The sequence below is a fragment of the Homalodisca vitripennis genome, unplaced genomic scaffold (assembly GCF_021130785.1).
Source record: "Homalodisca vitripennis isolate AUS2020 unplaced genomic scaffold, UT_GWSS_2.1 ScUCBcl_14528;HRSCAF=25317, whole genome shotgun sequence".
Classification (NCBI taxonomy): domain Eukaryota; kingdom Metazoa; phylum Arthropoda; class Insecta; order Hemiptera; family Cicadellidae; genus Homalodisca; species Homalodisca vitripennis.
This window is the reverse complement of record NW_025790709.1, coordinates 1-51,748: the sequence shown is the minus strand read 5'-3', so window position 1 is coordinate 51,748 and position 51,748 is coordinate 1. Positions and strand designations below refer to the sequence as shown.

The following is a 51,748-nucleotide window of genomic DNA, read 5'->3' as shown; positions in this document are numbered from 1 at the left end:
AGAAAAGGGAATTTATGTAAAAACTATTTCTAATATACACAAATGAGCATAGAACAGATGTCAATGAGGTGAAATTACAAGTTTACATAAATTAGAAGATTCTTATGAAAAATGTTGAACCAAATAATGGAACATTTTTGTGTTTGAATATTTTACTAACGTTGAATTTGGAGTAACACTGCTAACATCCCATTAATTATAGATAGTATTAAGACCTACTTTCTCAGGAGGTATTCTTAGAGCTTTGCTAAAACGCTGTAAAATAATTTCAGTATAACTTTAACCTAGCTTGAGTGCCAACATATGAAACACTCCACGTAGATTCCTCACGGACCTTATGAAATTATGATTTTAGTAATATGTGTGTGCTTGCTGTGCTCATGTCTGATGGTCGTGTCGCATTGGTCGTGCGTCTGCAGATCAAGTGGTTACTAAGTACATCAGGCACACCACTGATAAAAGAACCATCCCTCAATCTTATGGCTCAAACAAGACTCGGTATACTGGAAAACTAAAAGGGCTGGTGATATGGTAGTCATGGACCAATATCAACGACTTTGGAACAGAGTAAAGCAAAGTCTTTACAACTCCAGACTTAGATACATAAACAAATTATTTTGCCGACAAAACACATCGGTCTTTGAACAATATGTGGCGCAATATAAGTAAATTGGATTTTGGTAAGTAGTATTTATCCCCACCAATTAGCATCCCTTTAAAATGAATTGAATTATTATTTTCTGAGCCATCATCACAAAAACAAAAGCGAAGCAATGCAAAATTATTTATTTCACCTCACACAACAGTTTCGTACAGAGCATATCCCACAATTTCAGTTTGTCAGTATTACAGATAGACACTTTTGAAGCTATTCACTGAATACGATCAAATGATTCAATCAATCTGGTTTCCGTCTTAATCACAGTACAGAGACCATGTCCTATTATTAGCCAAACTAAAACTTTTGGGTTTTTCTGAGTTTGTTACTTCTTAGGTGAGATCTTATCTTGTTGGTAGACGGCAGTGTGTCCAGGCTGAGGGTGCCATATCTGATTAGAAAACTGTTCTCTGTGGTGTACCACAAGGATCTTTTCCTGAACTATTACTAATTTGCTTTATATGTGAACAACATAAGTATTGTACTGACTTTTACTAGGTTTTACTTATATGCAGACGACTTTTAAATCTACGCTCATTGTAAGGCAAGTGAATTGAACGTAACCATTGATAGTATCAATGAAGACATCAAGCAAGTAATGAAATGGGCAGAAAACTCATGAACTTCAACTTAACTCAGACAAAACAAAACCTATAATATTTGCTCACTTCTACTACTGAACACACAATAATTGACATTAACAACATACAGAAAATAACAGTGAATGGAATATCGATACCGTACTGCAGTAGTGTTAGAAGTTTGGGACTTACTATTAACTCCACATTGGACTGGTTTAAGCATGTAACAGGTACGTGTAAAAGTCTTTTTCGCAATAAACTCATTGAATAAAATGCAATGTTTTTTACCGTTACATATTAAATTGTTACTTGTGTTGTGAAGATACTTGTATTTTTCATACTTTAACTACTGCAACTCCATAATTAATTACATGACTGTGACTTGAGCAACAAACTCTAGAGAATCCAAATTATTGCATTTGATTTTTTTTTTTATTTGCGAAAATGACCATATTACCTCTTACTTCATTCGCATATCAATATTAAAATTAAATGATTTGAGAAGCATTCTAATTTTGAATGTGTTATATTTTATTCTTAAAATTGGGTCTCCATAATATTTCATCAACGATTTCAAATTTATTTGTAACGATGGAAGCGCAATACCCGCAATGGATGTCTATGCTGCGGATTCCATGGCATAGAACAGCAATATTTAATAAATCCTTCACTGTTACCACATGCAGAACTTGGAATTCCCTTCCAGAGAGCATTAAAGAACTGGAAATCCTGCTCAGTTCAATTCAGCTTTGAAAAACTCTTCTTGGACTGGGTGTAAGCGGGCGGAATGAAATGAGTATATGTTATTATGCAAAGTAATATTAGTTATAATTTTTATTTTTAAATAATTTTAAAATATTATAAACAGATTTAAGTTCATAAAGTTTTGTACTGGAGTTATCTATTTGTCTAATAGTTTTATTTTGTGGAGGTTAAATGTAAGAAAGGGCTGTGTGGCCCTAATTTCACCTCTGTACTCATGTACCTGTATAAATAAAGAAACGGTGACTTATAATGAATTATGACACAGTAAAGATTAAAAAATTTCAAAATATTTACCTTTATCTTGGGTATCAGAGAGATAATTTTTAAATGTGGACTACTAAAATAGAATTGTAAGTTTTTAAACTAAAGTAACCAGCATTCATAGATCACAAGAATTTGTCATGTCTCATGTAGTAAGAATTATCTAGAAAATCAAAATCACTTGATTTGGAAAATAAATTTCACGTATAGTAAACCAAGAGGCCAATGTATGAATAGAACTGGATCAGAAGGCATATCATAGAACAGGTGTTTTATTCCCCCAAAACAATCCTCAGTATCCTTTATATATAGAAAACAGAGAACTCTATTGAAGAAACTTCATTCAAATCCTCAAAAGATTAAATCGGTACTGCCTGATTCTTGGCTCAAACAAGATGTTAGAAGTCTTGTCTTTGAAACACAGTTTGAGAGGATCCCAGGAAAATGGGGAACGTATCTCTATAAGTAAATTGATAAATTTGAGTCACTTCACATAATAATTTATGTGAGAATGCTAATTTCAACCAAAATTTAAGTAGTTAGCCAAGAACTGTGTAGAAAGTGTAATGTTATAATTAATGGGTGGAATAGGAATGAAGTGATACAAGTATTTTTTATATTTTATGAATGAGAGAATTCCCTGAGTGTTGGGTAAACTAAAATTAACTTCTTATATTAATTATTCAAGAAGTCTAGTAAAAGTAAAATATAGTAATGTAAAATAAAAACAGGTAGGTATAATCTGAGAAAAAGGATACAGTTATATGTATTGTGATTCAAAAGAATGAACGTTTCATCCTAAGAAATAAATTTGACTTGGCAAGGCAGAGCCAAGGGCAGCAATTCTCCTAAGGCTGAAAATGAACTTTCCTCCCATGATACTCATACAATTTTTCTTCAACCTATAATTTAGTTCAAGCTGTTCCATTTTACTTCTATGGATTAATCTTTGTCTAGAGGAAAAAATACCTTTTATCCGTCTCAGACAGTGGAAAGTACAATTTCATGCTGTATAATTTGTAAATAAAGATAAGAATACCACTTCATACACCGGCTATATACTTTTAAAAAAACACACACAGTACGATGAAGATAACTAGCTTTACAGAACCCACAAAAATAAAAAAGATTAAACCTTGCTTAACATCATCAAGACTTAATACAAGGTGGTTTTCATGTTAAAGTTAATGTTATGACTAAATAAAAAATAAGGCATATTTTCACTAGAGACTATCTGACTAACTAACTACCTAACTATCTTTTCTTAGTAAATCTGAATAAAAAAAATTACATGAAAATGTTCCATTGAATGTATTTTTAAGATTAATGATTTTTTAATGTTAACTGTTAAAATACTCACACATATTGACTGTTTATATTTAGTCTTTTTTCTTGGCATCGGCCTTCTCCTCCTTGGCACCTACCGCCACGACCCAGAACCTTGGCCAGGGAGTCCCAGATCCCACCCATGAACAGAGCACAAAACAGGTTCTCAAACGGAACAAATGGATCATGGATGCCCAACAGGATTGAGGACAACTGAAACATGGGATTATCATTAATACTTGAGGAATATAACCAAAGTTTTTTTTGTGAGTAAAGTAGTAGTTACTAACAAGAATTAAAATAATGAATCAAGAACATGACAATTAGTTATCAAACAAATTTTTAAAACGCATCTATCTATTAATTGATATGAACTAATAATTTAGGGCACAAACAAAATAGTGAGTTATTCTATCAAGTTAAATTGTCTAAACATAAATTTTCCTTAAGGTAAAAATGGTAACTGACAATTAACACAGAATGAATTCAGAAATTTGATTATAACTAAAAAAAATATTCAAGTTATTTATTCCAAGTTCATTGTCATCATTGGCTTCATAAGGAAGATTGTATTCAATTACAGTGGGTGTTTTTGTGATAGCAGTTTTGCCTGCTACTCTTTCTTTTTTTAATGACAGATTTAACTGAACTAGTTTCTTTTTTTTCATACAAAGAATAGACACAAACTGCTTTCTTTAACCTTATTCTGTCCATTTCCTAAAGACTACTAATCTTCATGGGGAACTTAAGAAGAAGTAAGTTCGTAACAATAATGCACCACCATTTAACTCGATGTTCCTTGTATAAAAATGAAGTTTATGCAAAATGTGATGACTTAGACAGATAGGCAGGTAAAAATTAATGAGGATAGACCATTAAGCTCAGGTTAACTTTTCAATTAATAACCCTCTTTGAGAAGTGATCTAGTTAAACGTGTTTACGATCTCTTTACAGGAATTATATTTAAATTAGAAAATTTAGGCAATTGTGTAGTCAGGCTCAATGTGAGTTTAAAACCATTGATTAATGAATATGTTGTGTAATGAATACAATAAACTATTATACCTTCAGGAATTGATACTTTTTTAATTATATTTATGACTGGAGGAAATCATATTTTTATAATCATAATTTTAGAAAACAACATATTTGTTAATAAAGTTATTATATAAGAAATTAGTTGTTTAAAAATAAAACACATGTGCATTCCTTGTCTTTGCATACATCTCGTAAAACATCGTATGCTTATCTTCAACCATTTTACTTTGTACCAAATTATAAGATAATAATACATTCTGCGACAAATGCTTAGCTTCATCGTTTGATCCATTTATATAGATTTTTTCTAATTTTCCTGCCTTTACATTTATAGATAGATAATTTATTCTAACCTGACTGATTTCAATTGAGGTAGTGTAGTTTTCTTTTATGTTATCACAGAAAACATATTTTCATTATTATTTTACATTATCAAAAAAAGAATGCAAACTTTAAAGTATGTAGCTCAGGTCACGTAAATCGCCCTTGTTGTCAAACGTTAAAGTTCATTCAATTCACTGTAATTTTCTATTTAACGATGTTTTTAGTGGTTGAGTTATTTGAAACATATTAGTATAATAACATTGTATACATATATCTTCATCAGAATGTAACTAAATAAGTGTGCTCAGCTTAACACAAGCAAGACTCAGTGAGATTAGCCTTGTTGAAAAAAACTATTTTTTGGTTATGATGGTGTTGAGAATGGAGACATCGTGCATCCACGTGCATGTGATGTCTTTTTTTAGAATAAACAAAAATCTCTTATGAATGTGTTTCTTTTTAATTTAAAAACAATAAATGTTATATATATTAATCTCCCAGAGAGAGTAACAAATTTTTAATATTAACAAAAATTAATATTTCTTTTGTAACATTTTAAACATAGTGGAAATGTTAAGTCGTATTTTTCAAAATAAAAAGTATGTCACACCCTTCGATCATATTTCATATACTTACTGTAAAAATTTGAAATCCTAATCATCAGATGTTTTCCATTGGGTCTGACTATAAAATGACCCAAAATGACTACTTCAAATGTCTATAATTTCTCGTGAAGTGACCCAAAAACTGTTTTGTTCTTTTTCTGGCTTCAGGAAGGGTATCTTGAAGTATTGTGAATCTTATATTTTTACAATTTTACTCAACCCAAAGTATTAAGTATTTGTAAACTTCACTGTATCAGTCAAATTTATTTAAAAAGTAAATTTTTAACAATCACATTGAGATTTCAGTATAGTTTGTTGACACTGTGCTTTATGTTCCTTTACTGACATGAATGCATATGGTGTAATAATCATAACAATGGTTATTTGTGTAATTAAGGCTTCAAATCAGGTTATTTTCAAAAGCTAATAGTCTAAAAAAAATCATGCAACTTGAAATTGAATTTTACTTATAAAATGATTCCTATATTAAGTTCTAAGTATAACTAACTAAAAAATAACAGCTTTACCAAAATTAAATCCACTAAGGCAGAATGAAGTGGCAATTAAGTGACAGTTTGGATTGTTAGTTATCTAGTATTATAGTAATTAATGTCAAGAGAAGTGAGGGATTACCTTGAAGTAAACAAAGAAGATAACAATGCCAAAGTAGACCAAAGCGTGTGGTGCAGAAATGAAGTCTGTCTTCTTATCAAGCACAAAGATTATAGAGGCCACAATGCAGGCTTTTGTTGGACTGAAAACATATTTGATCTTAAAAAGTAGTAAAATCATGTCTAAGGTTAATCTATATAACCAAAATGTATATATATACAGTATTGAATTACAATAATATATGTATTGAATTACAATAATAATTATTATAATAATAATTATTATACATATTTATAAATTGTTACTGGCAAGTTAAAGCCACAGCCAAAGACCAAACTGTATGATCTATGATGCTGTTGTGACGTCATATGGGGTGATTAGTTTGAATAAATGCCATTGGCTGTTCTCATCACGCCACCAGATCACACCACCTACCACTTCCAGTGTCCTGCCCTTGTCTCGCTCTCTGTTACCCTCCAACCTTAACCGAGCACAGTCGATGATGTAAACTAATTCAGTCTTTTTATTCCGATTCCCCGTAACCCGTACACAACAATTGGCGACGAGGTATTAATGCGATCCCGCGAGTGCAATGCAACCTGTTCGATTGTGCGTAAATAATTTCTCCGAAAATTATAGTGGGAGGAAGTGTGTCTGTAGTTTGGCGTCACGTGGACTCAAAATCGGTACATTTTGATGTTGGAAGACAAGGTCGTAAATTAGAACATTTCGTCTTTATTTAGTGAAACAGTAAAAAAATGGCGGGAATTATTGGCGGAATCGGTGACTTCGACAACAGTGCAGAAACTTGGAATTCGTATGTTGAACGATTTGAATTATTCGTTGACTGTAACAGTATTAGTGACGACAAAAGGGTTTAGTACGTTACTAAACAGTCGTGGGTGTGAAAACGTACAGTTTGTTACGAGATTTATGTACGCCGGAAAAACCTTCAGTGAAAAAGTTTGATGAATTAGTGAAGTTAATTCAGGACCATTTGTACCCGAAGCCATCATTCATAGCTGAAAGGTACAAATTCAGCAAAAGGAATCAGCAGGAAGGAGAATCAGTCGCAGAGTACATCGCCAGCCTCAAGAAGTTGTCTGCATACTGCGAGTTTGGGCGCATCCCTCAACGACTATCTCAGAGACAGACTGGTGAGCGGCATCAGGAGTGAGTCGACCAAGCAGAGGCTGTTGGGAGAGACCACCCTATCCTTCGACCAGGCTGTGAAAATCGTCTGCTCAGTGGAAGCGGCGGAGAAGAATGCGGCGGCATTGACAGTGAACGGCGGCAGCCGGGTCCAGCGGATGGCAGCGCATCACCACCCACATGTGAGAGTCGGCGGCATCGGTGGCAGCGCGAGCTACAACGCAAGGCACGAAGTCAAGGTGCAGTGTACGTGCTGTGGGCAGTGTGGTCACTATAGGAAGCAGTGCAAATTGTTTGGTGTTGTGTGTCACAAATGTGGTAAAAGAAATCACATATCTAAGGTATGTCGATCTACTGAAAATTAGTAAGTTACCAGACAATCAGCTTTCGAAAGTTAAGAAAGGTATATCTTATCAGTCTAATTTTCAAAACAAGAAAAACAAAGATTATAAGATACATAATTTTGTAAATGATAGTTCAGAACTGTCAGATTCAAATAATTCTAAGAATTATGTTCAGAGTGATGAAAATCTTGAGAGTTATGTCGAGGACATACAGAATTTATTTAAAGTAAATGAAACTCACCGTAAAAGAATTAGAGTTTGACCCAATTAAGATTAAAGTCCTAGTGCAAGGTCGAGAAACCATATTTGAAGTTGATACTGGAGCTAGTGTCACAGTGTGTAGTGAGGATTTTTATGAAAATAATTTTAGTTCTTGTAAATTGTTAGAAAACGACCTAACTTTGAGTTCGTACACTAATGAACCTATTATACCTGTGGGCAAAGTTAATGTTGATGTTTGCTATGAGAAAATACATAAATGCTTAGATTTGTATGTGATTAGAGGAGGTTCACATCCTTTAATGGGTCGTGATTGGCTTAAAGTACTGGGAGTTGACATTTCGTTTAAAAATAACTTGTGTGTGTTATAAACAGACCTATAGATAACAAGGCTAATTTCGAGACAATGACGTCCGAGCTAACTAATCAATTTCCAGAAGTGTTCACTGAGAAACTAGGTCAGTATACACAGGCGAACCAGTTAAAACTAAATCTAAAAGAAAAATGCTAGACCTAGGTATTTTAAAGCCAAGACCGATACCATTCTCATTGAAAAGTAAGGTAGAAAAAGAACTACAACGCTTAGTTGACGAAACAAGTGTTAATTCCAGTAAGCAGCTCGGAATGGGGAACGCCCATTGTAACCAGTATTAAAAAAGAACGGTGAAATTAGGCTATGTGGAGACTTTAAAGTTACTCTAAATCAGTATCTAGAAGTAGACAAGTACCCTATACCTAGAATAGAAGATTTATTTGCAAATTTACAGCATGGAGAACGTTTCTCTAAAATAGATCTTAGTCAAGCCTATATGCAATTAAAGTTAGACAGTGAGTCACAAAAATTATGTTACAATTAAGCACGCATAAGGGTCTTTTTCTCATATAGTAGAATGCCTTATGGAATCTCATCAGCCCCAGGCATATTTCAAAGAGTTATTGAACAATCTTTGCATAATTTAGAAGCATATCAGTGTTCATGGATGATATTCTTATCACCGCACCTAATAACGAAACTCATGTAAGTAGGTTGCAAGAGGTTTGTAAACGCCTGAGTGAAAAAGGATTTACCGTAAAGAAAGATAAATGTACATTCTTTGTAGACAAAATCGAGTATCTTGGTTTTAGTATCGATAAAGATGGACTGCATAACCTCTGAATCTAAAAATTAAAGCTATAAATCAAGCACCTGTACCTAAATCTGTCACTCAAGTCAAAGCTTTTATTGGCTTGGTAAAATTATTATGGAAAGTTTATCAAAAATTTGTCAACAATCTTGAGTCCGTTGTACAACTTGTTAAAAAAGGACGTGCCATTTGATTTTGATGAAAAATGTCTCAAATCATTTAGCCATGTCAAGGAATGTTTTGACTAAAGCACCAGTTTTGGCGCATTATGATTCAAAGTTGCCTGTAAAACTAGCAGTAGACGCAAGCTCGACAGGGCTGGGCTGCGTACTTAGTATCATAACCCCTGAAGGCGTTGAGAAACCTATTGCATACCACTCTCGTACTTTATCACCAGCAGAATGTCAATATTCACAAATAGATTAAGGAAGCTTTAGCAGTAGTATATGGAGTAAGGAAATTTCATCAATATTTGTATGGCCGAAAAATTCACATTGTGTACTGATCACAAACCTTTTAATTAGCATATTTGGACCGAAAAAGGGGTTTACCTGTTTTCGCAGCAAGCCGATTACAAAGATACGCATTATTTTTAAGTGGATACAATTTTGATGTACAGTATGTAAGGTCAGAAAAAGCATGGTAACGCAGACGCATTATCACGCTTACCATTAAGCACTAAACACGTTGTAAATAATAACAATGAACCCAAGGTGGAAAGGTACCTATTTACAAACTGTATCGCTAAAAAAAGTTCAGTACCTTTAACTTTTGAAGATGTAAAAGCTGAAACCCAAAATGATCCTATTATAAAACAAATACATAACTATGTGATGTACGGATGGCCAAATTTTTTGTCAGGAGAGAATAGGGAATTGTTACCTTATTTCCAAAGGAAGGACGAGCTAACAGTTGAGCATGGCATTGTTATGTGGGGATATAGAATTGTTGTTCCTAACAAGTTGCGTAGCTACATATTAAATGAGTTTACACGCGAGTCACTTGGGAATTGTAAAAATGAAGTCAGTAGCAAGATCCTATATTTGGTGGCCAAATATAGATGAAAACATTGAAAGCCTAGCGAACAATTGCTCTTCCTGTCCTTATGGAACGTTTCTAGTCCTAGTAAGAGTAATCTACATGTTTGGCACTATCCATCTATGCCATGGGAAAGATTGCATATTGAATTACTTGGGTCCTTTCAAAGATAAGACCTACTTGGTAGTAATTGATGCTTACACTAAGTGGTTGGAAGTATTTGAAGTAGGCTCTACTTCAGCTAAGCTAGCTATAGAAAAAGTTAAGAGAACTATTTTCTAGATTTGGATTACCTGTCACTATCCATAGTGATAATGGACCACCATTTACCTCAGTTGAATTTAAAAATTTCATGCAACTTAATGGTTATAAGACATACATTTTCAACCAGCTTATCATCCTCATCTAATGGTCAGGCTGAGAACTCAGTTAAGTATGCTAAACGTAAAATAAGATTGGCTTTTCAAGAAAATATTGATACTAAAGTAGCCTTGAATAGGATGTTATTTGATTACAGAAACTCCGTTCATAGCACTACTAACGAGACAACACTGCCAAAATTAATGTTTAATAGACCACTAAGATGCAGGCTAGATTTACTCAGACCTAATATAGCCAGAACTGTGCAATTAAAACAGGACAAACAAAAAGAATATTTTGGCGGTAGAAAAAAACGAGAATTCTATTTCCTAATCAATCTGTATTAGTGAGAGATTATCGCTCTAAAGACAAATGGATAGAGGGCATTGTAATAAAACAGTTAAATAATGTAATGTATTCTGTTATGACAAAAACTGGTCTAAATTTGGAGTAGACATATTGATCAGCTGATAGGACTACACAGTAGTATTGTTGACAGTGACAGTCAAATTCCCACCATCTCAGGACCGTACAGTTGCGGAGCGTGAGACAGGGCGCTCAGTGTCCGCCAACTCCTAGCCCAGTCAGAATTAGTAACACTGACCTCACTAGATCAGCTGGTCTCTCCCCCTCCTCACCGCATCATACCTCTCCATGTCACATCACTACCCCTCATTCTAGACCACGTCTTTCTCTACCCTCAGCTGTTCCTTCTCCTGTCACTAGAACAGCTGATCATACAAACAGATACCCAACTCGTATTAGGAAACCTGTAGAGAAATTAAACTTGTAAATAACTTACAGTACTTAAGGATGACATTTAATAATGATATGTGTTATTTATATTTATATGTGTTTATTATATATTTATTATTACACTTGTATTGTTTAATTTATCTATGACTTGTGTGAATTCAATTATTTTGAAATTTGGAAGGGAGGAAATGTAATGTATTGAATTACAATAATAATTAATAATAATAATTATTAAACATATTATAAATTGTTACTGGCAAGTTAAAGCCACAGCCAAAGACCAACTGTATGATCTATGATGCTGTGACGTCCATATGGGGTGATTAGTTTGAAATAAATGCCATTGGCTGTTCTCATCACGCCACCAGATCACACCACCTACCACTTCCAGTGTCCTACCCTTGTCTCGCTCTCTGTTACCCTCCAACCTTAACCGAGCACAGTCGATGATGTAAACTAATTCAGTCTTTTATTATTCCGATTCCCTCCCCGTAAACCCGTACACAACACATACATATAAAATAAAATAATTCTAGGCCAAGCCCAATTTGAATCATGGAATTTTTGATTATTGTCAACATTTTTAACATTTACTTATTTCTACCACTTTAATTTTTTAAATTTAGATGGACAAAATGATTTAAATTTTTTATTGTAAGATTTGTTTGTTTAATATTTCATTGAGAATAAAAATGTGTAATATATGAATCAATGTCAAATATATTAAATATATTGCTCATTATTGTATATTACTATTATTTAATAATATGTTACTGTAGTATGTTCATTAACTGATTGAATAGATAGCTAACAAGACACTCCATTATTCACCAAGAGGCATTTTTAAATTAATTGTTCGATGATGTATTTTATCAAAACACAATATAATCATTATTTACAATAACAGTTGAGTTAACTTACAAGCTTGGTTGCATAAACTCCATAGCAGTCGGAGTCCAAACGCCTCTGATGAGCCTCTCTATGAGTTTTGTGAATCCGGCACCGTTACCTGCAAAAGAGGAATGGAACTTTTTACTGTTTTTTATATATTCATTAATGATTGTTGAGTATATTTCTATGTTTATTAACAATATAAACAACACATAGTCACCAACATACTCTTGCCACAAAAAAAACATGACTTAGAGACCGTCACTTAATTACGTAATGTTAAAAACGGACTTTACAGAACACCCCTCCTTGTAATGGTAACAACAGCCTCCCCCTCCCACCCCTCTGATTAATTATATAATGCTGCCACCAACACCCCACCTAATTTATATTATTCTAAAAATTGTAATATAATAAGGACTACTTTAAACTCCTAAAACTTGATTTATTAATATAAATCTAGCATTTCACAACTGTAGAACATAAGATATTTGAACATAGAACATAGACTGTTAACAGAAGGTTAGGCCACTTTGGGTACCAATATTCGTAAAAAAATCCCACTAGGAAACTTAAAAAGATTTTAACAATCAAACAAAACAAACAAAATTCATACACATACCATGAAATAAGATCTAGGAGCAAAACATAGAGCCACAATTGGCTGTCTTTAACCTTCTCTCTCCTGACTATTGCCTTCCTGTCTAATTGTTTCAGATGACACTCAATGATACCACAGGAAGTGCCAAAATTGTTTTTCTTGTTAGTGTTCCACTTTTTCCTGTATTGATGAGATGTGTGTCTGGGCTTTTGACTTCTGTGTAGTGACAATGCTGAGTCATTCTTTTTTACCAAGTTGCATATTTGGATTTATGTTAGAGACAATGTTTTGCAAAGGTTTTATTTTTGCTAGTGAGTGAGTGAGTCAGTGAAGGAGACAGTTTCTCCTAAGTTTTTATCAAACACTGTCAATGTTACTCAAATATCAATAATGCCTACTCAGTAAAAAATGCTTGACACAAATATATTTACAAACTGCTTTACCATTTAAGGAGGTGTCTAGATGAATAAACGACTTCTTTCTGTTTGCTTTTACGGGAGGAAAATATAATTCAAACTTTAAAATTTTTGAGAAGCAGGCATATTTTGTAAGCGAATTCAAGTAATTTTAACTGTTAAGGTTTAATAGTTACGTAATGATATGTCAAAACCCCATACCCTCACTCATAACAGTATGTAACACTGCCGAATATTCCCCTCCCCCTGGAGCATTAGTAATTTAGGGGTAGCTCCTTATTAACATCTTTATTGCAGCTTTACTAGGTGACCTTGACTACTCGTCAGTACGATATACAGCAGAACGAGGTGCACACACTAGTGCATCTGCCTCAGTCATTGTGTTAGTGGATAAACTGAGTAAACTGTGTCTTCTAAAATGATTATTAAATCTGTTTCCACTTAGCTGTAAATAAATCTTACATTTTCATTTCAGATCTACCCAAATCAATTATCTTGTAGATATTCAGCGACATTACATTTCAGCACCGTGCAATTTCCAGTACAGAAGTGCAGAAGTAACGTACAGAGTTTAAAATTTATATATATATATATATATACTGCAATGGAACAATAATGTTCCATTGCATGCCAACGAAAATATAAATAGGTTTAATTTGAGAAGGAGTGGAATTGCTCATTATCTTGTTTTAAAATCAACATTTCCTTTAGGTTTGAACATTCCTACCTAAAGAACAAATTACTACATTTTTGTTTATTTCTAAAATTATTTTTTCACTCTTTAGTATTTCTGATGAAACATCAGCTGTGAGGTATTTTCTACTGTTTATTATTCTATTTCAGTTCTCTTTCTTGTTTATATTTAGTTAGTTCAATTATTTAATTTTGTAAATATTTATACACTATTTATTGTTATCTGAAGAAGTATGCTAAAGACATACAAACATTCATAAAGAGTTTACCAATATTTGGTTTTTTATTTTTATTTCTGCATGAAGAGAATACACATGTGCTACCATTACACCACGGGCTCTGACCACATTCAACATTACCACATTCTGTTACTAGTGCTACCATTACCACATTCAACCGGCAAGTGAGAGATCCAGGTTCGAGTCCTGGCGGAGCAAGTACTTTTTGTGATTCAATGTTTATTGAAATTAAATTAGGCTATTGCCACTTATACAAATGGCAAATGGCATGTTTATTGTGTTTTGGCAGTGTGTGTGTGTGTGTGTGTGTGTGTGTGTGTGTGTGTGTGTGTGTGTGCAATTTATATTATTGTTTACATTTATAACAAATATATCAATATTTTGATACAGTATTGGTTTGACAAAAACATTGATTTAAAAAAATCAATTGATCAGAAAAGTATGTCTTGATTTTATATTTTTATACATGATCTTTAGGCTTATCAAGTCAGTTAGTTATAACATCAGGAAAATTATCTTGTGTACCTACCCTTCAGAGTTCCGATGAGGATCATAATGATGTAAGCGTTAGGATAGAGTTTGGCTGCATGAGTAACTCCGTCATATACTTTCTTACACCTGCAATGAGGAACATGTTAGTTTTTTTTAGTTCCAAAGGTGATATATATATAAGTTTAAGTAAAAATGAAGTAGGTATTAATTTCCTTCATCTTAGAATAAATCACACAAATTTTGTTCTTGAGCAGCAGGAACATCGTATTTCTGTAAATAGTGAGTAAATAAACTATTGATCCAGTATTTAAGGGTAGGAAAATTCAAAGGTCAGAAGCTTCCTAAAATTTGTTAAAAGAAAATTGTTCAAAAATCTTGTATATATTATTGAATAAAACTGTTTGAACCCCCCAAAAATAAAGTTCAAATGATAATTTATAACACCTTTTTTGCAACATTCTAAAATTACATATTCTAAACAGGATACTTAAACCTATTCTATAAACATTTAGTCTTAATTAAGTCACAATTTTCTGAGTTATTAGTTTTCAAAGTTGCAGTTTGGTTGAAAGTGCCAAAAACCTGTACCTTTTTCATTCTCACCAACACAAAAACTGAACGTTATTGTTTTTTAAATAATTTGCTTTGTATGCTAACTCAGAAATAAATATGCTAAATTTTAATATAGTTCTCATTATTGTAGCCCTAGTTTTTTAACATTCAAACTTGGGTATCTATATATTTTGATCGAAGAGTAGTGTAAAACTTACCTTTTCAGCCCTACACACACGCACGCACACACGCACGCACGCACGCACGCACGCACGCACGCACTTAACACACACACATCCATTAACTATAAATTTGATTTCATATATTCCTTTTGGTCGAGTCATTAAAAAAACTGACTGATCTTAGATCTAAGCTGCTATGTTTCAAAATATTAGTTTGAGTAACTCAATTAAGAACAGCAAAGATCACTCTACCAGCTATTTTCATTTCATTTTCCTTGGCTAAAATATTGACTGGTGTAGCCAAACCTATAGTTTGTTTTTCTAAAGAAGATCCCTGATGGAACCGAGTCCCGGCGGCCTCTCTCTCACACACTAAACATTTCACTTCATATGTCTACCACCTATATTACCTAGAAAATAAGTTTTTACTAATTGGGTAGTATTCACCCAAAGATAAGAAGAACAAAGATAAAAAAAAGAGAGTACAGAAATATAATTTTATTTGAAAAGAATTTACTGGCGAGATCTCATATTGAAAACAGTGACAACACCGGTAGAGCCGTTTGGCACCGTTACTGATTATTCAGGTTGGAATAAGAGTAATAAAAGTACCAAAGGATTGGACTACAATGGTTTGGTTGTTTCTGAACCAGATTATATAGTTTCAAGGTTTAATGAACATTTTATAAATGTATGCAACGATGTGAACACCCAGGGTATAATGCCATCTGTGCCTTCTCTCTCTGGAATTACATGTTTCTCTAGTATTTTTCTCACCCCAGTATCCTTTGAGGCTAGGAGTGTAATCGCAGGTCTAAAAGCTAGTTTCCGCTTGTGATGTATTTTAAATTTCCCCATCAGTCGTCAGGACAGTTGCTGATCCGCTCTCTTATCCTTTATCACTTCTTTTCAATAACTCAATCCCCCAAGGTATATTTCCTTCAAATTTAAAATGTGCCACAGTTATTCCAATCTTTAAAAAGGTGATAGATCTTCAATTAAACAGTATAGATCAATTTCAATAATTCCTACGCTAAGCAAAATATTTTAGCATTTAATTCACAATAGACTTACTGAACTTTTCCAGGAAAACCTTTCATTATTACCTATCCAATTGGTTTTCTTAAAAACAGTTCAACCACTCATGCAATCAATGAATTTTTAAGACTACACTCTCATCTCTTGATGCAGGCAGAAGCACTGCTGGAATTTTTTGTGATCTTGATCTTGCCGTGCTTTTGATACTGTCAATCATCAGTATCTTTTGGAGAGAATGGAGCTTCATGGTGTCTGAGGTATGCTTCTTGAGTGGCTTCATTCTTATCTTTCAGGTCGTTCTCAATATGTTGAAATTGCCAATAAAATCGGTAAGGGTAAATCTAGTTGTTTGCTTGTAACGGTAGGTGTTCCCCAATGTTCTATACTTGACCCTCTTTTATTTATTGTGTACGTAAATGACCTGAACAAATCGATCAAGGGCCACTTAGTTAAATACGCTGACGACACTAGTGTCATCATCCAAGCAGAATCAACTGATATCCTCGCAACCAATCTCTCTTTAACTTTAAAAAGTCTCAGCTCATGATTTTCTTCAAATGATTTATTTTTAAACACTGAAACCAGAATCATACATTTCAGACCCAAAAGTAATAGGAGTGGTAAGACGATCTTTGTGGATAGTAATCCTGTTCAGGAATCTACATCTGTGTTTTTTAGGAATTTATATGAACTCTAACTTGGATTGGTCAAAACATATTAATCATGTATGTCAAAAAGTAAGTGCCTGTATATATTCATTGAGGTATTTGTCCACATTTGTAAGTAGGAAGACGCTTAGATTATTTCATTTTGGATATTTTGTGCCTATTCTGACGTATGGGCTGATCTTTTGGGGAACGGCCCCAGTTAACTCTGTTGGGAGAGTTTTTAAATTGAAAAAAAAAAAACTGTTCGAGTGATGTGTGGCCTGGGTTGTTGTGACAGTTGTCGGGCAGTGTTCAGTAATGAAAACCTTTTGACTTTGCCTTCACAGTTTATATTTTATATGTCTCAATTTATACATTCAAAAACCTGCAATATTTCTCTACAAATAACCATCTGTATTCCACCAGAAACAGAGATACACTCATCATTCCACACCACCACAGCAACATCTTCACACGATCCATGTCATATGTTGGTGCCAAAATATTCAATGCTCTGTCTGGCGCATAGGGTGAAAACTTCTTCAACTGAGGCAACCTTTAAAAAGGATTTAAAGCAGTGCTTGATAAAACATGCATTTTACTCTGTGGACCTCCTTAGCCTGGGCCATTAACAGATGCGTGATTGTCTATCACTTTTAGTTTTAATGACATTGTTTGTATACTAGCAATTAATATTTTAGGTTATGGTATTTATAACCTGGACAGTGGCTGCTAAACAGGCCTTTTTACAATATAAACGAATTTTTAAATTGGACAGACATTTCCCCTTAGATTATAAAAAGTTATTAATATGATAGTAATTTACTGACAATATTGTTGTTGCTGTTTACAAATGTTATACATTTGTTTTTAAAATTTGGTTTTGTTTGGTTTGTTTATTTGTTTTGTATCTGTATGTTTTGTTACTGTATGTATACCATTTCTATTCTTTATGACTGTGAAATAAAGATTCTCTCCCTCCCCCCTCTCACCCCCTCACCACTTTCTCTTTTCCCCCCTCTCTCTACCTCCCTCTCTCTCCCCCCTCCCCCCTCCCCCATCACTCTCTCTCTTTCTCTCTCTCTCTCATAACATATAATACTACTATATAATACATAGTTCTGATATTATATGGTAAAAACTATCAATGACTATGTTCTATGCATGTATATGTCTTTGAACAATAAATATTTTGATTTGATTCGCCCCTGAATTTGAGTAAAAGAAAAATATTGTTTGTGTTATTGTGAATTATGGTAACCAAACATGAAGAAAAACACGGTTTTCTGTTCAAAATTTAAATTTTCTCCACTTTAACTCATCATTATTCCAAAAGTGATGACAGTAACCATTTTAGGATCCAATATTTCAAAGATTTCCCAGGGGAGTGTAGGTATAATACAGTTTTTTTTATCTCAAAATAACAACTAATAGCCAAATTCGTAAGGGTTTACAAAAAAATTTATTAAGCCTTTAATTATTAACTTAGAACTCTCAATTTTTGATATGTCGTTCTTCAAGAGACATACAAGTGCTGTATAAGAATGTTTTTACGTCATTACTTTTGGTTACAATAATTCACAATAACACAAAATAATATTTTTACTAAAATACAACAGTGAATACTACCCAATCAGTAAAAAATTATTTTCGAGGTAATATAGGTACATATTTTAGAATGGTAGACGTTTGAAGTGATATGTTTAGTGTATGAGAGAGATCGCCGGGGCCCGGCTCCATCGGGGATCTTCTTTAAAAAAAAGTAACAAAGGTGTTTTTTTTTCCAAGATTGATAATAAATTATGAGAACCCAGTCACAACTACAACAATCCATTGCTTTAAGAAACAGGGAAAATGCCATTAGACCAAAAACATACGATAAAACCCCATTAATTCAACAAAAATTAAATCTTAAAGTTGACATATTTACCTATAAATTTCTTTCATGGCTGAAAATGCAAGTTTCACTGGTAGAAATTTTGCAGCTTTATATCCAATGTCAAAAGGTGTGTAGAAGACTATGTACCTGAAACAAGAAAGCACAGTGTTATTGTGAGTTTATAAGCTTCATGCGTTTATAAATTGAGTGATTAAGCTCCTTAAAATTTCTACTCTAAACCATTCATTGTATGCTTGTCCATGTATAGTTTCTATATACATATATAGTTTCTGTATTTATCAATTATATTTTATAGTACAACATTAAAATAATAATTATAATGGGTAGACTTACATCGCTAATGTAGTCCTTCATAAATGGTACACTGTTTACATTGCGTAAAAACTAGAGACGAGTCGCGCATCTGTCACGAAGAGGGACGGAAGTACTGAAGCGAGTTTTTTATGGTATGAACGTTATCGTCTTTGACTAGTATTGGTAGACGGAAACATTGGCTCGGTAGTTAATAACAGGAAATGTCGTGACAAATGTGATATTTAACTTAAAATTTGTACAGTCTATGTGTATTGTAGCAAGTATATTTGGTGATGAGAGCTGATCGGTAATAACTTGCAAATTAGCTGTCACTAGACCCCGTTATTGTGTTCGAAAACCCCACAGATAGATAACAAACACAATTAAAAAGTACCTTAGTTTTGTAAACAATATTTGCTTGTTGTTTAAATGTTTTATATTTGTGTACATGCATCGCCACGAGTCAGCTGCGTATACTCACTTGCCAAGGCATATATAATAACCAAATCAACGCAGTGATAGCGACATTGAGTATGACCAACAAAAATTTCTGAAAGGCTATACAAAAATTACATTATAAAGTGAATGTGTGTATAAAAAAAAACATTTTCTCGTCAATCAACACCAAGAATAAATAATACTAAGTTCATAATACTTAATTAACGTTATACACTTCGTTTTATGCAATTTTTGCCTATTTTCGACTTAAAAACCATTGAAAATATTAAATCCTGGAATCCACTGAACAGGGTCACTTTTCAGTCCTAAATGGACTACTACATCTAAGTCCCCTTTCAGATAGATTTTGCATGTAAAATCAGCATATTTTTGCAAGTTAACAACAGTTAAAAAATCAAGAAATACAATTCTTATTGTGATTAAATTTTAGTATTGTAAACAAAATAAGATTACTATACCATGCTTTCTTGCATGTAACGTATTTAATATTAGCGTACCGTAAGGTTGGTACAAGAACTTTCTATATAAAATCCTACTTAAGAGTATGACTCACCAGACGACAGTGGCAACCATGAGTTGTTGTGTGTTCTTGAGAGGAGCAAGGATGGGTTCACCGAGCAGACCGTTGCATAGCATGCCGCCAGCAAACACGACAAGCATGGTGGAGAGCCAGCATGACATGGGGTGTTTGCGAGAGAGAACTGTTGTGCCCCTGTAACACCCAGATTGTAATCTTAAAACATTGGTAGCATAAGAATATATCACCTGTGGTTGTATTTTTAAAGGAAATTTGATTTTTGTCAGCTAAAACATAGAAAACATTTTTAAATGGTTTAATCAACAGCCTGATGTGGAGGTTTTAACGTAACAACTTAAAAAAATGAAATTCACATTTTTATTGTTTGATTTCAAGTGTCTGATACAAAAACTTTTATGATTATGCTCAACAAGTTGACTAGAGAGTACAGTACTTGAGATCACTCAGGATACAACCCAGTGAATTGGAAGTGCTGGGAGGAGGTTAGCTTTCTTTTAATGGATGCAAAAGTAAATCAGTACTCATAAAAATATAAGAATTACATGTTGGGTTTTAAAACTCGACTTACAAACAGGTTTTTTTAACGTGTTTAATGGTATATAAATTTGAGCCCATGTAATATTAAATGTAAGTTTACATGAAAACGATATCGGGATATGTCTCTATCTGCTATGTGCTAACCTGTCCTCAATTAACTGGATAGCATTCTTATTCCTCCAGTCTTCTACAGAACAATGATTGGCGATTTGCTCTCAGAAAATGTTCAGTTTAGGTGCTGCACGACTAATTAAAGTTAGTAACCTTTCAAAACCTCTCCAGATGAGTATGCTGCTTGTCACTTAAGGGTGAGATTTAGACACTTAAGTTAGCACTAATTTTACTGTATACATACAGAATTTCATGATACCTTAACTAATGTGTTTACAACAAAATGTAAAGGGTTTCTGACCAAGTAAGTTCGATTACTTCATAATACTACGATAGTATTCCATGGCGATTGGAAAACATAGTTTGCACCTAAAAACCCATAATTTTCCCAACTATTTGTACATTCTTAGCTTCGTCAACCAAGACCAAGTTCAGTCTATGTGCATTGCAATGCATGTACAAGCAAGGACTATCAGCCATTTCTCTGATTAATGATTGCAACCCATTAAATCTTCCCGACATAACAGACCCACCATATTATGATTGGCTTACACATTTTTAGACCAATTGATTCAAAAAAATGTATTATCTTGACAACTAGAGATTCAGCGATGAGGTATTATACTTCAACAAACCCAAGATACCTTTCCTTTATTTTAGACTGATAAATGTAACGGCAACATATATATATATATATATATATATATATATATATGTATGTATGTATATGGCATTAACATCATCATACCAGAGACCGGTCTCTCACTATAGGCAGTTTCACTTTACACGACAGACTAGCAGTTAAGTAATTGTCCATTCCTTTCTGATTTCAAACAACAGATCATTTATGTTACGTCATTTATTCTTGATCACTATACACATTTTATGTTTTATTATGATAAAATACCATGTAATCCCGCTGGTTGATACCTCAATGTGTACTTATTATTTTATTTTTTTTTTTTTAACTAAAAGTCAAATATGCAACATCTGCAGAGTTTTCCATTTAATTTAATTCCACTAGAATTTGATAATCAATACAAAAATAAAGGAAAAACAGTTAAACTAATGTAACGCACTAATAATTGTACAAAACCCTAAATTCTCTGTATCAATTACAATATGTTGCTATAAATTAATAATTACTTTTATTTCAAATATTTTAGAATATTTTTTTTTATTTGTCGGTAGCCTATACAAAGTCAGAATACCCCCCCCCCCCCCCCCGGTGAATGTAATCACGAAATACGGTGTAAGGATCAAACAATGACAAGCTCAACCACAAAAATAAGTCACGTGGTGCTCAGCCCATTAGCACCGCACACACCCGCATGCAGATCTTTACGCATTTTAGTGGCACTGGAAATTAATCCATTAAGTGACAATGTATAATAAATTATATTTATTAATATAGACGGGTAAGTCATCTACGAATATATACAAAGTTAATGGTATGGGATTCTATTAACAGGGTAACAGTAAACTAGAAATATACTCTATGATGAGATATGAGGGACGATAATTGAGATGTTGGTTACTAAGAATAATTAATCATTAAACTAACCAAATGTATCATTCGTCTATCACACTCGGCATGTAGATGAAATCCATGTTTTATGACAAAACCGACTTCGCAAACACACTTCAAATGTAGCGGAGTGAATGTCAAAGTCAAGGTCAGCCAGTTCGGTGTTGCCTATTCGTTCCGTTCAATAATTAGCTAAGCTTCTTCATAATTATGCTTACAAACAAAAGTGGAAATGTCGAAATATAATGAATTACAATTTTAAATTAAGACTACTTACATCAATCGGTTAAGTTAGTCGTAATTAATTATGAAACTGAATATCTATATTTACAAAAAGTGATTTCTTAAGTTATGATTGTTTTAATGAAGAGCCTGAAACGTCAATTATCGATCTAAAAGCAACCGTTTCTAATAATTGTAATGTAATACAAATTTTGAATTTTAATTTGAAGGCCTTGATGCAAATATAACCCAAAATCCAATTTAGTATGTTCCACAAGCTTGGTACAGTTGAACTACCCCTGAAATGTAACCCTAGGAATGCTACTGTCTACAAGCCTCTATAGTAAAAGCCAGACATTGTTTTGTCTCCCACACGCTGGGATATCGCCGCTATTTTTATCGCTCCCGGGCCGCCAAGAGCCTAGTTCCTCGATTTGATCGCCCCGACTCAATCTCGCATCCACCTCAACTTGCTACCTTGCCGTCTTTCCTCTCACGCTTGTTCCCTATTAACATTTCCCGACTTGAACGCTTAACAAATACAAGAACAATATTTCAGGGTAATACTTCGTCTACGTTTAATGCTTGAATGATGTGTAACATGCCCACAGCTAAGATATAATATATTTATTGATAAGTGTGATACATAGTTGCCCAAATGAGGCAATGGCCAGTGGCTATCTTAAAAACTTCCATATTTTCACAAGGAAACCCCATTCTACCTGAGTTTTTTGGAAAGACTATTACTTTACCTACACAGAGCAAAAAATTAAATACTCCAGCTGGGAGTACAAGTTTGATTTTAAACACCAGAATTATCTGTGTGTTGGTTTTTATCCGTTGATTACAAAACAACGTTAGTTTTTACATGAGTAAAAAAACTACACATTTTAAATTAAAAGACTTGAAGAGGACATAACTGTGATATTTCCGGACCACGGATTGTCCACGGTGTCGTCCTGAGAGGCCAGGAAACAGCGGGTTCAATTCGGGGTCGAGTATATAATTTTTATGCGTACACAATCATCTGAGATGAAATTAACGTGATAAACTGTTTCACGCGAATCTCAAATAATACCGTATACAAATTGTACCCACAGTGGACGAGCAATGTTGATACGCTACTAAGTACCACGACAGATAACAAAACTATAGAAACGTTCAACTTGAATGAGACATAAGTAGTCAGTGGTAGCTTTAAACTAAAACTGTCGGGATGCAATCTGTATTGACAGCACAAAACAAGCGGAGATGTCGCGGTAGACGAGTAATCGACATATTGATTTTCTTTTAAAACAACTCAGCCGAGATACGTTGAGCTCTGTGAGTCAAAACAAACTTTAGCTGACGAAGTCGAGGCGAGCGCCAAAGTAAATAAACGGAATTACTCACATTAGATCCGATCGTTCCGTCAAAACAAACCGTTTCAACTTTCAACTGATCGTGTGGAGTCGATAATTAACTGCTTGATTGACTGACATTGGCTAAGCGGTACACTTGACTGAGATGACACTCACTCGGCAATTCCTCCCTTCATAGTGTTCATTTGATCACTTGAATGCACTTAAAAAGTGAAACGGGCAGAATTGTTCTATTATAAGAGGGTAAAAATACAACCTGCTTTAGATTTTAAGAAGACTCAAAATGGTGTTAGTAGGATGACTCTCTTTGTCATCTTGCCGCTAAACCGAAGCATCAACGAATGAATGTTAACGACTTCTACGAATCTAGTCGTATAAAAGTTATCTGATATAAATAATAAAAAAGTATTTGTTGTTATCAGTTGTTAATCAAATTTAAATGGGTTCTTTACAACCATGTAATATAAACGTATCATAAATAAAAAATCTACCAATATATGAAGACAGAGTAGCCTGATTGTTACCGAATAGTGGAGATATAAACTCAAAGTTGACTTTGACAGTGGAGTAATTTACTGTACAAAATTTAATAGAAGGAATGTTTCTGTATCGCTTCGCGTTCGCTGTTTATGTTATTACAGCAGTGAAACAACACAACCTGCTTTATTGACTAAACAGACGTACGAGTGCCGAGAATAGTAAAGTACGCGAAATAACAGTATAGACTAATCCTCTGGCATTTATCGTTTTCTAGAATACATTCATATTAAAAATAAAATAAGTACAGTAGATGTTGGGAATTCACGAGCGAAGATGCTTTTAAAGAAATAGCCTATTCGTCACATAAAATTGTACTAAGCTGACCACACAAAATTGAAACAGAGTGTCCCCAATAATCAATCAATCTTAGTTAATTGGAAGAAATGAAGTTATGATTCAACATTGCGCTCATATGCGGATTTGAAAAAATTCGAACAGATTAATAATTTTACTCGTCAAAATGCCTACTAGTGCCTAGAAAACCATAAGACGATCTAATATAAATTGCATGATTAATTATCTTAATAACTACGGTAATTAAAATTATTGTACTTAATAAAATGTCTAGGGTTTCCCTAAGTTATAACTACCACGAGATAACTACTAATTCATATTATAATAAGTATTCTACATTTATTGGCCTATAAAGCTTCTAGATTAATAAAACATTTCATAAGACAGATTAGTAAATTAATTATTGTGTAGCATTCGTTTGCAGCTAATAAGTAAATCAACCATTAATGAAGTTTGGGTCACGTTATCTCTGTTGTGGCTTACAATAGTTGATTCATGTAATTACCGGATGTCTAGATAAAAGATAAATTAAAACGTTAATACGTGAGAAAAACTTGTTATCTTTATAAATTGTCGTAATCTTAGACCTATTTATATCTGCCAAAACAAACATGGTAGTTATTCTTTTAGTTATAACACCCACAGAAACCGAACATAAATGTTTAGGTCGAATATAATCAACCATCCGTTGTGAATGTTGAGTTTAGCTCCAGGTCACCTTCTTAGTACATCGTCTGAATGGTCACGCTGTCACAGAATTCAGACACGTCCAACAAAACCATAAATTATACATTTAATTCGTGAATCACGTTACATGTAAATTTACACACGCGCGCGCGCGCGCACGCACGCACGAGACTTTTAAAGTAAAAATCCCAAATGTTACAGCATGTAGGCTAACCTTAACACTTAGCAAACTAAGTTACTGTATAGTATTTTGTACCTGTTTAGTACAATCTGTTATTCTTTATATCCTGATGGCGATCTGTGGAGACACGGATAAACACGATCACATACGTATATCATACTAAAAATCTTGAGACACAAGCAGATTATGAGCTAAGGTGACATTTAATCGCCCAGTACAAACAATACTAGTTCTACTGAAATGCTATTCTTCATATCCTGATTCCGATCTGTGGAGAAACGGATAAACACGGTAATATATCTCATACTAAACATCTTGAGAGACAAGCATATTAAGAGCAAAGGTGACATTTACTCGCCCAGTACAAAACAATACTACGCGTATATTTTGTACTGCTATTCTTCATATCCTGATGGTGATCTGTGGAGAAACGGATTAACACGTTCACATATATCATACTAAACATCTTGAGAGACAAGCAGATTATGAGCAAAGGTAACATTTACTCGCCCAGTACAATAAAACAGTAGTCCTACTAAGATATGGTATTTTATGGCTACGGTTTGCCCAACCAGAGTGTCAAACATCGATTAGGGATTTAATTTGTGTTAATATTAAGAATCTGGAGGTAAAACTTCACATATCGCTAACTACCGAAGAAGAAATAATTACCACTTACTCCTTCCGTTTACGAGACTAACCAAAACAACAATTTCCAAAAATAATGCATGTCCTCTACAAACAATAATTGTATAAATAGGTGATATGTATACAGTTAACGCTATTAAGAGGCTCAAACCAGGTAAATTAATTTAGAAATTTACACAATCAGCAGATTTTAAAATCATTTGAGTTAGTTTTTTGTTTTGTTTATTGGATTTCTGTATTACACAGCAATGTTCACTTGTTGTACTTATAATATGATTTAACATAAAGGTAATGTGTCAACAAATCATAAATGTAACCACCATTTTTATGTAATAACTGCTTAGTTAGATAAAAATGTCAAAGCAAATAATGTTATTGTTATGAGCAATGAATTGTCATCAATCTGTACATTTACGATCTTCAATGTACGAACGTTCCAATTTTAAAAGTTGAACCATTAACAATCCAGGCCATCTTTATTATCTACAACGTGCCACATAAACAGTGCACAGTAGGGAACATTTCATCAAGATAACGCTTTTATCAGTGATTAAAGCGAGCAAATAATCTTATGAAAATCCACAAGAAAATATACACAATGTTTTATAGCCATCGTATAGTATAAAATTAGTAATAGATTTTAATTACAATTCTTATTTTTACGAGCAAAATACATTATAGATTAAAACTATACCAACCAATTGGCACATCAAAATTTCTGTAAGAGAAAGTTTCTCAGTTTGTAAGCGATTTAACTGGCAGTCATGCATGTCGAATGTAAGGCTTCTTTGAGTACAAAGGCAGTCTCTTGTTTAAAGAACAGAATTTTCATTACGTATTTTAAGTCAGATTGTCCCGATTCAAAAATGAAAGAAATTGGATAGAATTGAATTTAGTATGAAAGTTTATTTTTAATTCGCTAAAAAGTATCATTATAACTGAAACAGCTGCGAACGAGTGATCTACTTTTGATGTACTCAGAATGTGTGTGACCTTGCAATCGAACTGTTTTCAAATGGGATTTTGATTGCGGGTGTATTGAAATCGGATATTCTGTATCTGCGCTGCGCTGTATACAAGAACGCCAGCTTTTGGTGGCATTCAACTTATACAAGTTTTATAATTAACACCTGGTCCACCTATCTCATTCGTCCATTCATCGAATGACATTCATCCATCTTGTTCATCCATAAAATATGTACTTGACCATTTCGTTATTTCGGATTGAAATTGATAATGAACGGTTTTGTGTGCAAAATGATTCACTGGCAGCATCCAGTAAGCTAAAATAAGCCGGAAATGCCGCCGCCTTGTGGTCCACTGATTAGTACACTTCTGCGGGAGGTCAGCACTTGACTAACGGATGTTTCCATGTGGTGGTCGATGTCTCGCGGTTGGGGTTTGCTGTTTTTAGAAACAAACCAGATGCCTCGCTCGTGCACACTGTATTACCTGACTTTAAAATGTATACGATGACTCGTTATATGAAGAAACGCACACACATATAGTATATATTAATATAATTGATTAATAGTGATAATTAATTAATAATATTCACGCCTTGTATAATTAACAGTATAACAGCACATTTCTCATCGTTAGTAGACTGATAAAATGACAAAAAAACACATTTAAAAACAAATCAACTCCTTCTGATGACAACACCAAATAGGCTCTGCCTAGGCTGATTATCAAGTATTTTCTAGTTCACTTGTACTTTTGTTTAACTACTACGCTCGTACAAAGGAAAGCTGCAATGTCGCATGTAGATGGATGCAAGGTTAGTCAGATTAAGAGTGAGGTATGTAGCGTGGAAGCCTGGTCGCGTAGGCGGGGGAAACCTTACAACTCCTATTGTGTATTAGACACCAGCCAGCCGTCAACAATAGGAAACGTCATAGGGCCTACATCACCCAGACGAGACGAAACGACCTACTTAGGTCCCGGTTACTGCGTGTGATTTCATACGTGAGGTGCTCCGAGTCGTCAGCATTAAAACAAAACTTTAGGGGGAACGAAGGAACACTCCCCGGAATATTGTTGAAAAATTGTGACCTTGAAATTACGTTTGAACACTAATTTAAACCGAAAAGCTTTTCTACCCATTTCTACAAGCTCGTTTTTCATTGAAACAATTTTTTTTTTTTGTCTAGAAACTTATACATATATGTAGTCTACGTATATATAAAATAATAACTTTTTATCAGGTTTAATATGCTTTATTTTACACACACTACTGTTATTACATGCGGTCTATCACATCATAACGTAAACATAAACTTTAAAATTGTAGACTTGTCTTTCTTTACAGTACATTATAACAATCCAAATTGACCCCTTGCTTAAAGGGGGGTAGGCCTATACTGGAGTTATACGCAGTGTGGGCGGACTGCGGAGCCCCGAGCGGCGACGAGCCAAGCGAGCACCGTGCTTGCTGGCAGCAACCGACCGGGCGGGCTTGCGCGCCTTCTTTGTTACTTATTAACTTAAAAAAACGATTTCTGCTAATTTTTTATAAAATTTAAGGGGGGGGGATAAAACTGACTTTTCAAAAATTGGGTGGACGCGTCCTCCATGTCCCCTATGGCACGTGCGTGAGGTCCACACATCTTGGTAGTTAGTGATCAGAAAACACGACAACAATTAGCGTTTCGCTACGATAAGGACGACGCAGTTTGTTATATCATAGTGCTTAGAGTCGCCATAAGCAAAGAATTTACAAGCTGCCCCATGGTAAATTAACATGACTTTTATCCAGCACTTTTATAAATTGTAACATGTAACTGACATCCTATTCGGATGACAGATTAACCCTAACATAATACGTTATGTTCGTCAGTTTCATACATTTTTTACGAACATCGTGTGCCGGATTGTGGTTTAATAAAATATAGTCTAGTCCAGGAAACAAAGAACGAACCATCTACTTGTTCGTGGACTAGATTAGTATAGGCAAAGACATTAATTTCTCTCTTATTGGACACATTTCACTATAATTGGACATTTCTCTTTGCCAATTATAGTTTATAGGTTTAAGGTTGACTTTTTGACGTGACAACGTCTTAAATTAGGTTGCGGCTCGGAGTCACTCATGAAAAAGTGTAACGCCCGGTAACGTTACGATGCCCGTCCAGTGGGTCCGCCGCACGGGATAAAGCAGATAACTGTGGGTCCGCCGCACGGGATAAAGCAGATAACTATGTTTATTCGTGAAAATGTGGAGTGCTTAGATTCGTCATTTACAACAACTACAACACTAAAGGTAAATAATTGTACACTGATATTTCATTATCGTAAACTATGATTGATTGATTAATTGTTAGATTGACACAAAAGTTGAGAAACTGAGTTTATAGGGTATGTCATACTATTGACAAATGTTGATAGTGTTAAGTAAATTATTAGTTTAAATCACTCTGCAATCAATCGTAATTCAGTCGATTGAGAAGAAACAGCGCGTATTGCTAGTCAAACATTTAAAATAACAAATTATAACCTCTAACCTGTCATAACAGTGCGACCAAACAAACGAACTAAACCGACCAATCACCACGCGCGGAGTTAGAATTTAACTGTGTTTAGCAAGAATTTCAAATTCCAATTTTAGTAAATGTTTTATTCAACTTTACCATTTACAATAACAAATTTTAATTCATTTCAAATTATGTACAATGTTTTAGTAAACAAAATATATTTCTATAGTTAAAATTTGTGCAATTCTTATTTTCATTCAATTCCTTGTTCCTATTGTGCAATTTAATAATATTCATATCAATAAATATTCTACCGAGAAAAAGACGTTGTCACGTAAAATCTTCGCCCGTAAAACCGACTTTACAGGCAACCATAATTTTTTTATTAAAATTAACAACCGCTAACCGATTGCACAATCCGACAATATGCTTCGATTGGTTCTATTGGTGACAAATGCATCTGTGTCTCGGATAAGATGAGGCAGGCCACTCCTACGATTCGAGTGCAGCACAAGTGGTGTTTATATCGTGCAGACAACAAACCCTTATGTTGTTACGGTTGAGCAACAAGGTATACACAATATTTTCAAGGTGAATTCATATGCTCATTTAAAATTAAATATGCTGCAAGTTGTGGAGGAACTTTATGTAAATAGATAGAAATCATAATGCTCGCACCGGAAGATGAAATTTGTTCAAAATTTATTTTACAGTGTGATGTATTCGTGATTACACTTTTTATGTTTATATACAAATATCATACATAACATACTTTTAATACATATTTTCGAGTAGATAAGACAGTTAATTATTGTCACTGCGACAAGTTGAGAAGTTGAAAACTTTTTCTAACCTAAGTTAAAGTTTAACTTGTTATTTAAGTAGGAAAAATATTAAATACACCCCTAAACTGTATGTGGTTCTTCAAACCGTTCTGAAATTTCTTTTATATAACTGAAAGCATCTTTCAGTTAAATTCATAAAATTGTGCAAGTCTTCGAGTGGTATGAATCCTTGATCTGGATTTAGTTTTGAATGTAATCTATATTTATAAATGTCACTTGTAAATAAAGAGGTCAAAATAAACACTTTTAGATATTTATGTGTCTAAAAACTACTAGAGAACCATCAAATCCCAACAAATATTCTACTATTGTTTTAGTGGCAAGGTAATAACACTGATCTATGACATTGATCATTGACTATGATTAGCCATGTATTTTATCTCCTCCTGTCTTATCTGATGTAATCAGGGACAATGGCCATTAGGCCAACTACAGAATCCATATTTCTTTCTAGTCAGTGAGGAATGTTCTTTTATGTATTTGCCATGTGTACAAATGATTCCAAATATCAAAATGGCTTTTTTATATTTATTTCTCTTACAAATAAATATTGGTAAATTAATGTTGTTTAATAACTAAAAATATCTCTTTCGGGTCAGTCGGAAGAAAGATTTCACATGAGACAGTCATCTCAAAATGTGAAACCGAAGATATATAGTTTACGTAAACTGAGATATAGTTTATACGTATGATTTGCACCGCATTTATGGAACAATCACTCTAAATGTTGGCGTGTTAATACAATCGTAACACATTCAAACTTTAAGAAACTCCATATTCTTGAAACCTTATTAGACAAAAATTGTATTAGCCGTATAAATGTTTTTGTAAAACTGTGGACTTGACTTAGTTACAATAAATCTGAAATTATGTTTGTAAACATAATCACCTATACCAGTTCAATAAAATTGTATATTTTTATAACTTTAAATGAGCATTGGTTTTAAATCTTAAAATTTATCACAAAATAAGTAAGAATAAATTTTACTTGGAGTTACATGAAAATTTTAAGAAAATATCAATTTGGATTTATCTTGTGACATACTCGAGATACACATTTTGCCCAAATACGAATGACAGGCATCTTGAAACGTGTTACTGGCAAAGACTGGCTAACAAAATCACCCAAACTACTCGTATATACACATACCTCTGTACGAAGTTTAATCTGTATGTAATAAGAAATACGATACTTATTGCGTTTACAATTATTCTCGCAGTATCATAGGCTACACTAGTTCAAACTTTCCACGCCCGCTATCTGGAAATAATACATATGATATACTTAATAAATTTTTTCTTTAGAGTGTTTTTTTACCTTTCGAAATTATTAATGGAGTTCATCATGGAGTTCACTTCTTCTGAGGAAATAAGAAAAGACTTGTTCTTTATACTTATATTATTACTTTTTTATCGTTTACAGAGTAGATATAAGTTTGAGGAGTAATTTCATAAAAAAACTTCATTGCATATTATAATAAAAAAAGCAACTATAAAATTGTGCTTGGCCCAATGGAGACAGCATTATATTTGTCATTACAATTAGATAAACATGTTGAATGCATTGAAGCTTAACAGTGCAGTACTCTCATTTGAGTAATCAAGATCACTCTGTATAGAACAGCAGACAGCAGTGAAGGTGTTGACTACATGTATTATACCTAGACAATAATTATAAATTATTAAACAATATAGTCCATGAGCCAAGAGCCAATTTACATTGTAAAAGTACATAACTTGGATTTTCTTGAAACTGATGGAGAAGTTTTTGTCAGCCATGCTAGTTTTTGTGAAGTTGAAATTGTAGAGTATCAAAAGGGTTGAAAAATGAAATAATAATTATTTTTCAGATTTTTCTTAGCTTGGCACACTTAAAATCAACCTTCAAACCCATGAATAAATGCCAAATTATCATGAGTTAACCATACAAAACCCCTTAAAATTTAAAAATTCCTGTCTCTATTTAGATTTCTGATGATATAACTATTATTGATGTGATGTTCAGTTTTAAGCGTATAAAGTTAGGAGAAATATAATATAGTTTCAAATTTTGGACCCTCCCTTTTTGGACTCCATCAAAACTAGCACAATTGATGACCAATTTCCTTCTTACAAAAAATGTCTCTAATAATTTCAAGAAAAACCAGGTTGTGTATTTATACAGTGCAAATTTGCTCACAGATCGTAGACTAGGTAGTATAACACTGTAACTGTAAACAGAGGCCTTTACAGTGCAGTAGTCTCATGTCACTAGTCAAGATCGCTGAATACAAAGCTGCAGCTTAGGTTCTAGCCAATCCAAATATACTTGAACTATTCAAGACATTATAATGGGTATCACACCATGCAGAATAGATAAATTGATTGTAGGGCCAAATGTCCAGTGAGTATCATGTCCTATCTTTCATTATTTAGACTCTGTCTGTATGTGATATTTTTATATAACTCGTGAACTGTTAAAAGTTACACGGTTATAATTTTACAAAACTGTTTGTCATCTTACCTAAGAGTTGCTAAGTTAAAGAATCTAATGTTAAATTTCACACAAAAATACAAAAGCTACGTGTCAAACGGATAAATTCTCCTAATGGCAAAATATTGATCAATCATGTTTGTTTGATTCAGACAAAAATAATTTGGTCAAGTAAAATTTTAACATTCCTCTAGATCAGTATTCAACTTAATTCAAATACATAATTTATCTTTATCTGAAAATACATATTTATTTTATGAGTTGTTTTATTTGAATACCGGTAATACTAACTAAATACAAAGTATATAACTCCTCAAAGAAAAGAACTATGTAGTATTTTAACTATACCATACAATATTTATTATATACTATGCTTCTTAATAATAATAATTTCTTTATTGCAGTAATGCAATTACAATTTGTACCAATCTTCCTTGACATTTTTACTGTTTGGTCAGATTTTGCAAATTATACAACATATTTTGTCCAATTTTGTATTTTTAGCTTTTATTTAAACTTGATCTAAATAAGAAATGACAATACAATACAAAATAACAATTTAACTCACAAACCTCTAATTTAAACCATTATTTATAATGCGGTATTTTAAAGTAATAAGAAACATTTTTAATATCATTAGACTATTTTACTCACATCACAGATTTTTCTATCCAATTTCATAGACATTTCTAAACACACTGAATAACTAAATAGTTTATATTATAACCTCTATGAAATTTTTCACAATAATAATAATTGTACTTTGCACAAAAAAGAACTTTAATTAAATAAAAGTAAAAACACTCAGTCTTGATACATATACCTTGATAAAATTAATGAATTCCTGATAAAACAATTAACTAAACAATAATAATAAATACTTCCATTTACTTAATTTTAGTAATTATCAATATTAATAAAATGGATATGACAATCAATCCCAAGTTATATAACAAATTTTAATAAATCCATATACATTTTACTAAAATGTCCTATGTTAAACAGGTAGAAAAAATTGTACAATTGGCAGTATTGTGTAGATTAATGTGGCTTTGGAACATAATTCTACCTTCATTGTTGCACTCGTGACAACAAAACTTCAATAATAACAATAAGTAATGCAAAAGTTAAATGTTTTTTGCAATTTTTTCAATGAATTATTCATAATGCCATGTAAACAAATTGACATAAATGAACATTGGTGTGTCAAAGCAGAATCTTGATTTGATGTATTGTTCCATGTCCAATGCATGCAACGGATAACGTGTCCCTTTCCCATAGGCAGGAGACATTCGCCTGCATTAAACGCACGCAATCGTCACAACACTTCCAAAGCGGGAATTTAAAACCACTTTGAATAAGGAAATAAATAGAAATGTTTATTTGAGATAATATAATAAAGTTTATTGAATAGTTGAAATAAAACTAAACAATCGCTGATGTTTGATTACAAACTACCAAGTCTTCAATGCATACGTTATTTCCTAATAGAGAAATTATACAGATGACGCAACTGAAGAATTACGGAATTGTCACGCATAAATAGACCACCGTAAATTTGAATTAATAAGTGGCTTATAAGAAAGCGACTAAAATTCCACATAGTAGTTAGGAAAAGAAATGTGTTCACGTTAAATTTAATCTGAAGCTTGAGAAACGCCCTATTGTAAATGTTTATTAAAAGCTTTCTATTTTAAGAACAAGTCACTTACCAGGACCTAGGTCTTCTCGGACGTGTAAAGCACACAAGACACTGTGAGCTATGTCAAAGTAAGGAAACATTTTCAGTTTGGTGACCTGATTGGCCAGGTCCAGGAAAGCCTCGGGATCCATGGTGATATTCTGTCAAAAACACGTGTGTTCCCCGGGCCCCGTAACCTCCGTGTTCTTCGACTTTCCGTGCTTCCTGCACAAACGACTCGGCCCGACTCACTCTCGCTCCCACTCCATTCCCTAGAGCAAAGGAGAAATTACGCCCAAGCCGTCGCGTTGCCAACACAACAAACTCTAATAACCCACTATACTACCATTATAAATCAATATCACGAACAATCCAATGCCATTTGGAAATTGTAATAATCGATTTATTATACTTAAAATAGTATTATTAATATGTTTCGGGAAGTTATTGTTATTGAACATTTAAACAAGCAAGAATTATAAATATTCACAATGCATTGATGGAACGTCTAATGAATTGAGAACTATTTATTTCTTCTTTTACTTTTCACCTAGTGCTGTAGGCCACCAGTAAAAGTATACCTACTACATTGCTACTTTATTATGTAAGACATCTAACCTGGTTTGGGCAAATACATTTTAATTTTTTGTTCGTGGGCAAATAGTAGAAGAGGCAACCAAAAATTGTAAAAATGGACAGAATATAAGTTCTATGAAACGTGATTTCATTGTTATCATTATTGTTTGTAGATTAAGCAACTGTAAAATGAAATCCATTTAACGTTTTCCATATTTTTAGATAGAGAATGTAAAAAAATCAAATTAGCTAATTTCTGATAACGAGATTGAAAATTGCTGTTTAAGAGGGAATTTTCCATTAAAGGGGAACAAGCATACTTAAAATGTATTTTTTCAAATGCGTGTTTAAATTTATATTGTTTGACTACGGGAGCTACCTAGTAAAAAAGACAACTCTTTCGTCTAACCCCTAAGGAACCAGGGCTTGAGGAGTCATTTTGAGGTCTGGGCGTCACTCCGTTCCTTTAGAATTCTGTCGTGCTGTTCATATATTTTTTTTCTGTATCATTTTGAAATTAGTGCCTAAACTGAGAAACCCGTAAACTGTAAAATGTGATCAGTAATTTTATGTTCGCTGACAAAAACTTAGAAATCCATTAAACTTTATTGCCAAATTTGGGAACCGAACAGTAAAATAGAATAATGAAGGCGGAAAACTCCAACTTAAAAAGGTCTAAAATGGCCGAGACGAAGACAGTTCAAGTATTGTGAGACTGATAAATTGGTCCCAAACGTGTATGCAAAGATTTAATATAGTTGTCGATACACTATAACGGAGCTCTCAAGTTTTTCAGAAATTTCATGGTTTCCAGTATAAAAATCGTCGCACATAAGCAAATATACCATAAATTATCATTGCCAGATGGATTCTCAAAATTCCATAAGAATTACTGGAATAAACACTACATATCGTATCCAAGAACTCGTGGATGCTTTCAAATAGGATGCGTGTCTGCATACATCGTACAGTCATTACCTGAGACGAAAGTGACTGTCACTTGTTTTGAGCAATGAAGAAGTTTCTCGCAACTTAATACTTTGGTGATAACGCAAAATTGTAAAAAGGCGAATCCAACTATTATTTATGTCGGTCAAAATATGCATAAATATCCTAAAAGTTTAAAAGATTAACATTCACACATAAGTTTGGTGGCAATGTCTTTTAAACAAATTACAAAAGTATACTTTACTAAATAATTTCAAACCAGTTACTCTATTGCCTTCACAGTTCGATTCAGCTACAAGTACTAATTTAATACTATACATTAAAATCATTCAAATTTTTATTTAATGTGAAATAAAATACGGAATAACATGGCATTTTTGTCACATTCTTTACTCTGAGTAATTTAACGTAAAATACTATAAATGTGATTTATAACTACATATCACTCGAGGAGGAGTTGTTAAATACATTTTGAACTATGACGTTTTGTTTTATTTTACTAATAGGCTCTAAAATTAGTGTAGCGCAGCAAATTAGTGTTTTATATAACCAGTTTTATTGAAGAAAGTTCTCATGACAATACATCTAAGCCCTGTTAAAAGGAAATGATTTAGATGATAGATACCAGCTGATATCGATGTTGACTTCTGTTTTGAACAGTAACATTGTGTTTTAGGTTAGAATTGTAATTCTATTTGAAATATTGAAAAGAAAATTTTCACCAGATATTTGAGTTCAACATTGAAATGAGTTGGGATTTATTTTTGTGTTTACTAAATAATTGTTTTGTATTGCATATTAACATAGTCTATTCTTAACAATTTATTACATTTACAGTAGTATTTTGAAATGGATTTAGAACAAACACCAAGCATTTTAGTTGTAAGTTGCTGTGATATGGAGCCAAGATGCATTGTCAAAAGTAAGTATTAGGTTCATTTTGAATTTATACTTTAAGGGGTGGCTACATACTTTTACATGCGTTTAAATGAAAAACAATACACGTTTCACTCACCTGCTGTAAATCCTACTCTAGGCTTATTAAAATGATTATTGTTTTTATATGTTGAGAACACTAAGTTAAATAGGCTATGTACCACTTTCATTTAAACATTTTAAGAATTAAAATAAATTCGTTTCATGAAATAATGTTAATACTTACATAGCCTATTATAAATTTTGCTGTTATTGTTAGTCAATATAGAAATAAACTATTTTTTGTACATAGTTACTGGTAATTGTGAAAGTAACGGCCGGAGTGGCAAAATACGAGTTTTGCGTTATTAACTTATTGGAATCGTCTTACAGAACAAAACAATATAAGGTTTTACGGGGTGCAAATGAGAAATAACGAAGTTGCACATCATGAAAAATGGAATAACTGTTCACATGCGAAGCAATATTTCCATGTTGTACAGCCATGTCAGGCGTCACATGACCTTTTATGACCGTGATTCAACCTCGTGATAACGTCATCGAATGCGGCGCCATCTTTGCAAACGTAAATGAAAAATAATACTGAAATGAGCAGAATTTTGACTCAAATGAACAATGTTTTTCTTAATTTTGAGCTACAAATTAATTAGATGTTATCGGGTTGAGACGAGTGCCTCCGGCCATCAGCGCAGGTTGCGACAACACTCCCGACGCTTATGTCAACGAAAGAAAAACATCCCTCGAGATAGTACCTATCAGTAAAATATCAAATTCTAAATCAGAAATATAAATAGAATTGTAATGCAAAGACAATTATGTATAGTGTAAAAAAACTTAATAAATCATGAAAACCCCTAATATAAATATATAAATGGACATTAATAGAGAATGTAGAATCTTGGGGCATTGGAAAAAAGGTTTATTGTACTATCACTAGTATAAACAAATACATTTTCCAATATAATTTTTATTTTGTGCAAGGCCTTTCTGAATCAAAGATTCCATCATCAGGTGAAGTCCCTTATGATGGAATCTTTGATTCAGAAAGGCTTTGCACGAAATTAAAATTATATTGGAAAATGTTGTATTCGTTTATATACTAGTGATAGTACAATTAATAGAGAACACTTACCATTAGTGTGTTCAACAGAAAGTGCAGAACGCCAAACTCCAACGAAATACAGTGTTGTCTCGCTGGCTTCAAATGCAACAACGTGGTCACCAAACCGAAATATGTCTCTATGTTTAAGCGTGTTCTTTCAAAAAAGAAACCTGCCCGGGCCAATTTTAAAAAATTGCAACATTCAAAACTTGTTTTAATACTTTTACGAATTTTTCTATCACAACGAAGCCTCCTGGTTTAAAAACAATACGAGACCGCACAACGAAAAAAATACACCAATTATTAAAAATTCCATGTTCTATTAAAAAGGAAATAATTTCCTGTTGGTCAAAACGTAAACTCTTAACATGCCCGAGAAAACACTCCGATACACACAATTCACTACGATTCGTCGAACTAGTGGATGGTTGATCCATAATTGTCACGTACTCACTCGATCTAAACTACAGTACACAATATCTTGTGAAGCACTGACTTCTGCCCAGGAGCGCTCAGGTAACAGATCAAGAACGCTAAGAAGTATACGTAAGAATTTACCCTACACCCTAGAAGAAATCAGGAAATTAACATCTTGTAGAGTTTGTGCAGAAGTAAAACCTAGATTTTACAGAAATTAAGGAAAACTCATCAAATCAACAACTCCTTTTGAACAGCTTATTGTTGACTTCAAAGGGCCCACACCAACATCTTTAAGAAACCGATACATTTTTACCATTGTTGATGAGTATTGAAGATTCCCATTTGCTTTTCCTTGCTCAGATCTTTATCAGACTCTGTAATATCAAAATTCAAGGAACTATTTACAGTATTCGGCATACCTTTATTCATTCATTCTGATCAAGGAACCTCATTATGTTACAAGAAATAAAGGAGTACTTATTCGGCAAAGGGATTGCCACTAGTCGTACTACTCCTTACAACCCTCAAGACAGTGGGGCAGGTGGAGCACAATAACGGGATTGTGTAGAAAACTATACGGTTGGCTCTTAGAAATAAGAACTTAGATATTTTTAGATGGGAATTAATTTTGGATAAAGCCCTACATAGAGTGAGATCTCTCTTTTGTAGGTCTACTTCTACAAACTGCACCCCTCATAAGAGAATGTTTGGACATCCTAGACGATCTAGTAGCGGAGTGTCAACAATAACTTGGCTTATGAAATCCGGCCTAGTTTTGATGAAGCCACCATATTCGTAACTCATGTGACCATTTAGTGGAAGACGTAACATTATTACATGAAAATACTGATTATGCTTATTATGTTCATCTTCCTGATGGTCAAGAAACTACAGTATCGACAAGACAATTAGCTTCTGCTGATAACTATGATTTATTAAAGGACTCACAAGTCTTGCCTACTCTAGGGCAAGTTAAAGAAGATATTGCTGCAAGAGAAGACCTTATTAGAGATCAACCAGGCCCACCATCAGAAGTCTTAGACTAGACTACTCAAGAACGGTATCAAAACTCCATCAGTCATAAACTACCTCTTCCTTGTGAACGAAGGAGCTTTAGAGTCAGACGTCTTCCAGCCTACCTCTCGCATTATAACTTTCATATGTTAATTTGCTATCACATGTTTTAATTCCTAAATGAACAGTTTTGTTTATTTGAATATTTTGTTGAATATGTTGTAATGTTCGTCTGATTATGTTTGTTTTATAATAGGGCCTAGATCAATTGTGTTTAATTATACCTAACTTCAGGTAAATTCTTTGTGTTATATCTATTACAACCTCTAAATGTGAGACTTAAGAACAAAAAACAATAATTGATAAACAAAACTACAATTGTTCTGGTCTAAAAATTTAAACATTCTGGTCTGAAAATCATCACATAAAGTGGAATGAGGCTAACATAATACACTGTGAAGAGAATTCTTTCTAACATAAACTTATTGAGGCTTCATATATAAAATAAGCAGTTCAACCACTAAGTCAAACTTCTGTTGAAGTTAGACCATTTTGGCTATCAGTATTAAAAAAGGAAATAACCAAAAAACCTAAAAATTATGTAATAATCAAATGAACCTTAGGCGTTAAAATTCGTACATACATACCATGACTATAAGATCCAGAATCAAAACTTAAGGACTACAGCATCTGCTCCTTACTTCTCCGTCTCCTGACCATTGTCTTCCTATTTCTGCGTTTTATATGATGCTTTACAATACCACGGGAAATGCCGGCATTGATTTTCCCCTTCAGCCTTCCACGTTTCCTGGCGCATTCAACATGTCTTGTGTAGTACTCTTGGTTTTGTAATGACATTTTGGTTTTTTATATTGTTTGGGAGATATTTTTGGGACTTGTTGTATGTATAATTGTTTTCATACATAATATGTCCCAAAACTCCCCTCTCCCTAACCCTTAGTTTTGAATGGTTGATACTCCTTTAGGGACATGTAAGCATTACTCAAGGAAGTTTTTGATGGATTTAAAAATTACCCTCTTTCTACCTAAATGGGTGTTAAAGGAAAAATTTACCCTATAATAGCTGTAAAGTAACCTAATTGCTGTATATCAGGACCTTTTACAAATAAAAATTGTATTATGAAACACTGTTCTGAAGACAAATCTATGAAAATGAAGAAATTTGATTGCCATCACTAAGAGGCCATGACTTGAAGAGGTGGGATGGTATGAAGTTATTATTATACTAATTGTTGGCTTTGTTTCAGTGATTCTAGATGAAGAGAACACTAAAGTTTGTAGTGAACTGATAGAAGGAGTTGAAGCATTCCCTTGGCACATCAGTACGAAGTATTATGAGACAGATGTTGTATTGTTTACACTGACAAAAAAAGTGTTACTACCTCAGAATTTAGCTAGAGGAGTACAAGCTCTTGTTGTGTTCTTTGACAGTTCTGTGGTAAGTTAAAATTGTAGCTGTTTTAAATTTAAGTCCCAAGTTAAAATGTTACTTAACTTATTTTAAATTTATGTGAATAAACAGATATAACTATTATTTATGTGTTGATGGTTGTGTATAACAAGATTGATAAGCACTTTATTTATTAATAGAAATTCCTCTTATCAATTTCATGAAAAACTTGATTGCGTTCTCATGCAATACAAATTGGCTCTTTTGTCTTAGATTATTAGCAAACCTTAAAAATTAATAATTTTTACTATAGCATAATTTTGATTAGTATACAAATGTATTGGCTATCTTTCTTATCTAGCATTGTAAGTTTGGTTTTTGGAAAGATTTTATGAACAGTGATTATAATTTTATGACCTTTGATCATTGTATTCATATACAGAATGATGGGCTAGATCGTATGGATAGTTGGATGTCATTCCTGAGAGATTACTAACTAAGTTGATGTCAATATTCTCCTTTGTAGTCTTTGATTAATGTATTCACATACAGGATGATGGGCTGGAACGTATGGAGAGCTGGATGTCATTCCTAAGAGATTACGATGTGGATGTCAATATTCTCCTTTGTGATCGCTGCAATGATAGTCCTTCTTCAGGGGTCTCTAAGCGAACAGGTATTACAGTAGCAATTGTTTCAGTTAAATTGAGCAATATATACTTTATTACTTTTGTGCAAAATAAATAACCCTACAGTTTATAAATCAGTAATGGGATTTTGCTGAACTCTGGCATGAGTGCATTTTGTTAGTACTAATGTTGGTTTTTAAATAACCAAAAAAACTGTATTTGGAATAAATTTAAAGTTTTTTAATATGACCACAACAACATGTACCCCATCAGGTGCACGTGATCTTCATAACTGCCCAGTGTGATTGGGTACACACTGGGCTTTTATAAAGCATGTCATGCAATCAATGGGGTACATGTTGTCAAGCATTTCCTTATGAGTGTTTTATTGTTTGCCTGTCTTAGTGATTTGTAAAATATGATTGCACGATTGCTTAATTTTTCATGTACCCCCTTGGGGTACATGGAGAAAAATTAAAAAAACATATTAACTATGAAAACTATGAAGCACACATCTTTTCTCGTTATACTATGATGTTTAATGTAAAAAAAGATTATGGATTATTATTGAAAAATTAAATGGCAAACCAGTCTGGAAATCAGCTGTTGTCGTGAACGCGTTAAAAAACTTGTTGAAAGTCGTTTTATCAGAGAATTGTGAGGATGAGTATAGTCATGGATAAGCACAATTTGAGAAGTAAGCATTCCTCTTCTTTTGTTTTGAATAGCTCTCCACAACCATCGTAATGTTTCATAATAGCCTTCTGCATTTATTGTATTTCAAACTACAATAAAACAATAAAATTGGTAGCTTGGATAAAAGGTTTCTTCTGAACGCTAAAAAACCATCGTCAGTATGAACAAGCAGTGAACTAAAAGTCAGCGAAATTGAAAATGCAGAAAAAACACTGATCATTCAAATTCAAAAGAAAGACTTAGAACTAATATATCATCTAGAAAAGATGAAGATGAAAGTTTTAGGCCACCCATTTTTACCAAACAAACATTGGCTAGTAAAACTTTTGATTATCCACAACCATGAAAAATTGTGTCATACTGGAATAAATATTTTGATGTCGACAATTAAAAAACGATTTTGGATTCTTAAAACTTGAAGAAAAATATCGGGCGTTATCAAGAAATATTGTGTCAAGTGTAAGAGACATTCTTTAAAATCCTTACAGACTTCACCCATATTACGTGAAACTAGACAGTGATGCAAAAGTTTTTGAGGCAGTTGGGATAGATTTGGGTGGTCCTTTAATACTAAAAGATAATACAAAAACTTAAATAGTAGTCTTCACTTACACCATTTACAGAGCTATACATCTTGAACTAATCACAACACTCTCAACAAATGGTTTTATGCTAGGTGTTAGAGGGTTTGTAGCAAAAAGAGGCAGACCAGAGATAGTGTAAAGTAACAATGGAAGTAATTTTGTTGGGATGGAAAATCTGTTTAAATCTATCGACTGGAAATGTATAGAAAGAGAATCAGCGGTATCAAGAATTTAGTGGAGATTCGTCCCCCAGCCACTGCATGGTGGAAGACAATGATACAAATGATTAAGAACTTATGAAAGAGAGTATTGGGAAGAGCTTCACTTAACTAAGAAGAACATACTAGCACCTTCTATTAATATTTTATAATTTTCTGTGCTTTTAATTAAAAAGATATCTTGGAATTTTCAGTTATTCATGTTGGAAAATTAACTAGATATCTAATATTACGGCTTTGAAACATTTACACTAATCATCAATTTTTTAAATATTGATATTTATGTCCCCTCCACTTATTATATGGGTGTAGTTTTTTACTACAAAAGTCAACAAAAACACTCAATCTGTCTAATAAAATATGATAGTCTGAACTAGGAGATCCATAGACACCAATTACTATGAACTTAAATTACATTTTACATAACTATAAGCACATATCTCAAATTGTTATTCTCTATAAACCTATTCGACAAAGATTTGGTGTTACATCCACTCGTTTCCCTTTAAGACTCATATTGGACATAGCCATGACACCACCTTTATTTGAATTTTGTCTTGAGAAAAAGGAGTTAATTTGGTAGTTGTTTATTTTTATGTGTGTTATTTCCTCTGCCTTCATGTCATGTTCAGTTAATATCATTACATTTGATTTAATTTGTCTATGTTTATTTCTAATTGCTCAAATCTTGATCCTAAATGCTGTATATTTCGATTGATCAAATTCTTGTTTGTCCTATCTTATTTTTGGTTTTTCCCTGTTCATCAAGGTTAAAGAAGCAAGAAGTAGTTACATCACACGACTGTTTAGATTACAATCACTTAGGTAATTATTGAGACTCACTATCACTTTGATAATCAGCAGATGTCTCGGTAAGGGGTTGCTGAACCAGCAGTGGTTGGAGTCGGTGACATCTTCCAAAGGTCGGATTGTTTTTGTGACATTATGCTTTCTCTGACAGTCAGATCCTATTCACCAGAAATTCGCTTACAACCATCCTGACCAGATACCATAGCCTGTACAGTATTACATGTGATAACACACTGACTGTTGTTTACGATCTGTGACAGCTCAAGAATGGTGTGTAAAGCAAGGCTTCGAGCTGGTGGAATTAAACCCAGAGTTGGATGAGGAGTGGGAAGCTGAGCAAGATTTCATAGAAACAACTGGTATCAAGCGAGTTGTGCAAGCCTTGCACGCTCACGTCTGGCCCAACCTCACCATGAAAGGTAAGATTCTGCTCCGTTTATTTATGTCTGAATTTTCTGTAGTGTTAATGAAAATTGTCTTGTGCTGTTATAATAGTTAAATTTAGTCACTTTTAGTATATTTTTTAAATATTCATCTGTATGTTGTCATATATAATCCATTTTTCATTTAATTTCAAAAAGATTTTATTTCACAATATTAACAAAATTCACAAGAGATTAATACAAATCAAAAACATTAAACAGTATAAAACCATCAATCATAAAATATTTACAAACTTAAAAATAAGTAATATTAATAATATAATCTTCAAACAAACAAAATTTAAACTTAAAAATAAAAAAGAACTTATGACCAAACAAGTACAATAATTTGAGTTGAACAATTGAAAATTGTTGTTGAGTACAACAAAACTCAATAATTGTGAAATAAATTGGAACATCCAATAGGCAAAAGTCCGATGAAGGATGCACATAACATAAATCTAACATATTAAAAGAAAACTCGAAGAAGGATCGAACCGCTACATATACAATGTGATTTTATTACAGTCATTGCTATATTTAGGTATATTATTGCGTAATACTCCATTGCATATATCACACATAGCTGAAAGTTTGAAAAATAAACCAGGTATTAATGATTTGGTTCCTTTTCGTGTGTATCATCAAACATTGATTGTGAAAGAGATGATAACTCATAATTTATGTAGGTTTTCAGTTTGATGAGTGTTTTCATTCATACACAAAATTATATTCAATATTACAATTTTGCATAGCTGTTTTGCTCTCTTCATAAATCTATCTTCTAACATGTATCCAGAGTATGAAGCTAAAAAAATCCCCTGATAGATTGGTGAAAGGGTTGTTATGTGTTAGCCAAGATATAAAATTCTTCAATGTCTATTTGATCTCTTGGTTTTTTTTTATTCTCATAGTTCAAAATTTTTAGTTAAGTTCAAGCTGTTCCTGCAAGTTTATGCTAGTGAACGGACGGACAGATGCTGTGGCTGTCACCACTCATTCTCATATATGCTACTGCTGTCTGTCTGCAGACATATCGTACATATAAGTTATCTGTCACTCAGTTGTTACAATGATGAATATCATTTCAATGGTTGGATTACAACCTAGAACTTTTATTTAAACCTAGTAGTGACATGTGTTAGTGAACTATTTATCCCTGAGATGGCACATTAATTTAGTTTTCTACTGGTAATACTTTATGAAAAGTAAAAAAATCTTAACCCTTTGAGCGCCAAGTGCCGACATATCGGCAAGCAGAGTAGTTACGAATATGGCCAACTGCCGAGGTATCGGCAAGGGCGGTACACGTGAATACGGCCAAGTGCCGATATATGGGCAAGTAATACTTTTTTATTTATTGATCGCGTAACAAACTAAATACTATCAATATTGGTACAAAAACTAAAGCTTTTGAATATAGCTGTAAGAATATGTATTATACATGCAGTACTGAAGCGGTGTTTATGTTACAAAACAAGCGAGAAGTTGCGTGATTCAGAAGGCTGTGGCGGCGCTCTCAGCTGATCGCTTCCCGCGTCACATGGTCATTACTTGTTGTTATTTCGCGCCATTTCGCTATTGTTTGTTTACAGCTAAGGTTATTTGAGTCTTTGGTGAGTTTTTGTGTATAATTCTTCTGTTTAGTATTGTTGGATGTGAAATATGAGTGCTCCCAGTAAAAAGAAACGTTGTCAGTCTCCTGCAAGTGAGAATACATTAGTAAGTGGTTTACAACGTGAAGGAAATGCAGCTTTTATTGATAACAGTGATGATAGTTTTCAAGATGACACTACGAGCAGTAGTAGTTCATCTTTGGATGGTGACAGTGAAAGTGTTGATGACCACAGACGCTGACCCGGACTTTGAGCCGTACCCGTCAACATCGGGGGACAAGGTAGGCCTAGGCCTAATGGTAATTTCCACCTCCCTCCCAACCCCCAACTTGTATGAAATCGTCATCGGAAGATGAGGCCCCCACAACATAGCCAGAATGCTAGAGGTGGTCCAAGACCAAGAATGAGAGTTGGTCGTGCTCCTGTTCGAGGAAGAGGTGGGGGCAGATGTCGACCCGACCCAGAACCCAGAAAGTAGTAGTTGGGATGAGCTAGCAGAAGAAATTGATCGTGGGTTTCGACCATCAATTTACTTTTGAGGAACAACCCTGGCCCTAAACATTGCCCTCTGGTAAATTCCAGGCCTATAGATTATATCAATCTGTTTTTTACCGCTACATTTATTGCAACACTGGTAACACAGAGACAAACCGCTATGCAACTAAATTTATGTTGGCTAATGTCTTATCTCCTCAAAGTCGCATGAAGGATTGGGTCAGGGTTACTGTAGATGAAATGAAAGGGTTTTTTGGCTGTCATTATAAACAATGGGCATAGTGAGAAAGCCTAACATTAGAAGTTACTTGGGCTAAAAATGCGGCTCACTCTACACCTTGGTTTCGAAAAATGTTTAGCCGAAACCGATTTGAGTTAATTTTGAAATGCTTTCATGTTCTTGATGGGAACACATTGGCCAGAATTGGTGAACAAAACTATGACCCCTGCGGTAGATTCCAACCCGTCATTGAACATGCCAACCGACTTTTCAAGTTTCACTATACCCCTATCAAAAAAGTGTCCATAGACGAGTCATTAGTTGGCACGAAAAAACGAACAGGTCTTACTCAATATCTGCCCAAGGAAAAAACATCATCGCTGGGAGTAAAACTGTGGGTACTGTGTGACTCAGTTACACACTATTGTTTGTTCTTTTTTTTGTTATAAAGGGGCACAATACGCAACTGATAGTGAACGGAGAGAAATTGAACGCAGTGGCTTGAGCCATTACGTAGTAATGAAACTACTGCAAATGGGAAACCTTTTAAAACAAAGGATACCATATTTTTTTGGACAATTTTTTTACCACTATTTCACTGGCCAGAGAATTATATTCAAAAATGACCTGGTTGACTGGTACAATTCGGAAAAATAGAAAGGGAGTAAGAAAAACCTTTGCTTGGAAAGTATTGGTGTTGGTCAAAAAAGGTATCTCAGGAAAGGACCCATATTGCAGATGGCATGGCGTGAGAAAATAAGCAATAAATCACAGTTTATTTTTAGTTTCTTCTAAAAGCTTGGCAAAAAACAGTTCAATTTACACACATGAGACGGGGGAGAGTTATAATAAAAAGAAAGCCAGACATAGTTCATGAATACAACATGGGTATGGGTGGTATAGACGGTACCGACCAGATGTTATACACATACTTGGATGAAAGACGTAATATGAAAACATGGAAAAAAGTAATTTTCAACATTTTTGGTCGTATGGTACTCAACGCCTACATCTTATATAAATTGAACACGACAGAAAATGTACTAAGTCGGTTTGAATTTACAGTTTCAATTGTCGACGACTTAGCGCTCCCGTGGCTGATGACCAGGACCAATGTAGAAGCTGAAATGGAGAGAGCTGATGGTCCAAGGAGACGGGGTTTACAAAAATTTCCAAATGGTAAGGAAAAAAGTTGTACTGTATGTAGCGCGGCCGCAACAATCCTGAAGGGAAAACGCCGGAGAACACGGAACATGTGTCTGAACTGTGAAAGCCGGTGTTCCCCCTGAATGTTTCATGAAACATAACTGCCCATAAAAACCTGAAGGATAAAACTGTAAATATGTAAATAAGTGTTTTTTTCGTGTGTTAATTTTTGTGTGTGTTTTTGTATCTCATTTTATGATTCAGTGCTTATTTCCACTTCATTGGCCAGACATTTGGCTTCACCAAAAATATATATGCCTAAGGTATGTAAAAGTAACTATTTGTACTTATGCTGAATAATTAATTATATCATACATGTTGTTTGAGATATTTCTTTCAAACTTTGTATTTTTATTCTTAGATATATATGAAGTAACATGGCATATATTAAAGAAATGGAATTAAATTGTGTTGAAATGTCATTATGGTAGCTGCAAAAATTAAAATTTACTAATAAAAAAATATATACAAAATGTAAACTAAAAAATTAATATTTTGCAAAAGTATGAAAAATATTTAAATAGCACTTGCAAATAGGTCAGATTATTACCTGCAATAACAAAAAAAAAAACAGAACTCATTTATGTTTATTTACTCAATTGTTATAGAATTTACCGTGAAGGTCTACAAAAAACACTGATTTAGGACTGGCCATATTCGTATGTACCAGGCGTAATTGGTCTGGCCGTATCGGGTTCGCCCCGCGCTAGCTGCTTGGCGCTCAAAGGGTTAACCAATGGTCTAAATGTAACATGTCAGTACATAATTTTTCAAAATAGGTTGCAAACAAAGTTCAAAAATTTTAAAACATTTAATTTCAAATTAAATGTGTTACATAAAACTGAATAAATAAAACAATTTCTGTCCACAATCCATCATATAAGTAATTTCATTTGTACAGCAACAAATTCAAAATATACATTTTGTTCTAAATATTAAGCTTATTCCAGAAATATATAGTTTGTAAATTAGATATTGAGCAACTCAGCAATATCTAATTTTCACCAGTAAAAAAATGACCAATTGCTATTAAAAATTATAAACCCTCAAGGCCTCAGCCTTTAAGGACAATCCAAAACATGCAAAGAAGACATCCCAAGCAAACTATTGGTTAATTTTTAAAATGCACCACTAGCCAAATTGGCAAATATCTAAAAATAAAAAGAAATAGAATTTTAGTTTATTTAAAAATATTTTATATACTCAAAATATGGATCCAGCAATGAGGAGAAAATGCCGTTGAAAATGTTGCTATCATCCTTGGTGGGAAGTTTCTATGATGAAGTGGGGGAATAAAATCTATGGATACCCCACATTAACTTTTTAACGACCACACCTTGAAAAATCAAACTCAGTATACATCTATAGGGTACAAAAACTGCACTTTTTGATTAATATCACAAGATTGCCACTGCCTACAAAATAGCAAATTTTGGGCCTTACTTACAAATTTTAAGTGTAAATCCTCATCAAGTTTTACATTGTTTTAAACGTCTTTATGAAATAAAATTTACAGTGAAATTGAGTGATTGCTATCTCAAGCCAGTACAACATGACGGCTGATTCAAATTTAAAATATTTTTAATCAGCAAAGTAATGAATACCAATTTATATTATTTAACAGTGGCAAAACCCACAATAACATTCTTAGCAAACTTTGATCTGCCTTGAAAAACAAGGTGTTTGAGTCTTATCAGTTATTGTTTGACTCAAGGGAACATGACATTGTATTAGTTTTTTTATGGTGTTCTTATAGTTAAGAATTGGTTATTCATTTAGTTATGGAGTATGGAGTTCAGTGAACATGAACATATAAAGATTTTAATGATATGTGGTTATGGAGATCAGATTTTACCTTATGATGAGGTGAGAAACTTATTCAATGACACTGTGCCATCACAGCCCTATTTTAAATTGAGGATTGCAAAAGCCATAAAACGTTTTGAAGATGCAGGCTTTCCCATAACTGGAAGACCAAAGTCATTAATTAGAAATGAAATTTCAATGGATGTTATACAATGCGTTGTTGAGAATCTCAATGTCTTAACTCCTTCTGTTCCAAAAACTTTAAATATTTCTCCAATGTAAATATGTAAAGTTTTGCGCAGTAACAAATTTAAATCTTACAATATTCATTTAGTTCATGAACTTTATGAAGACAACTTCAATCACCGAGTCAAATTTTGCGGATTAATGATGAGGAATATTGATAATAAGACAGTAACATTAAATAACATTGTTTTCACAGACTGAGCGTTTCCCAAGTGTAAGTATGTAAAGTTTGGTGCAGTACCAATTGTAAATCTTACAATATCCATGTAATGTACCTGAAAATATAAATGAAACAGGATTTTTCTGGACATTAGCCATTGTTCAGTAATACAAAATTCTATTTTGTATCTGGCCCTATTGGCGTCTGTCAGTTCTATGTGGTAGGTTGGTGAGTACAGACCTATTGTGACCTGTATTCTGTAGTTCAGTTATAATTAGTGTTTTGTAGTAGTGTATTGTAGTAATATGTTAGGTTAGTTATTCACCTGAGGAAGAGATTAGATTGCAGATCTCGAAACTAATTTTTGTTATCACTGAAAAACGTCCTGAAAAATCCTGTTTCCTTCACAATACTTCCATCGTCAAAAACAAACTTCAAACAAAATACTTGGAAATTTTGCAACAGCAGATTATTCCAACTGTTCGGTTAGGAACAAATAACTTTGATGTAGTCCTGATGACGAAGAGAAGCTATCGCGTGGTCTGTAAGGTCTTCTGATTTATTACCATTAGACCTCTTTGTGTCGGGGCACGTTAAAGACTCTGTGTATTAATCAAATCACGGTGCATGGACAATCTGAAAAACTGAATTGTGCAAGAAATTCAAGATCTCCAGGTATCCAACTTGCCACTTCCGTATTTTACAACAGGTTAGCACATTTTAAGACCGTTGACAGTGAGCAATTTGAACATATTTGAAAGGGGGCCACTCTGGCTTCCCCATAAGGTACTATTGCTTCAAAAGAACGCCATAAGGATCACACAACATCATTTTCAAAGAGCATTGTAGACCTCTGTTTACATAGACGGGAACCTGAAAGGCTTCTTCATACCAAACATAGTCAAAGTATTAATTCGTCTTCAGCAAACTAATACCTTGGTGATACCTTTCCTGTCCCGTTCAGTCATATGTGATATAGAAGCATATTTCTCCCACTACATTAGTTCACTTCTCAGTGTGCATGCTTGAATTGAGATAAGGAAGCGACAGATAGCTACATATTAATATTTCTCCAATGTATGCCCTGTATATACGCATGTGTATGAACGGCTTCATTTAATATCATTGAGAGGTACGTCTAGGACATAAACCAAATATTCATGTGATGTGAAGAGGCCTTAACGGTGTTTATATTTCACAATGCTTCTTAACTATTAAGGATCCTGAAAGTCTATTCTTGACAAATGCAGATGTACATAACTATGGCACAAGAAACAACCAGAAATGTTTTTTACCTATACATATACTAAGTTAACGATTAAATTGTTATACTGTTTCAGGTTTAGGAACGTTACATGCCAATCTGAATGAGTTGAAACCTGTCTATAATTGAATACATGGTTTATACAGCATGTATAACCATGTATCCAATGGTTTACATTTGTTTATACTGTATGGATAGTATAAACAAATTTTACGAATTAGACTCTGAATTCCTAAATATAAATTAATTAATCCCAATATAATATTATACTTATGAAGAAACC

At 33.5% G+C, this 51,748-nt stretch overlaps 2 protein-coding genes across 2 annotated transcripts; one reads left to right on the top strand and one right to left on the bottom strand.

Moving 5' to 3' along the window:
- Positions 1 to 3,644: 3,644 nt before the first annotated feature.
- Positions 3,645 to 34,962, bottom strand: LOC124375174 (trimeric intracellular cation channel type 1B.1-like). The gene is given in 9 exon segments (XM_046833283.1): positions 3,645 to 3,674; positions 3,676 to 3,804; positions 6,192 to 6,312; positions 12,085 to 12,172; positions 14,533 to 14,621; positions 18,845 to 18,940; positions 20,121 to 20,263; positions 20,266 to 20,279; positions 34,718 to 34,962. Coding segments are annotated over 9 exon segments (831 nt in total). The 5' UTR covers positions 34,839 to 34,962.
- Positions 34,963 to 36,837: 1,875 nt separating this feature from the next.
- LOC124375173 (alpha- and gamma-adaptin-binding protein p34-like) lies at positions 36,838 to 44,449 on the top strand (the record flags this gene model as incomplete). Its single annotated transcript, XM_046833282.1, is given in 4 exon segments — positions 36,838 to 37,132; positions 40,951 to 41,141; positions 41,646 to 41,769; positions 44,291 to 44,449. Coding segments are annotated over 4 exon segments (547 nt in total), but the record flags the coding sequence as incomplete, so codon positions are not given.
- Between the last annotated feature and the right edge of the window lie 7,299 nt (positions 44,450 to 51,748).